The 72,089-nt window shown below is 41.6% G+C and overlaps 1 protein-coding gene across 4 annotated transcripts; it reads left to right on the forward strand.

Moving 5' to 3' along the window:
* The first annotated feature begins 13,444 nt into the window (after positions 1–13,444).
* Positions 13,445–34,824, forward strand: ZNF557 (zinc finger protein 557). Of its 4 annotated transcripts, none has more exons than XM_039878545.1 (9): positions 13,445–13,664; positions 14,165–14,362; positions 16,883–17,080; positions 19,672–19,798; positions 23,142–23,227; positions 23,756–23,882; positions 30,274–30,369; positions 30,864–30,946; positions 31,382–34,824. In XM_039878545.1, the coding sequence occupies exons 4-9, from the start codon at positions 19,777–19,779 to the stop codon at positions 32,162–32,164; spliced, it is 1,197 nt and encodes a 398-aa protein (XP_039734479.1). In that variant the 5' UTR covers positions 13,445–13,664; positions 14,165–14,362; positions 16,883–17,080; positions 19,672–19,776; the 3' UTR covers positions 32,165–34,824. The 4 variants fall into 4 exon arrangements, with proteins under 4 accessions (XP_039734479.1, XP_039734478.1, XP_039734480.1 ...); XM_039878544.1 differs by having other exon boundaries at positions 14,165–14,255; XM_039878546.1 differs by lacking the exon at positions 13,445–13,664 and having other exon boundaries at positions 14,282–14,426.
* Positions 34,825–72,089: the final 37,265 nt, after the last annotated feature.

Genomic DNA, 72,089 nt, shown 5'->3' on the forward strand with positions numbered 1-72,089 from the left:
AGTAGTGGAATCAAATATTCAAACTATTAAATGAAAGGAACTATGAGCCAAGAATAATGTATCCAGCTAAGCTCTCCTTTAGATATGAAGAAGAAATAAGACCTTTCCAGTCCTACAAAAACTGAGGGAGTTCTACAGTACGAGGCCTGCACTATAGGAAATACTGGAAGAGGTCAGCTCACCTAAAACAAATGACAAAAAAAAAAAATACATATTTAGGAGTAAGGTGACTAGCAGGCAAATAGAAGCAGAGGAGTGCAACCCTTACTACGAACAAAGCATTATGAGCTTAAACAATAAGAAGAGATTTGCTATAGGAAGATAGTAATGAATGTTCAGGATATATAGGGACAAATTGAGACAACAGTGACTGAAAAGGGGAGGATTCAAAGATCCAAATTCGCAAAGGGGAATGGAGATAAGGCACTCACAGAAGAAAATGGATGACTGTATATATATAACTATCCTTTACATATTCATAATGATAACCACATGCCAAAGATTCAGAACTGAAGTATATAACATAAAACAAGAAGGACCAGAGGGAAAACCCACAAAAATCAACCTAAATAAAGAAAACAGAAACACAGGGACAAGGAAGCAATGGTAACACTGAGCTACCAGAAAGCACAAGATAAAATGGCTATAAGAAGACCTCGTATTTCAATAATCACCCTAAACGTAAATGAACTGAACTCACCAACAAAAGGCACAGAGTTGCAGATTGGATCAAAAAACAAAACCCAACCATATGCTGCCTCCAGGAGACATGTCTCAGTTCCAAAGACAAATATAGACTCAAAGTGAAAGGGTGGAAAATGATGTTTCAAGCAAACGGCATTCAGAGAGAAGCAAGAGTAGCGGTACTAATATCAGACAAAATAGACTTCAAAATAAAAAAAAAGGTAAAGAAAGATAATGAGAGACACTTCATAATGATAAAGAGGATCATACACCTAGAAGACATAACACCTATTAATATCTTAGCTCTCAATCAGGGAGCCTCAAAATATGTAAAGCAATTACTAACAGAACTAAAGGGAGAAGCAGGCAAAAACACTATCGTAGTAGGGGACTAAATACCCCCACTGTCTGATATGGACAGATCATCCAAACAGAAAATCAATAAGGAAATAACATCTTTAAATGACATGTTAGACCAACTGGACATAAATGACATTTACAGAGCCTTTCATCCCAAAACATTGCTTATACATTCTCTAGTGCATATGGAACGTTCTCAAGGATTGACCACCACTGAGACACAGAGATAGCCTCAACATATGTAAGAGGGTTGAAATCATACCAACCGTATTCTCTGATCATAATGCTTTAAAACTAGAGATCAACTGTAAAAAGAAGGTGGGAAGAATCTCAAATACAAGGAGATTAAACAACTTACTGTTGAAGAATAACAGGGTCAGAGAAGAAATAAAAAGATCAAGAGATACTTAGAAATGAATGATAATGATAGTACAACATATCAAAACTTTTGGGACACGACAAAAACAGTCATAAGAGGAAAATTCATATCATTACAGGCCTACCTCCAAAAATAAGAACGAGCCCAAATAAACAACCTAATGCTTCATCTTAAAAAACAAGAAAAGGAAGAACAAATGGAGCCTAAAGTCCACAGAAGGAAAGAAATCATCAAAATTAGAGCAGATATAAATGAAATTGAAAGCCAGAAAAAAAATAATAATAATAGAAAAAGTAAATGCAACAAAGAGCTGGTTCTTTGAGAAGGTTACTAAAATGGACAAACCCCTGGCTAGACTCATTAAAGAAAAAAGAGAAAGGACACAAATGAACAAAATCAGGACTGAAAGAGGGGAAATTATGACAGATAGTGCAGAAATTCAAAGGATCATATAAGAATACTATGAAAAATATATCACACCAAATTTAATAACCTAGAAGAATACAACCTTTCTAGACTGAATCAAGAAGAACTGGAAAATCTAAATAGGCCCATTAGCAGTATGGAAATTAAAATAATCAAAACCTACCAAAAAGTAAAAGTCCAGGACCAGATGGCTTCACCAGTTGTGGGTGCCAGGCCTGGCTGGCCCAAGATCTGTCTGTGATCCAGGTCCACATCCAGAACAGGACCCCAGACTTAGAAAATATGTAAACAACTTCAGCTTATTGTATCATGCATGTGTGGATGAATACCACTTTTGTACTCTGCTAAATGAGGAGCCATGAGGTCCCCTGGAGAGCAGAAGAAGACAAGAAAGGGAGAGCAGAAGGGAAGCACAGAAAAGGGGAGCAGAAGTGTGTGCAAGACTGCGTGCCCCGTGCAATACTGCACTCACCAATAGAACAGCACTTCCCAACAGACGTGCACTCTGCCCAACAAAGTTTGTGCCTGCCGTTTTATCCTCATGTCTACCTCTTGTGCATCTTTCCAAATGTGCCTCTCACTATCGAACCTTCCCTTCTCCATCAGCAATACTGCTGACACTAGAGAGAGCTGACATGCTCCACTCCGCCCTGACAATTGGCGTAGTCGACATGATTGAGCCGCTCGGCCCTGACAGCAGTGACTTCTACCAAACATTCAAAGAAGAATTAATACCAATTCTCCTCAAACTCTTCCAAAAAAATCGAGGAGGAAGCAATACTTCACAACACATTTTATGAGGCCAATATTACTCTGATACCAAAACCTGATACAGATAACACAAAAAAAGAAAACTATAGACCAATATCTCTCATGAACACAGATGCAAAAATTCTACATAAGATACTAGCGCATCGAATACAGCAACATATTATAAACATTATACACCATGATCATCCCAGAGGCACAGGGATGGTTCAACATACACAAATCGATTAATGTGATTCACCACATAAACAAATTACAAAATAAAAATCATATGATCATATCAATAGATGCAGAAAAAGCCTTTGACAAGATACAGCATCCGTTTATGATCAAAACACTTAACATAATTGATATAGAAAGTACTTTAACATAATAAAGGCCATCTATGACAAACCCTCAGCCAACATTATATTTAATGGCAAAAAACTAAAAACTTTCCCTACATCAAGAACAAGGCAAGACTGTCCACTATTGCCACTGTTATTCAATATAACATTGGAGGAACTAGCAAGTGCAATCAGACAAGAGAAACAAAGAAGTCAAACTGTCACTATTTGTGGATGACATGTTTCTCTACATAAGAATCCCTAAAGACTCTACAAGAACACTACTAGAAACAATAAGCAAATACACTAAAGTTTCTCGATACAAAATCAACATTCAAAAATCCATAGTGGTCTTATACTCTAATAATGAAGTGTCAGAAAAAGAAGTGGAAAAAATCATTCCCTTTGCAATTGCAACAAAAAGAATAAAACACCTAGGAATAAATCTAACGAAACATATGAAGGACGTATATAATGAAAACTATTAAAAGAAATTGCAGTAGATACAAAGAAATGGAAAGATATTCTGTGTTCTTGGAGTGGAAGAATCAACATAGTTAAAATGACCATATTACCTAAAGCATTATACAGATTTAATGCAATCCCCATCAAAATCCCATTGGCATTTTTTAAAGAAATAGAACAAAAAATCATCAGATTTGTATAAAAGTACAAAAGGCCAAGATTTGCCTAAGCCATCCTGAGAACAAGGCTGGAGGCATCACTCTGCCCAACTTCCTATTATACTACAAAGTGACAGTAATCAAAATGGCATGGTATTGGCAGAAAAACAGACACACAAACCAGTGGAACAGAATCAAGAGTCCAGAAGTAAACCCATATTTTTTGGGCACATAATTTTTGACAAAAAAGTTAAAAACATGCAGCGAGGAAAGGAAAGCCTCTTCAATACATGGTGCTGGGAAAACTGGAAAGCCACCTGCAAAAGAATGAAACTAGACTGTTGTCTTTCACCACACATCAAAATTAACTCAAAATGGCTTAAGGAACTGAATATTAGACCTGAAACAATAAAACGCATAGAAGAAAACATAGGAACTAAACTCAAGGACCTTGGACTTAAAGAGGATTTTATGAATTTGATCTCAAAAGCAAGGCAAGTAAAAGACAAGATAAATGAATGAGACTACATCAAATTAAAAAGCTTCTGCTTAGCAAAAGAGACAATCATCCTAATGGGAAAATTTATTTGCAAGCAACGACTCCGATAAGGGCCTAATATCCAAAATATACAAAGAACTCATATGACTCAATGACAACAACAAAACAAATGATCCAATCAAAAAATGGGCAGAGGAACTGAACAGACACTTCTCCTTATAGGACACACGAATGGCCAACAAATATATGAAAAGATGCTCATCGCCAGCTATTAGGGAAATGCAAATCAAAACCACAATGAGATACCATCTCACACCTGTTAGAATAGCTGTAATCAACAGGATTAGTAATAAGGAATGCTGGAGAGGATGCGGAGAAAAAGAAACCCTCATATACTGCTGGTGGGACTGTAAATTGGTACAGCCAGTGTGGAAAACAGTATGGAGTTTCCTCAAAAAACTAAGAATTGATCTACCATATGATCCAGCAATCCCTCTACTGGGTATTTACCCCAAAGACTTGAAAAGTCATATGCAAAAAGAAATTTGCACACCGATGTTTATAGCAGCATTATTCACAATGGCCAGGACATGGAAGCAACTGAAGTGTCCTACCATAGATGACTGGATAAAGAAGCTGTGGTGCATACATACAATGGAATATTACTCAGCCATAGGAAGAGATGAAATACTGCCATTTGTGACAAGGTGGGTAGACCTCGAGATAATCATGCTAAGTGAAATAAGCCAGACAGAAAAAGCTGAAAATCACATAATATTACTTATATGTGGGATATAAACCTAAATGCAACAAATGAACAGGACAAACAAACAGAGACTCATAGACATGGACAACAGACTAGTGGTTACCAGACAGTAGGGGGGTGGGGGAATAGGAGGGGTATTCAGGGAAAAGGGGGTCAACATTTGGTGAAAGAAAGAAATCTAACTATGGGAGGTGAACACACAGTATAAATATATATATGCCTTACTATTAAAATGTACAGGTGAAACTTATTGGATTTCGTTAACCAATGTCACCATAAAAAAATAAATAAATTTAAACAAACAAACAAACAAACAAACAAATAAGTACAAATTCTAGACCAGCAGAACATAAATTGACATGGACCTGCAACCGAAATTCTGCTAGTGGATCACTAGGAATAATAGCCATAATATGGCTATTTCCATCCTTGATTCCTGGAACAGTGAATTCTGGCTCTGGGAAAGTTTGTGCTATATAACGGTCACTGACAGAGCATATACAGCCTCCTGGAAAACATCACTCCAGCCCTGCAAGATATTCCCACCTAGGAGGTACAGACTCTCAGTCTTCAAAAGCTTTCTAGTGTTGTATCAAGCCAGATGCTTCGGGGTGGTGAGAATATGGAAAGAGCAATGAATTCCACGAGCGTTTGCTCATTGCCACACTTCATTTCCTGTGCATTGAGTTTCTTCATCAGAAGCAAAGCTATGCGGAACACCATGACACTACCTGAGACATCTATAAGTTTTTTCGTACAGTTTTCACAGCAGAATTGCATGCAGGGAAGGAAAATCTGTACCCAGAGTGTCTGTTCCAGAAAGAACAAAAACATTGCCCCTTCCATGGCCACATTAGTCCAAATTAGCCCCGCCACCCAGTGCTGATCACCCTGGTAAAAGGTGCTCTCTCAAAGACTCTGTCCTGGTCTCTGTATGCATGGAAAAATGCCTACCGTACCTTCAGTTTTCCACTTTTCCCAATATCATTTGTTGAAAAAACTGCCCTTTCCCCATTGAATAGTCGTGGCACCCTTGTTGAAGATCACATGACCTTGTACATGAGGGTTTATGTCTGGGCTGTAGATTGTCTATATTCAGTCTATAGTCCAGAAACACACTGTTTTAATTACTGTAGCTTTGTAGTAAATTTTGAAATCACTAAGTGCGTTGCCTTCAACTTTGGTCTTCTTTTTCATGATTGTTTTGGGTATGCAGAGTTCTTTGAGATTCCATATGAATTTTAGAATAGATTTTATATTTCTATAAAAAAGTCATTGAGTTTCATCACAGATTGCATTGAATCTGTAGATCACTTTGTGTAGTATCGTCATCATTACAATATTAAGTTTTCCAACCTGTGACGTGGAATATCTTTCCATTTATGACTTCTTTAATTTCTTTCATCATTATTTTGTAGTTTTCAAAGTACAAGTCTTTTGCTTCCTTGGTTAAGGTTATTCTTAAGAATTTTATTCTTTTTGATGTTACTGTAAATGGAATTATTTTCTTAATTTCCTTTTTGGTTTGTTCATGTTAATGTATAAAAATACAAATAATTTTTGCATTTTGACTTTGTATCCTGCAACTTTGCTGAATTCATTTATTAGCTGTGTGTTGTGTGTATCCATGTGTATGTGTATGCACACATGAATTTGTGTGTAATCTTTAGGGGTTTCTACATATAAGATCTTGTCATCTGCAAACAAATAATTTTACTTTTTCCTTTCAAATTTAGATGTCTTTTTATTTTCTTTTTGCCTACTTGTTTTGGCTAAGACCTTCAATACTATGTTGACTAGAAGTGGCAAAAGCAGACATCCTTCTCTTGTTCCTGATCTTGAGAGAAAAGCTTTCAGATTTTTACCATTGAGTATGATGATAGTTGTGGCTTTTCCATATGTGAAGTTTTCAAAAGCTGTGGGATTTTATTACATTGAGGAAATTTCATTCTTTTCCTATTTTTGATTGTTTTTACCATGTTAAATTTTTTCAAATGTTTTTCTGCATCAACTGAGATGTTCATATGCTTCGCCCACCCCCCCCATCGTTTTGTTAATGTGGTGTATTACATTGATTGATTTTCATATGTTGGATCTTCCTTGGATTCCAACAATCAATCTCACTTGTTATGGTATATGATCCTTTTAATAGACTGCTGAATTCAGTTTGCTGGCTTTTTTTTTTTTTAGAATAATGAATATTAATGGATATTCATAAAGATATTTATGTGTAGCTTTCTTTTCTTGTTTTGTCTTTGTCTGACTTGGTATTAGGATGATAATAGCTTCACAGAATAAGTTAGAAAGTATTTCCTCCTCTTCAGTTTTTGGAAGGTTTTGAGAAGGATTGGTGTTAACCATTTTTTATAAATTTGGTAGATTTCAAAAAAAAAATGAAGTCGCGTGGTCCAGAGTTTTTCTTTGTTGATAGTTTTCGATTACTGATGAAATCACCTTACTAGTTATAGGACTATTCAGATTTTCTATTTCTTCATGATTCAGTTTTGCTAGGTTGTGCTTCTAGGAATGTGTCTGTTTATTTCTGTTAAGCTAACCCATCTATGGTACTATGTTAAGGCAGCCCTAATGAACTAATACAGGTTTTAAGGCTTTTAAAATGTTTTCCAAATTAGAAAACATCTCTACATTCTGTGAGTTATATGTTAGAAATGCTTATTGTATTTTCTATTTTTTTTTCACTCTGGCAAAAGACAAAAAACAAAAACAAAAACACGTAGCATAAAATTCACCCTACCAACAATTTCTAAGTATACATTATAATATTGTTAACCACATGCACCATGTTGTGCAACAGATTCTCAAAACCACCCCCATTCTGTAAAACTAAAACTCTACTCACACTGAAGAGCTCCCCATCTCCTCTGACCCCAGCCCTTGGCAACCACCATTCAACTCTGTTTTTATGAGTGTGCCTACTCTTGATAACTCATCTAGATAGAATCATGCAGTATTCTTTTTTTTTTTTTTTGTGGCTGGCTTAGTTTGCGTAGCATAATACTCTCAAGATATATGCATGTTACAGCATATAACAGGATTTCATTTTTTTAAGGCTGAATAATATTTTATTGTATACGTATACTACATTTCATTAGATTTTCATCCATCAATATACATTTAGGTTGTTTCCAGCTCTTGACTATTGTCAATCATGCTGCAATGTGTTAGGTTCACTGAAGGAAGAACGCACAAGGCTGAAGGGGGGGTTAAGCAAGGTTTTTTGTAGCAGAGCAACAGCCGGGCTGAGCCAAAGATGACATCAGCCCCGAATGCGAGAGGACCTGAAACTTATATGAAGTTTGAAGCGACCTTTTACGGTGAGAATGTTTTGGGCAGGTACATTGTTAGTGAAACGGGAGGTGAGCGTGGAGCGTTGCCAGCCTAGATGTTGCAAGGTCTGGTTCCCACACGAAGGTCAGGGAAGAGTCTAGTTCCCACACTATGGGGTTAGGGGTAGGGCCTCCTGGACCTCACATTCCCGCCTTTTTGTTTTATGGAATAGGGATGGTTATTCGGCCTTCTGTAGCTGCTTCCTGCTGAATAGGGGAAGCGAAATCTGTTGGAAAGGGGTTCAATAGTGGATAGTTGTGGGGAGTGTGGTGTTGACTGGTAGGTTCCACCAGCCGGAGGGCTTGGTAGTGTGGCACATAGTGAAGTAGCATGACTTCTGCTATAGACTGTTTGGTAAATGCATGAAAATGGTCCTGGAGGAGGGAGAAAATTTGGCACAGTATGCAGGGCCTAAAGACCAAATGAGAAAAATGAAGATTAGAGGCCCTATGAAGAATAAGAGCCAGGTAACCCAGTTGGTTTTTAGCCAGATATCCCAAGAATTTGTTTGCCATTCTCTTATCTTATTGGCTTTGTCCTTTAGTTTTTTAGCTGTATTTCTTACAAGTCCTGACTTGTTAATATAGAAACAACATTCCTCTTCTAGAAAGAGGCAGAGACCTCTTTTATCAGCTGTCAATAAATCTAGCCCTCGTCTGTTTTGTAAAGTGATGGCTGCTAGGGAGTCAATTTAATCCTGTAATTAAACTTTTTGCAATCTCATCTAGGCTTTCTTGGAGGTCATTGGACAATACCTCAAAATAGGATAGAGAGATCGCAAGTCCCCATATGCCTGTGCCTAGTCCCGTAGTAATCCCCAGTGAAACCAACAGTAGGATGACCTGAATATCCCTTTCATGTTTTATATAGTGTGTAATGAGAATTGGTAAAGACTGGTTATGGGGAACCATATCTATATTTGGAGAGAGATAGACTAGAGTACAAGTGCCAGTCCAGGGGGTGGGAAGGCAGAGATAAGTGCTAGTTCTGCATAGAAAGAAGACCTCTTGGTCAGGTACACAAGTAGAAACGTGTACGGAGAACAAATTAGTAAGAGGATAGATTGTTCCAGTGTGTCCTTTCTGAGGCTTGGAACTCCAGGCCAGAAGTGTTGTAGCTATAGCAGCTCCAATCAAGGGGGATAGAGGAGTAGGGTATTAGTAGGTCTGCAATGAGTGTTGGAGAACTGCAGAGACAGTCATAATTCAAGGAAAGAAGGAGAGGGAGGGTATGTAAGAGGTTGCAAGGACAGCAGGGTAACCTGTGAAGAGAATAGATTGTAGAAAGAGGCCATTAGCCTCTGGAGAGACTTGGTAGTCTAGCCGCTGAGTCCAGTGTCCATTGGGTAGTTGGATTGTGACTGTCTGATTGCATAGATTGGAGGGCAGGTGTCCTACAGATAGAGAAGAGGACATGAATGCAGACTATACCCTTGGCTCCTGCTACTTTCCTTAAAGGAACACAGTAGCGGGCTCCTGGGGTGAGTCCTAGAACGAATGTGGGGTGGCAAGAAGGACGGTTTCTGAGGGACCTGAGCTGGACTCATCAGAGATCAAGGGGTTAAAGGAGGAAGCAGTGGGGGAGGGGGTTGTGTAGCTGAAGGGTTCAGGGAAGGGGGGAGTTGGGGGGAGTTGAGCCGAGGGTTAAGGGGGAGGGAGGGGCAGTTGGCCAAAAGAGGAGCATATGGAGGTGGGAGCCTAGGGGGTGGTGGCCTGTGGTCAGTGAGATCAAAAGAGGAAGTGTCAGTTTCAGAGTTAAGGGAAGTCGACTGTTTGGAGTGAAGAAGTAAAATCTGATAAGTAGAGCAAGATTTACAGAGAGGGTCTGGAGCAGAGAGTAAAGAAGGCCTGGATGTAGGGAACTTCGGACCACTTTCTATCGTGGTGACAGAAGTTGTTGAGGTCTCTTAATGAGTTATAATCGTAGGTGCCGTTCTCAAGCCATTGAGATATATTATCCAACTTATATTATGGCCAGTGTTACAACAAAAAATGAGATGCTTTAGGTCTGACATCATCCTTGAGGCTGACGTTGTGTAGGTTCCTTAAAAGGCAGCCAAGGGGCCTGTTGGAGAATGACAGGGAAAGTGAGGAGGGCGAGCGGAAAACCACGAGGGAGGGAGTGGCTCTTTGGGTGGGCATCCCCACTGACAGAGTCCATTTGATAGAGCAGAAGGATCCTTTCTGAACTGGGTGTCCCCAGTTCATAAGGACCTGGAGCCAAGAGGCTGAGGAGTCTTCTGGCCTAGCAATAGGATTTGTCAGGGAATAGGAGACAGAATCCCCTAGCAGAGTGTATAACCACTCGCCTGAAAATTAAGTGACGAATGTGGACAGGCAGGTCAGCAATGAAAAGGTGAAGCTCTGGGTGGGACATCTTCCTGGCTGGGCTCCAGGAGGATTTGGTAAGTTAGGGCTAAACTCTTAGAGCCCGAGGAACAGGTAGATCTGGAGGTTAGCCTGGTTGAGCTGCTGCAGCCCACTGCTCTCTGGGTTGCAAACCAATAATCTTGGGGTTCAGAGGAGTGGCCACTAAACCTACACCTAACCGTAACGGGTTTGGCACCAGATGTTAGGTTCGCCGAAGGAGGAACGCACAGGCCGAAGGGGTTAAACAAGGTTTATCATAGCAGGATGACAGCCGGGCTAAGCCGAAAATGGCATCAGCCCCCAATGTGAAGGGACCGGAAACTTACATGGGGCATGAGGTGGGCTTTTTCAGTGGGAATATTTCAGGAGAGTAAATTGGCAGGGAAGGGAGGAAAGTCCAGTGAAATGGGAGGTGAGCATGGAGTGTTGCCACCCCGGACGTTGCAAGGTCTGGTTCCCACACAAAGGTCAGGGAGGAATCTAGTTCCCACACTACATGAGTAAAGGATATGGCCCTTCTGGACCTAACACAATGCTTTTTCCCAAATGATTTCCTGGCACTTAGTGAGATTGAAAAAAGCCTTTTTAATGTAATAAATCACCTTTATAAATTTCTAATATTTTAAAGTGTCACTCTACAGCTACATCTTGCTTAATTATGACTTGCATTGATACAAACTCATTGATAATTTAAGAGTATTGTGTCAAATATTTTATTTAAGTGATTTTTTGTGTGTGTTCAGGAAGTTTCCATAATATGGGGATTCCCCGAGTCTTACACATTTAGTAGAGATTTTAATAAACCTTTAAGATAGGAAGTATCTTCCTAGATGTGAAACAGAGAGCAGAAAAATAATAAAGTGATTGATATATTTAACCATATCAGGGAGAAACTCGTTTGATTAAATTGTTTTACATATTCTTTGCTTGTTAGCATGGTGCATACTGTTATTAATGAAACAATTTAAAAATAGTATCTATTGAGAAGTTCTATGTAATATAAATCTTTTAGCAAATGCTGCCATCAATTTCTTCATCTGTAAAATGAGATAAAATGGAACAGATAATAGCTCCTGCCTTATGGGTTGCTGGGAAAATACATAGGACTGATGTATGTAAAATGCTTGTCGCCATGTACATTTGAAAGTAATGCCCCATTTATTTCTCCACCAAAATGAGCATAGCTTTTTAAAAATTCTCAAACTGTGCAGTTTTCCAGATACAGTTCATTGTTGCAAAATGAATGATTTTAAATAAATTCCTCTTAAATTTGATGCTCCCTTTGGAATGAAAATTCAAGTTTCTCTCTCTCTTTCTCTCTCTATATACACCTGTATCTCAAATAATGCCTCAAGCCTTAGATGAAAATCTAGCTTCTCTACTCTTTACTCTGACTCCCAGAAACTTTTTCTGGCTATAAACCCTATATTATTAAGTTAGCTACTTATACAACTATTTCATTTCTCAGCTTTTAACTTTCTAATTACTTTCTTCTCTGAAAAAATTCTCTTACACATCTTAAAACATAATTTACTTTGTGTAATATAATTTCTAAAAGAATTATAAATCAAGTCAATGTTTATTGTCATTACATAAATGTTTACCATTTAATGACATATAAATCTTATCCAGTTGCGCCATGTAGGGATAGTATAAATACATTCTCTTTGCATTTTTTTCTTTTAACCTTTGAAATGGTAAAAATTCCATTTTCTTCCTATCAGTTTATCACTAGTTCACCCGTCTGCACCGGAAATATAAATCTTTCTTCAGTAGATCCAGATGCATGAGACAAATTACCAGTTTAAATTTTTCCTTGTAGATACCCCTCTTGGGCTTGAATATATACATATAAATATGCGTATACACTAAATCTGGAAAGGCAGAGGAGAAAAGGATGTTTCTATCTAGGCAAAAGGACTGAGAGGCAGTAGTGGGAGTGAGAATATTTTACTCTCCATGTACTTGTCTTGGAAGTTCCTGTTTATCCATGATGTAGTTCCCTCCTCCACCCCAATAAAAATTTTAAATTAAAATAGAGTTAGATCCTTTTCTACAGGCTTGGGCAGCAAGTTGTAGAGAAATGTGAACATATAATCCACTTTTCAAAAGAAATTAAGAACAGAAATGTGCTCAAAAAATGAAAAGTCCTAAACATGGGCTTGTCGCTCTATTAGGCTTTGTGAGGCTATGTCGACGTGGAGGACAAATCGAAGACGAGCTGTTTGTTTCGCATCCTGCTATCTGCACAGACTAGGGTCCAGGGAAAGTGCCGCCTGCAGGCCTCCTCTAGGGACGACTTCCTCCCGCTGCCCAGCCCGCCTAGCCCATTCCAGCCTCGTCTCCGCCTTACCCATCCCTGGAATTGGACTCCGCCCAGCTCCGCCCTGCTGCTCCAGCTCCACCCCACGGAGCTGGTCCCCACCCCCGGAGCTGGCTCCACCCCCCCGGAGCTGGCTTCCTCCCACTCCACAAGAGCTGCCCCACCCCCAGCTTGTCCCTTACCCCCGACACTCCACCCCCCGAGCTTGCTCCCTTATTGGTTCCACCCCCGTGCTGGTCCCCCCACCTCCCAGGGCTGGTCCCCACCTCCCAGGGCTGGTCCCACCCCAAGCCCCGCCCTCTGTGCCCGAAAGCCCCGCATCCTGGCCCCGCCCAACGCCGCTACCGGTGAATTGTTCTCCCGCGGCCCCGCCGGTCAGGGCGCCGCTAGGGCCCGGGGTGCGACTCTCCGCGGCGGCCAGCCCACTAGCGGAAGCCGCCTGGCGCAGCCGCCAGCCGAGACCGGAAGTGGGGCGGCCCGGGCGGCCGCGGCGCGGCGCGCGCTGGCGTCTCGGGCGGGGCCTCCGCGTTTGCGTGGTGCGTCTGGCCGCGGGGCGAGGGGACCTTGTCCCGAGCTCTGGCAGGGGTGCGGGCCGCGGTGGAGCTCGGGCCGAGGGCGCCCCGGGCGCGGCCTGCGCGCCTTCCGGGACCCCTGCTCCTCCGCTGCGCTGGTCTCGGTGGGCGGCCGGAAGCTGCTGTTACCCCCCAGCTCTGAACGCAGCGGTCCCCTCCTCAGAGCGCGCATCCATCATCCTCGCCCGGCGCGGTTTCTGCTGCGAGGGGACTTTCAGGGGGTCTGCGGTCGTTGTTTGGGTTGTTACTAATGGGGGTATTGCTACTGGCAACTAGAGAGTGGAGGTCAGGGATGCTGCTCTAGGCCTGCAGTGCACAGGACGGCCCACACGCAGCCACGGGGCCCCAGACGTCAGTGGTGCTGAGGTTTAGGGCACCCGGCTCCCAGGCCTTGAAATCTCAGAGACCCTGAGTGAACTGTTTAAAGTCAGCCGAGTTACTTATTGGGTCCCCAGCGAGGAGCCATATTTAGGGTGTCTGCAAGTCACCACAAACACTGTCCAGCCAAATGGGGCGAGCAAGCACGAAACTGCTTTCTCCCACTCGGGGAGCAGATGGCTGGATGGGAATTGGGAAAATCCGGTAACAGCCAACAATTATAGATTAACCAGTGAATACAGAAAAGAAACGTGCATGGGGTGCCCTTTCCATTTAACAATTGTACTATGCCCGGTAAAAAGCCTCAAAAGCAATCTGTGTGCCTTTTTTTTTCCCTCCTCAGACAAGAAAAGCATTTCTGGAGCTCAGCTTTGATTTGAAACCAGCCTCAAGGCTCCCTTTTCCTTGCTGACTGAAGATTTCTGTGTGACCAGGTGAGGACTGTGTAGCCTGTGACGACAGGCTCCCGCCACCTCCATCGTGCAGAAGAACTGCTGACGAGCTTTCCTGAGCTCGGATTGTGAACACAAGGGATCACTGAGTGAGAGAATCTTAAGAAAAATTATTTATGTCTGATGGATTAGATTCAAGGGAAAGGTAGTAAGGTGTGTGTGATTTTGTGTGTGTAATTCAGTAAATATGCAAATAAGGACACATTAAACAAACATGTAAATAACTACGTATGTATAACAGTATAGAAATACATATTTACTTGCATTCCATAATACTGAAACTTTTAGGGTTTCATATATAAGTATAACAATATAGTTTTCTTACATGTATGCAAGTCTTCCCACCAGCAGGCCTTCTTAGCAGCGTTCCTCAGGCCTTCTCAGTTTGACTTCTGAAGTTCTGTAAATCCTCCACAAAGATTCAGATTATAGGGGCATGGGAGGGCAGAAGTGATTTGAACTTTTTTATGCTAGTAACAGAAATTTAAAATTAAATTGACCAGCAACCAGATGTATTTAGGGCCAGTGGATTTTTATTTTTTTCTTAATGAGATTTAAAATCATGTGGAAGAATATTAAGCAACAGCTTGTAGATCAAAGGATGGGGTGTTAAGTTTCTAAAGATTGTCTTCCACAACTTGCCTTCTAATAGAAATTAACTTTGTCCCTTCAAACTATTTTGAAATAAGTCTGATGATTCATATTGCAGAGAAGCATATTAAGTAATTTTATATTTGTTGGGTTTTATTCATTGTGTGTGTGTGTGTGGGTGTGCGCGCGCGTGCGCACATACATGTGTTCACGCCTCTTTTACTGGCTTTCCTATAACATTCTTGAGAGAAATATTTGCTTGTCATGCAATAGATATTCTTTGAATGCACGATTTAGGGTGACCAGCCATTCTCACTTATTAATGACTGAGGATTTGCCAGGACGCAAGACATTTACTGTTCAAACAAGGATAGTTGTGGGCAAAGCAGATTAATTCATCATCTCCATAAGCCAGGCCCTGGGACAGGTGCATAGGGACCCTGTAGTACCAACCAGGCCTTGTCCTGCCTTCCTAGAGCTTACTTTCTAACAGGGAAGGTGAAATGTAAACAGCTGATTGTGCAAGTGATGTGGGAGCTTGGTGTGGAGGACCCAATCTGAGGGAACAGGGAAGCCCTCTTGAGAAGGACTGATACTTAGCTTGAGAGCTAAGGTTGGCACTGGGTTTAGCTGGTCATAGGACTCTACTGGAGTGAAAGCGTCGGGATACGTTTAAGAGAGCATTTCAGGCAGAGAGAGCTGCATGAGAACAATCCCTAAGGCAGGAGAGCCTGATGTACTGTGAACTTGGGAGGATAGGGACAGCTGAAGCCAGAACAACAAAGTAGGGAAGGGGTGTGAGCTAACTGGACAGGTGGTCAGGCGGGACCAGATCAGGCATCACTTTGGGCTGTATTCTAAGGCCAGTGGGCACTCATTGAAGAGATGCGAGCAGGATGATGTGGTTAGCATTTGATTTTTGCATGTGAGTTAAAATGGACTTCAGGATTAAGAATGAGAGCTTAAGAGGGAAGATAGGCGGTATTAGGAAGAAGTTTAGAAATAAGACGGTTGTTCCCTAGGCTTGGATAGTGGCTGTGGAGGAGGAAAGAAGTAGAAATACGAGGCCTTAGAGTTTAGAACTAAGGTAACATAACAGTGCTTAATTCACGCATGCACTTGTCCGATGGCACAGAACACGCGCTGTGCTCCTAGCTGCTGTCCTTGCTAACGTGTAGGCAGTGCTCTTTCCCAGGTCCATGTTCCGCCACTCTTTGCCACTCACGGGCCCCCTCCTCCACATCTTAGGAACTCAGGCTTGAGTATGTCTCCTCCACGACGGTGGCCATTAGCCACATGTAACCATTTCAGTTAAACCAATGAAAAATACAATTAAAATACAATTAGAATCTCATTTTCTCAGTCCCACTGGCCACATTTCAGGTGCTGAGTAGCCACACGTGGCTCGTGGCTGCTGTCCTGCACAGAGCAGAGTTACGGGACATTCTGCCATCACCGATGGTTCTGTTGGGCAGCATTGGTGTTGACTGGCCCTTTCTCTGTGACCCTCCCAGCACCAGCATATTTTAGAGGGGACAGGAGTCTCTGAATCTTTAACCTGAGCAGAGCCCCCTCCTGTCCTCATGTGAGACTTTAGCTGCCTGAAGACCCTGAATGTGTACTCATGGCCTGACAGAGTCCCCGGCACCTTCTCAGCTTCCTCTCCTCGTGGGGCTCTGTGAGCTGGCTGGGTGCCAGCCCTCCCCTCGCCACTTAGCTTAGCTGTAGATGAGGTCCCTGGCGGGGAGAAAGATGCCATCCTTCACCTGCAGCAGGTAGGAAACTTCTGTGGGTCTGCTGGACTACACCGAGGCTCAGTGAGGGTTTGACGTGAAAGGCCATGTTAATTCCCTATATCTGCTGTGGCAACTTACCATAGCTTTGCAGCTTAAAACACTGCACATTTATTTTCCTGCAGTTTTGAAGTTCGGAAATCTGAAACGGGTTGGCTGTGGAGGAGAATCCATTCCCTCGCAGAGGCCACCCTCATGGCTCACGGCTCCTCTTCTCATCCACAGAGCCAGCAATGTAGCATCTTCTAGTCCCTCTCTCTTGCTATCTGACATTTCCGTCATCACGTCTCCTTCACTGACCCTGACGCACCCGCCTCCCTTTATAAGGACCCTCGGGATGACTTTGGGCCCACCTGATGATCCAGGATCGTCTTCCCATCTTAAGATCCCTACCTTCAGCATATCTGCAGGTCTCTTTGCCACGTAAGTAACACATTCACAGGTTCTGAGGGGTAGGACGTGGACATCTTTGGGGCGGGGCATCCATCTGCGCACCACGCAGCCCCGGAGTCATGCTTTGTACCTTGATTTGTTTTTTCATTTACATTTATTGGAGATAAGAATCACTATCAATACTTAGAATCTTCTCTTTCATTTTTCAGCTACACATTTCTTCATGATGTGGGTAGCCTATAATTTATTGAACTGATACCCTGTTCATGGCCGTTTCTGTTGTTTCCAATCCTTCGATACTATCAATAGGCCATGGCGAATACTCTCATTGTTTCGTGTTGGTCTCAGCCTATTAATAAGCAGTGTGGCTGGAGCGGCCCGTGTGGCTCTGGTAAGATTGCAAGATGCACTTCACCAGGAGCCATCAGGACACTGAAAGATACGGGTTTGTTACTTAGAAGACTTGGAAAGCATACCTTACTCAGGCCACATATGGAGGTCACAGGTAGAGAGAGAGCGTACGGGCCTGGGGTACTCTTTACTCTTTCTAGGTGAATTTAAAACATAAGAGCAGGAATTTAAAGTGCAGGAAGAGAAAACAAACAGGCAGTCCAAATGGTCAGTTACTGAAATTAACCAAGATCTCTAAAATAAAGAGCCTCTGTGGGTGAGGTGGCCTGGCTCTTTATCTAGCCCTGAGGCTGCCAGTGTGTTTATTAGAGATAGATGTCTCTTTGAAATGGATGTTGTCTTGGCAACCAGAATTTAAGCCAGGCACTTACATTCCAAATAAGAAAAAAAAAATGTCAGGGCTTACACTAAACTCACCTTCTTTTAGTATTTGCGTGTCTTTGAGATAGATTCCTGGAAGTACGTTTGACAAGGAAAGAGTAAATGGTTTTGCATTTTGCTTTATGTCGACAGATTCCTTCTGCAGGAGTGGTACTCCAGCAGTGTATCAGAGTGCCTTTCCATACAGCCTTGCCAATAAAAGAGGTGGTCCCTCCCGTCTTTGTTGACCTGACTGATAAATGCTAAGAGTGTAGCTGCAACCTGCTTCTCTATGAATAAGATCGGTGGTTCTATCCAATTGAGTTGGTAGTGCTGGAAACAGATTACGCGGTGAGGAGTGGTTCATGAGGAAGGGAGACAGACTGAAAACAGTGGCTGTGATGAGGGGGTGAGACTGCGAAGTGCCTGGAAGGAAAACTGCTCTTAGGGTAGATTTATTTCACTGTTGGAGACACTGCATGGGTTAAATGGTGTGAGGGCTTGGCTAGCAGAGTGGGAGAGTGTGAAGGAGAGGGTAGACGAGATAACCGATCGTGTGCAGCGCCTGAAGGCAGGTGGGATGGGACAGTACGAAGCCTCGGTGGCTGGCCTTATAGAGAAGAGGAGGCAGCGCTTGGTTCGTAACAGAAGAGGGAGGAAGCTATGTTCTGATTGTCATTTTGGTGGTAAGATAGGAAGGTAAATTTCTCTCATGGTCATTTTGAGAAGTAGGATTCAGGGCCATCTGCTGAAAGTGAGGGTGCATTTGATATCTACCGTTGCATAACAAATTATCTCTAATCTTAGTCACTTAAAACAATGATAGTCATTTCCTGTCTCTTACAGTTTCTGTAGTTCATGAATTCATCTTAGCTTGAAGGATCTGGCTCAGGAACTTTCATGATTTCTTAGCTGGATGTCAGCCGGGATCACAATCATTGAAGGCATGACTGTGCTGAAGGATTCACTTCCATGGTGGTTCACTCACATGCTGGCATGTTGGTGCTGGCTATTGGAGGGAAGCCTCAGTTTCTTTCCAAGCAGCTCTCTTCACAGGGCTGCTTGAGTTTTCTTGCAGTATGGTCTGCGCAGAATGGTCTGAGCAGACAGATTACTGTAATTACTTGGTTGGAGTTCTGCTGGGCCACCGTGAAGGTGGCGGGGGGCATAAGGAATTTGTGGAAATGAGGGACGTTGTAATCCAAGCTGTGTAAGCATGAAATGAGAGAGGGTGGCTGATGGACAGCAAGAAAGTAGAACAGTAGGTGGACTGAGTTCTTTGTGTCGTAGAAGCAACAAATAGTGAAAGAAAAATAATGAGTCGAACAAGGTAGAAGTTTAGGAGGTTGTGTCAGAGACTGAAATTTCTGAACTATTGTCTGGATGGTAAAACACTGTCAGGTGACGACAAAGCCTGGGATGCTGCCCATGGAAATGCGTGTCTTAAAGGGAGTGGGGCAGACTCATAATACAAAGTCTGATGTGTCCACGCGAGGTGGGACTGGAAGTTGAAAGAATAATGAGAGTCCGGTGCCAAAGTCTTGAGTGAATAGGGGTTGTAGATTGTGGTAACCACGTGTGTGGGGAGAATGTGCCCTGAAACTAAGTGAAGCTGAGGATTTTAAATGGGGTGGAGCAGTAATATACTGGTCATACCATGGTGGACAGGAGTTAGGTTTTGCCTTCACATGACCCTGAGTTCATCACCTGCTAGGCAGAAGAAAGGCCCAATAACAAAGGCGTTGCATTTTGAAGGAGGGCATGATGGCCAGGCTGAGGTAGATTCGTCCTCAGTAACCTGGAGAGAGAGAAAGGCCGTGAGTTTTCTCATATTTTCCCATTTATTCCAGGGCCTCGTTCTGAGTGTGCTGTGGGAGTAGGAGGAGGAGCCTCCTGGTTCCCCCACTGCCCCGTCGTTCAGGAAAACTTACTGTCCGAATCACAGGACTGTGGCCATGGTTCTGTTCCCCACTTGTGGTAAGTCGTGGGGTCCCTGCAGCTCTCAGAGTCCAAGTGTTAAAGGCCTGTGGGTAGGGGGTGGAGGATGAGCAGATGAGGCAGGAATGGACCCCAGTCACTGGTACCTAACTAGGTGGTTTTGGGTATTTGGGACTTCGGTGGTTTGAGAGTCTGTGCAGATGTCACCTGTGTTGTGAATGTGCAGGAGCTTTTGAATTTTAGCTCTTATTCTATTTATAAACTTGATCAAATAACAATGATGTCCCTTAGATTTTCAGTTTCCTCTTCTACAAAATGGGAAGAATCTGTTCCTCAAGTATAGAATAACCCTTGAGCGCTGTCTCCTGGCTCTTCCTGAGTCAGGGCTCTTCTCTGGTTTCTGTTTTTTTATACATATTTATATTTTTACTTTTTTCAATTATAATTGACATACAATATCATGTCAGTTTCAGGTGTACAACACAGTGATTAGACATTATTTTTGTAACTTTTGAAGTGATCACCTCAATAAATCCAGTACTCATCTGACACCATATGTAGTTATGACAATACTACTGACTCTATTCCCCAGGCTATACTCTACATCCCCATGACTGTTTTGTAACTACCAATTTGTGCCTCATAATCCCCTCTCCCTTGAGCTATCCCCCGACTCCCCAATCTGACAACCTTCAAAATGCTCTCTGTATCTAGGAGCTTGTTTCTGTTGTTGGTTTATCCTTTTCTCTAGATTCCACATCTGACATTTCTCTGTCTGACTTACTCCCCTCAGTACAACACCCTCTAGGTCCATCCATGTTGTTGCAGCTGGCGAGATTTCATTCTTTTTTTACGCCTGAGTCATATTCCGTCGTATATATGTACTACCTCTTTATCCATTGATCCATTGACGGACAGCCAGGTCGCCTCCATATCTTGGCTACTGTAAATAATACTGCAATTAACATATGGATTCACATGTCCCTTCAAAGTAGCATTTTGGGTTTCTTCACATAAATACCTGGAAGTGGGATTACTGGGTCCTTTTTTGTCTCTTGTTACAGCTTTTGATTTAAAGTCTCTTTTGGCTGATTTAAGTATTGCTACTCCAGCTTTTTTGTTTGTTTGTTTCCATGTTTCTGAAACATCTTTTTTCATCCCTTTACTTGCAGTCCGTGTGTGTCTTTCGATCTGAAGTGAGTCTCTCGTAGGCAGCATATGTAAGGATCTTGTTTTCTTATCCATTCAGAAACCCTATCTTTTGATTAGTGTATTTAATCCATTTACATTTAAAGTAATTGTTGATAGATATGTAGTTATTGCCGTTTAATTCATTGTTTTGATCTTTTTTTTTCTTCTCAAAAGTCCCTCTAATAATTCCTGTAATGCTGGCTTGGCGATGAACTCCTTTAGCTTTTTCTAATCCGTGAAGCTCTTTATCTGTCCCTTGATTCTAAAGGATGGCTTTGCTGGGTAGAGTAATCTTGGTTGTAGGTCCTTGCTTTTCACCATTTTGAATACTGCCTGCCAGTGCCTTCTGGCCTGCAGTTTGTTGAGAAATCAGCTGACAGTCTTATGGGAGCTCCCTTGTAGACCACTAACTGCTCTTTTTCTGCTTTTAAGATTCTCTCTTTGTCTTTAACTTTTGGCATTTTAATTATGATGTACTTGGTGTGGGCCTTTTGGGGTTCATCTTGTTTGAGTCTCTGCGCTTCCTGGGCTTGTATGTCTATTTCCTTCACCAGATTAGGGAAGCTTTCAGTCATTTCTTGAAATATATTTTCAATTCCTTGCCGCCTTCTCCTTCTGGTACCCCTATGATGAGAATGTTGGTATGCTTGATATTGTCCCAGAGGCCTCTTAAATTCTCTTCATTTTTTGGATTCTTTTTTCTCGTTGCTGTTCTGATTGGGTGTTTTCTCCTACCTTATCTTTGAATCACTGATCTGATCATCTAATCTACGCTTGATTGCTCTTAAGGTATTCTTCATTTCAGTTCTTGTATTCTTCATTTCTGACTGGCTCTTTTTATGTTTTCTATCTCTTTGTTAAAGTTCTCACTGAGTTCATCTACTCTTCCCCTAAGTTCATTGAACATCTTCTAATGGGCGTTTTGAACTCTGAGGCTGGTAGATTGTTTATCTCCATTTTGTTTATTCCGTTTCTGGAGCTTCATTCTATTCCTTCATGTGGGACATGTTTCTTCGTCTAACCATTTTGCCTGCTTTCTTGAGTGTGTTTTTGTGTATTAGGTAGGACATTGCAGAATGTCTCCCGGTCTCAGTAGAGTGGCCTTACGTAGTAGGTGTGCTGTGGGTCCCAGTGGCACAGTCTTCCCTGGTCACCTGAGCCAGGTGCTCCAGGTGTGTTTCTTGTGTGGGTTGTGTGTGCCATCCTGTTGTAGTTGGGCCTTGGTTGCTGTTTGTTCATTATAGGAGGGAATGACCCTTGGATTGATTGGTTGTGATGACCGGCCATGACTACATGGGAGGAGCTGTTTTGCAGGGGTTGACCCTCTAGAGCAGGATTCATTTTAGCTGGTCTGTGGTACCTTCCCTGTCTGCCTTTTGGGTGTGTTGTCCTCAGATGTGACCCCAGGTGGTGCTCCGACTCAGGCCGAAGCTGGCCACTGGGCCTGCAGGCCGGGTTCTTCTAGGAGGGGCCCTGCTGAAGGCCAAGATCAGCTGCAGACTGTGCCCTGCCTTGGACCACCTGGCTTGAGCCACCACACAATCTGCAGATGGCCACTACCCACGCTGGGCTTGGAAGTGCCTGAAAGACCAAGCCATAAACCACGGCCAGCTGCGCTAGTTCCAGGCTTGGGGCTGCACAGCATGGGGTTACAGAGCATGTCAAGGCCAGATGCTGTTTGTTTAGGTTTTATGTGGGGCCGGGACCCCTCACTCTTCCAGGGGGGCGGTCTCCACAGCCGAGATATTTCTCCCAATTCTCACCTGCCACATGCAGATCTGGAACCAACCCATTTCGTGTCTCTGCCTCTCTCTTATCAGTCTTGAGGTGCCCTCTCCTATGTGTCCTCAGTTGTAGGAGTTCTGTTCATCTTGGCTTCAGGTGACTCCCAATGACAGCTATCCTGTAGTTCAGTTGTAATTTTTATGTGGTTGTGAGAGGAGGCAGGCACAGTGTTTACCTACTCTGCCATCTTGACTGGAAGCTCTCTGCTCTGGTTTGTTAATGAAAGGGGGTGGGTGGGTGTGTGTGTGTGTGTGTGTGTACATACAAACGTACGTACATGTACACGTACATACTGGGGTAGGGCCATTCACAGGTAGGTGGGAAAGCCTCCGGATTTGTGAGTGCTAGAATATAGAGTACACTTGGATTCTTGTGACTCATTTATGACTCATTTCTTCTTCTCCAGTTCAGTCTCCCCTGTTTCCAACATCTCAAAAAGGATGCACAGAGGAGGAAGGGTTTGTTAATGGTTTCCTGACAAGCTGGTTACTGGTGAGTCATACGTTTTTTCCAAATCATTATTCCTTTGGCCAAAAGTTGGGCATGTTATCTTTCAGTAACCTGGAGCTTCACAGCCAAACCAGGTCTTCAGACACCTCAGGCTCTTTGGGCATCTGATGGAGGGTGAGGGGCCACCCAGACAGAGTCAGTGTATGTCAGTATTTAGTACATTGCAAAGCTTCTTGCAGGGTCACCATCTACATCATTCTGCTGATAGTTTTAAATGGAAGCTGCGTAAAGACATGCTTATTTTCTAAATTCAAGCAATTGACGGTGGCCATCAGGAAATCATTCATACATTCACCAAGTGTTTCTCTGATTTTTACAATGTCCCAGGCCTATGCTCCTTTGAGATTGAGGACTGAGCCCAGTAGCAAATGAGAGCAGAGCTCAGAACTCTGATGCACAGAGTACACCTGCTTTGGATTCTCTGTCCCTGTTCTTGTCATCCTTGGCCCTTTTCTTATGTGGCCTTGGTGGGAGTGGTCCTTGGCTAGGCCATGTTTTTGATGATTTTAGGACTTGGTGACCTTCGAGGATGTGGCCGTTGAGTTTACCCAGGAAGAGTGGGCTTTGCTGGACCCTTCCCAAAGGAAACTGTACAGAGATGTGATGCTGGAGACCTGCAGGAACCTAGCCTCACTCGGTAAAGCTGATATCACTCCTACGTCTGTTTAATGCAGAAACAAGTCTCTCGTTCTTTTTTTTTTAATTGAGGTAACATTCACACAACAGAAAATTCGCTTTCTTAAGTGTTTGAAAGTACGGAGTTCGGTGGCTTCGATGTATTCAGTGTTGTCCCACCATCAACACTGTCTAACTGCGGAACGTTGTCATGGCCCTCAGAGGGAGCCCATCCCCACTAACCGGTCGGCATCTGTCACACCCCACCCCAACTGCTGGCTGTCACTGATTTGCTTTCTGTCTTTTTTCATGTGCCTATTTAGAACATTTCATATCATTGGATCATAAAATATGTGATCTTTTGTACCTGGCTTTCAGGCAGCATAAGAAAGGTCTAGCTATGTTGTCACATGTATCAGTTTTTTATTCCTTTTTGTGACTAACATTCCATTTTATGGATATACCATACATTTTGTTTATCCATTCATTGGTCAATAAACATTTAGGTTGTTTCCACATATTGGCTATTATAAATAATGCTCCTATGAATATCTGTGTACAATTTTTATTTAAACCTATGTTTTTAGTTTTCTTGGGTATATATCTAGGAGTCGAATGCTCGGTCACTTATTACTGTTTAGCTTTTTCAGAAACTGCCAACCTTGTTTTCCATAGCATCTGCACCAAAGTATGAGGGTTCCGATTTCTTCACATCTTCCCCAACATTTGTGTTTTTTTTTTTGATTATAGCCATTCACTTGGGTATGAAGTGGTACCTCATTGTTTTGATTTGCATTTTCCTATGACTAACAACATTGAGCATTTTTCATGTACTTATTGACTACTTGTACATCTTCTTTGGAGAAATGTCTGTTCAAGTCCTTTGCCCATTTTTAAATTCAGTTATTTATCTTTTTGTTCTTGAATTCTAAAAGTTCATTATATATTCTGAATTCTAGACCCTTAGTTGAAATATGATTTGCAACCAACTTCTCCTAGTCCGTGGTGTTTTTCTACTTTCTTTTTTTTTAAATTTATGTTTACGTAGAGTTGGTATACAACATCATATTGGTTATATTAGTTTCAGGTGTACAATACAGTGATTCAGCATTTCCATATCGTATAATGTGATTACTCCACTAAGTCTAGTAATCATCTGTCATCATGCAAATGTATCACAATATTATTCCCCTTCATCTTGTTCACCCATCCCTCCACCTCTTCCCTTAAGGTAACCAGCCCTTTGGTCTCTTTTTCTGTGTGTCTGTTCTAGTTTTGTTTTATTTATTCGTTTGTTTTTTTAGATTTCACACGTAAGTGAAATCATACAGTATTTGTCTTTCTCTACCTGACTTATTTCACTGAACATAACACCCTCTAGATTCACCCATGTTGCAAATGCCAAGATTTGTTTTTCTTGTCGTGTAATATTCCACTGCATATAGGTACCATTCTTGTTCATTCATCTGTCAAGGGTCACCTAGCTTGCTTCCTTATCTTAGCTATTGTAAATAATGCTGCATTGAACATAGGTGTATGTATCTTTTTGAATTAGTGTTTTTGTTTTCTTTGGATAAATACCCAGAAATGAAATTGCTGGGTCTTATGGTATATCTAATTTTAGTTTTTTGAGGAATCTCCATACTGTTTTCCAGAGGGGCTGTACCAATTTGCAATCCCACCAACAGGGCACGAGGGTCCCCTTTTCTCCACTTCCTTACCAACACATGTTATTCGTTGACTTTTTGATAACAGCCATTCTGACTGGTGCGAAATGATATCTCGTTGTGGTTTTGATTTGCATTTTCTTGATGTTGAGCATGTTTTCCTCGAGCAAGAAAACAAAAACAAAAATCAACAAATGGGATTTCATTGTACTAAAAAGCTTCTGCACGGTGAAGGAAACTATCAACAAAACAGACTGAATGGGAGAATATATTCGCAAATCATATATTTGATGAGGGGTTGATATCTAAAATATATAAGAAACATACAACTCGATAACAACAAAAAAAATAATCCAGTCGAAAAATGGGCAGAAGACATGAAAAGACATGTCTCTGAAGACGACATGCAGATGGTCAACAGTCATATGAAATGATGCTCTTTCCATTTTTTTGATTATATCCTTTGATACACAAAACTTTCAATTTTGTGAAGTCCAATTTATTATTTTTTTCTTTTTTAGTTTGTGCTTTTGGTGTCATGCTCAAGAAATTATTGCCAAATCCAAAGTCACGAACATTTACACCTATGTTTTCTTCCAAGAATTTTCTAGTTTTAGCTCGTCATTTAGGTTTTTGATCCTTTTTTCAGTTAATTTCTTATACAGTTTGGAGAAAGTGTCCACTTTACTGTTTTGCATATGTCTGCTGAGTCGTCCTGCACTTTTCATAGAAGAGACTATTCTTTCCCCATTGCATGTTTTTTTTTTTTAACCCTTGTCAGAAGATATTTGACCATAGATGTATGAGTTCATGTATACTCAGTTCTGTTTCACTGATCTCTGTATCTGTCATTGTGCCAGGACCACGCTGTGTTTGTTGCCGTTTCTTTAAAGTAAGTTTTGACGTCATGAGGTGTGAATCTCTATTCTGTTCTTTTTCAAGACTGTTTTATCTACTTGGGATCCCTTGCAATTCCATATAAATTTTAGGATCAGCTCATCCATTTTTGCAGGAGAAAATGCAGTTGGAATTTTGGTGGTGATTGCATCGAATCTATAGATAGCTTTAGTTATTATTGTCGTCTTAATATTAAGTTTTCCAATACTCATTTTTAAATTGATTCTCTTGTGGTCAGATAAGATACTTGTATGATTTCATTGTTATTAAATTTAGTCAGACTCGTTTTGTGTCCTAACATATGATCTGTAGTGGAGAGTGTTCCGTATGCATTTGAGATGCGTATCTATTCTGTTGTTGGATGGAGTATTCTATGTCTTTTAGGTCCAGTTAGAGGATTGGTTAAGTCCTCTCTTTCGTTGTTGATCTTCTAACTAGCTTTTCTACCTATTTAATGTGGGGTGTTGATCTGTACTTTTTACTGCAAAACTCTTTCTCCCTGCGATTCTGTCAATTTTGAATTTATGTATTTTTGAACTCTTTCGTTAGATACATATATGTGTATAATTATATCATCTTGATGAATTTACCTTTTTATTATTAAATGATATCATTATTTGTGTCTTAAAGTCTGTTCTGCCTGAAATTAATACACCTGCACAATCTCTCTTTTGGCTGCTGTTTTCATGTAATATTTTTTTCCAGCAGTTGACTTTCAACCAGTTAATGTCTTTAGGTCTAAAGTGAGTCTCTTACATATAACATATAATTGGATTATTTTTTTATCCACTCTGCCAAAATCTGCCTTTTAATTGGACATAGATTATTCTTACATTTAAGGTAATTACTGATAAAGAAGGACCTATTTATTCCATTTTGTTACTTGTTTTCTATTTAATCCTCAATTTCTCCGTCATCATTTACTTTTGTGTTCAGTATTTGTTAGTAGGCCATTTTAATTCCCTTCTCATATCTTTTTGTTTTTCAGTTTTGTCTTTTTTTCTTTTTTTAGTGGCCATCCAGGGGATTGCAGTTAGCATTTTAATTTGTAATTATCAATTTGGATTTAATACCAGCTTTGTTCAATAGCATACAAAAATTTTGCTCCTATATAGATATGTGTCCCCACACCCACCCTTCTGCTTGATATTGCTTTGTCACAAATTATATCTATATACGTTGTGTGACCATTAACATAGATTTATAATTGTTTTAGCCATTTGTCTTTTAAGTTATATAGAAAAAAAGAGGACTGTAAACCTAAAATAAATAACCAATTATTATTGACATTACCTATGTATTTTCCTTTATCAATGTTCTTTATTTTTTTATGTGGATTTGAGTTAATATACATTTTCCTTTTATTTCAGTCTGAGTTTTCCATTAGCATTTCTTGCTGGGTAGTTATAGTAGTGATTTCTTGCTGGGTAGTTATAGTAGTGATCCCATCAAATTTAGTTAAATTTTTAGCCATTATGTCTTCAAATATTCTTTGTACCTCATTCTCTTTTCTACTTAAGGAACCTCCATTATGTGTATGTTAGCTTGTTTGATGATATCCCACAGGTCTTTTAGGCTCTGCTCAAATTTTTTTTTCATTTTTTTTCTTTCTATTCCTCAGACTACGTGACATAAATTATTCTGTCTCATGGTCATTAATTCCTTATTCTGCCAACTCAGATCTGCTGTTAAACTCTAAATTTGTGTTATGTATTTTGTAACTCCAAAAAATCCATATAGTTTTTCTTCAGTAATTTCTATCTCTGACATGTTTTCTGCTTGATCAGAATTTGTTCTTAACTATTTCCTTTAGGTCTTTGTCATGGTTTCCTTTAGGTCTTTGAGCATATTTAAAATAGTTGTTTTCAATTCTTTATCTAGTAAATTCAGTATTTAGGCTTCCTCAGGTACAATTGTTACCATTTTTTTCCCACCGTAATAGGCCATACATTTGTTTCTTTCCCTCATAATTTTCCGTGTTGAAAACTGTATATTTGGAATATTATAATATGGCAATTCTGGAATCAGATTTTCGCATCCCCAGGGTTTTGGTGTTGCTTGTTGTAGTTGGTGTCGTATAGGTGTTTAGCGATATTTCTAAATTAATTCATAATGTATGTATTTGTCGTGTACGGCCACTGAAGCTCTGCCGTGTTAGCTTAATGGTTACTGGGTGGTTTGTCAGAGATTGTCGTGAACGCGTGGAGCAATAGTGACAAAACTCTCAGTCTCTGCAGACGGGCTCTGTGTGTGTAAAGGGGGACTGCTTTCAGAATCAGCCAGGCAGATTATAACTCTGCCATAGCCTTCACATCCTGCTTGTGTAGAGCCTCGGGGTCAGCCAGTGTTGAGGACGAATGCCTCCTTAGGTCTTTTCTGAGCATGTGCCCAACCTGGGTATTCCTGAGGCTTACTAGATTTAAAGTGTCAATGTAACGAATATCCAAAACCTGTGAAGAATTTTTATAAGAGTTTATTGGAGCAACTCTGACAGTTGCCAGGAAGCAAGATCACAAGTCCTCAGGAGAATGACAGTCTTACGCATTCGAAATTAAGAAGGGAACAAGAGGAAGATTACATGAAGGTGAGAGAAAGCTAGGCAGGAATCAGATTACAGGGTAGTTAACAAAATTATGTGCTCACTTGAGGGTACTCATGCACAAGAACAAGTGGCAGGGCTTGCTTACAAATCTTTCACTGAAGAAGTTAAAGGCCTGGGGCGTGACTGCCCACCATGACCTGCCCAGTTAGGAATTTATGATTTATCACAGCCCTGCTTTTTCATTGACAAAGAGGATATGAAGTAGCTTTGCAAAAATTCCCTAGAACATCTTATTTCACACTTTTCCTCCCAAGTTTTTGGTTAGTTTTTTATTTCCTTTGAGTGCCAGTGGCTGATGTATTTGCCTTTAAATATGTTCAGCACACACCCACTGGGTAGTCAATTCAACCCTCGGAGAGTTTGGGATTTGATAAATAAAGGCAAGCCCTTCGAGTCAAAACAAATAATCACAGTTCCTTGAGATAAAAGTCCGTTCTGCTCCTTCCAGTACTGGCAATATGGGGTGTTGTCGTCAAGGTAATGGCTAAAACTGGAATGTAGTGATGGATGACAGAGATATTCTCCACCTTCACAAGCTTTCTGACCGATACCTTCCCTACGAACTGAATATGTCTGTTTCTTATCTGACAGAAGAATGGTTAAAAGCTTTAAAAGCTTTAAAACTTCTGAAGTATGATTTAAACTTTTGCATGGGCTTTGGGACTACAGTTGACCTTTGAATAACATGGGTTTGAACTGTGTGGGTCCACTTTTATGTGGATTTTCTTCGATGAATGTATACTTGGACCTTCGTGTCCCAGGATTCACATGGCAGATTCAACCAACCACAGACTGAAAACAGTATTTCCAGTCCATAGTTGGGAATCCGTGAATGCAGAGGGCTAATGGTGTGCATGGCTCTATGCCATTTTATATAAGGGACTTAAACACCTGTGGATTTTGGTGTTCACAGGAGGCTTTGGGATCAATCTCCTGTGGATGTTAAGGGACAACACGTTTTGGAGGAGTCAAAAGTTACATGCAGATTTTTGACTGTGCAGGTATTTGGCAGCTCCAACCCTCTGGTTTTTCAACAGTTAAATGTATTTATGTCCTATCACCCACATATTGAGTGAGGATGCTTGTATTGTTGTTCCTTGAGAGTTACAATATTGATTAGAATTTAAGTGTAATTATTCCACTGCTCCAAAAGTCACACTTGGCCATCTTAATTGTTGACTTCAGGTTTATGGAGTTGCTTGTCAACTGCACAGTCTCCCTTCAACATGTCTTTTCTCCATGATTAGGGTATCATGTTAATGAACCCAGCCTCATCTCTCATTTGGAGCAAGAAGACAAGGTGATGACAGAGCAAAGAGGAATTCTCCCAGGCACCTGTCCAGGTGAGCACCAGGTGGAGATTAGTCCTTATGAGGAGTATCTGCGCCAGTGATTTGGGACATGGGAGTGTTACATTAGGAAATACAATCAGGGAACTTTGTATAATGTCCTTTCTGATGGGGATGGCTTAGAACATTTGGTATGAGCTTCCTCATCTACCTTTTTTTCCTTTTTTAATTTCCGTTCAACATCTCCTACTTTACTTTGGACTCAAGGAGGGAGGGAGGATGTCTCTTTAAAAAATATTTAAGTTCCATATGAGCTTTTTGTTCACCTCCTTCCTACTTAACGTCCCCGAAAATTTTTTTCTTTTGTGAATCTCTGATAAATCTTAATCCTTTTAGAATTCCGCTTTTAATACCTACAGTTTGCATACTCACATCCTTTTCATTGCCAAATTCCTCAAAAACCCTAATTCCTTAGTCTGCTTTTACACGTGGTGCATTTTACTGTTTCTTTTCTCCATCAACTTAAATTTCTTTTCATTGTGTTTCAGATTTGGAGACTGTACTTAAAGACAGATGGTTAACTCCTAAGAAGCACGTTTTTAGAAAAAAACGTTCTAATGGTATAAAAGCGGTAAGACTAACATGGGGTGATTCTTGGTTTTTCACAATAGGGAACTTCATAAGTTAGAAAAGCCACAAAATAAACAGGAGAGTCTCATTTGCACATGAGAAAATGCTGTCTCTGGAGAGATGCTGTGAAATAGTTGTGAATTTGGAGAAAATTATAAGTTAGCTCCAAACTTGTTTCTCTACAGAGTTTCCACAAGTAAATGTTTCCTTAAATTTGACCGTTGAATCGTGCAGTGGTCTTAAAATTATTTAAAAAATGCTCTGTGACTATGATAAGGACTTGTGGTAAAGCATGTATCTTATTGAGCTTCTAAGAGCTCAAACTGGGCAGAAGTTGTATACAAGCACTGAAAACAGTGAAAACTTCACTTATTCATAATGTAACAGTTTCAAAAACATTATAAATTATAGTTGCCATTCATCTCTTAATCGACAGGAGAGAAATCATCTTGGAGTGAAACTCAATGAATGTAATCAGTGTTTTAAAGTCTTCAGCACAAAATCTAACCTTACCCAGCACAAGAGAACTCATACTGGAGAGAAACCCTATGACTGCAATCAGTGTGGAAAGTCCTTCAGCAGTAGATCTTATCTTACCATTCATAAGAGAATACATAACGGGGAGAAACCCTATGAATGCAATGACTGTGGGAAAACCTTTAATGACCCCTCATCTCTCAGATTACATGTAAGGATTCACACTGGAGAAAAACCTTATGAATGTAACCAGTGCTTTCATGTTTTTCGCACTAGTTGTAACCTCAAAAGCCACAAGAGAATTCATACGAGGGAGAATCATCATGAATGTAATCAGTGTGGAAAGGCCTTCAGCACAAGGTCCTCCCTTACCGGGCACAATAGTATTCATACTGGGGAGAAACCTTACGAGTGCCATGATTGTGGGAAAACTTTTAGGAAGAGCTCGTATCTGACACAGCACATGAGAACTCACACTGGAGAAAAACCCTATGTATGTAATCAGTGTGGCAAATCCTTCAGCAGTAGCTTTTCTCTTACTGTGCACAAGAGAATTCATACTGGGGAGAAACCCTACGAATGCAGTAACTGTGGGAAAGCTTTTAATAATCTCTCAGCTGTTAAGAAGCATGTGAGAACTCACACTGGAGAAAAACCCTATGAGTGTAATCACTGTGGAAAATCTTTCACTACTAACTCTTACCTTTCTGTGCATAAGAGAATACATAATAGGTGGATATGAATATTCTAGTAACTAGAATATTTACTAGGAAAGCATTCATTGATTCTTATTCCTCAGACAACTTGCGGCGAGTCCTGCTAGCTGTATGAGTTACCTGTTGCTGCATAACAGATTTTCCTCAGAAACATAGTGGCTTCAAACAACAGACATTATCTCACAATTTCTGTGGGTCAAGAGTTCAGAAATGGCTTAATTTTGTATCAGGCTCAGGATCTCTCATGAGGGTGCAGTCAGGATGGTCACCAGGAGCTACAGGTATCTGCGTTTTTAGTGCTGATGGATGTCCTTCCAGAGTGCCTCACTCACAGGCTGGGCAAGTCAGTGCTGGTTGCGAGTGGGGAACTTTGACTTCCTTACCACATAAGACTCTCCATAGGCCTAAGTATATTTATGATGTAACAACAGGTTCCCCAAGAGCATTTGACCTAAGACAGAGCTAATGCTGAAGCCAGGTTGTCTTTTAATACCTAGCCTTAGAAGGACATGCTATCACTTCTTCTATATTGTATCGGACACACAGACCAATTCTGATACAGTGGGCGGAGACTACACAGGTGTGTATAGTAGGAGATCACCGGGAACCACCTGAGAAGCGAGCCATGAAATCAATGAAGAAAGGCCTTCAGCCTTTCGATCTCTTTGATATGAAGTATTCAGTAACTCTCATGTCAATTCACTCTAGAGAAAAACCTCATAAATGTGATCTGCGATAAGCTTTCAGTGCAGACTCAGTCATGTGCACAGAAGATTTTGTGTTGGGGAGAAACCTAGGGCGTATGGTTGCTATGGCACGGCCTTCGGTGAGCTCTGAGGAGTCATGTGACAGTTCACGCTAAGGGGGAAATCTTATACCAGAATACAGAAGCCTTCAGGCACACTCATCCCTTAGAACACGTGCAAGCAGTCACTATGGAGAAACACTCAGGTAAGGGATGTGAAAATCCTACACCGCCGTTACTTATATTACTGAGCAGAACACGATGAGCTACTCTGAATGTAATGGGAAGCCTTAAACGCTCTCTCAATTTTTAAGAGATACGAGGGTTTATTCTGGAGATGAAGTCCCATTAAATATCACCAGTATTGGAAAGTCTTCCATTTTTTTTCCCATTCCTGAGAAAACAACTCACTGCAAAGAAATCCAGGGATGTAAAGAACAAGGGGCATCTTCAGCGGTGCCTCTCATAGCAGAGGAAGCACGAAACTCTTCCCTGGATGTGAAACCTGGGCGTGTGTTAACTTTGGAAGATCTTTCAGTGATTCTTGTCTTTGTTGACTTGTGAGAACTCACATTAGAGGGAGACCCTAGGGATATAATCAACACAGACAAATCTCAGCTTCACCTCTTCACTGAGTGGCCACAAAATAATTTAACCTGGAAGTGAAAATTGTAAATGCGATAAGTGTACTGTTACCTTTGACAGTACCTAATCCTTAGGCTGATCCATTTGCTCATTAATTCTCAGTTTTGTTTTAGTATAAACATTTATGTCTATAGCTACACCCTAAAATAAACCTGAAATTATGTTCCATAGTTTTGTATGTAACATGTTTATTATCTACTTTTTAAAAATATCAGTACATACTCAAAAAGGTATTTCTGAATATCCCCTGAGTGATTTAAACATAATGAAAGTTAGACTGTGTATGCACTATATACTTTTCTCTAATTTAATGACGTTTTTGTCAAGTGGACTTTGTGATGTTGATTCTTTATCTTTCTTTCCTGGTATCGAATTTACTTTTAGCTTCTTTCCCAATGTCCATTCTCCCCCACTTACTTACATAAAGAAAACAAACCATTCTGTTTAAGTTGTCAACGAGCAATATTGAAAGCACTCAGTATTAAAGGCTTTCCCGAAGCCCAGATATGTGTTGTCCTGGTCTGCTGGCCATGAGAAGTGGTAGAAGTCACTGGGGAAACGTCATCTGTCTTGTTTGCCTATGTTTTAGTCATCTGAACTATTTTTTTCTCTTGAAAGTGGGCTTGGCCTGGAATTGGAAGAGTTAGTTATATTTTGATTGTGATGGCAAAAAATGTAGCAAAAAATCACAAAGATATGGGCTCCCCAAAAGCTTTGATTGGCTGTGTTAACTCTGGACTGCTTAATCTTAGATTTTTCCTTAACATGATTAAAAGTAACCTCTAAGAGAGAGCCAAAGTGATTTTTTTTGGGTTTATTTTTCAGGTGGTGTTCTGTTAATATCCAGCTGAATGCAATATCTAACTGGTAAACCTATTGGTCCAACTTTATAAATGTCCTCTTTGTTTGAAAACGTTGTGTATTCTGTAATTTTTGAATGTAGGCTATATGTGCTTATTAAATCAAGTTAATTGTGTTTTCCGATATAGTATGCACAGAGTTTTTCCTCAAACTTAATTTAGTGATAGTCTTCCATTTTGGTTATAAATTAAAAGATTCATTTTTGTAATTTCGTCATTTTTTTCTGTATATGTTTTGATGTAATGTAACTAAGCACATGCAGCATTAGTTTTTTTCTTGTGAATTGTTTCTTTTACGTAGGGGCCATATTTTTATAGCCACATATTTCACTACATTAATAAATAAGCATTTATATAGCCCTTCCCATATACTGGACACTTCTGAATGCCTTATGAATATTAAATTTGAATATTCAATAAAAGCTTATGAAGTGTGTGTTGTTAATATCCTCATTTTACAGTTGAGAAAACTGGCATGGTACACTTAGGTTACATGCCTGAGTTCATTGACTAGTAAATGGTAGAGCCCAGATTTGAGTTGAGACAGTGTGCACTTAACTACTAGCCTCTTTATTTCTAAAAGGCAAACACTGTTTGAGGCACTGGTGTCTGTAGCAATGAATGAAACTCATATTTTGCCATTGAAGCATTTATATTCTACTGGGAGAAGGACAGATTACAGAAAAATCAAGAAAATACAAGTGTTATGTGGAAAATTCAAGTACTGTGAGATAGTTAAGGGGGATTTGGATCTTGCTATTTTATACAGAATAGGAAAGGAAAGCCTCTTAGGGGACACTTGAACAGAGACCCTAATGAGGTGGGACAGCGAGTCATATGAATTTGGCAGGCAAGAGCAGGGTTGACATGCCAAGGCCCACCATGTGGAGGTCAGTATCAATGGAGTAGAACAAGTCGGGGATGTTGAAAGAGTGGTAGACGATAATTTGGTCATAGACTTAGTAGATCGCTATCTTAAGGGTTTTGTGGGTCATTGTTAGGGCTTTCCCTTATACTTCCAGTGAGTTGGCATGTTAAGAATCCCAGCAGGAAACAACTGACTTGGACAATTTGTGGCTACTCATAGAATTATAGAGAGGATGTAGAAAAAGCCCCAAAGGATAGTTGTTACCTAGTAGCTGATAAGGGCAGGTCTCTTTTAAGCACCCCTGAGCCTGAAGGGGCAGGTGCGGGGAACAATTACTGAAATCTGGAGACGAGAGAGTTGTATTTCAGCAGATGAGAGGTGGTCAGAAGTAACATGCAGCCCCAGGTTCTGTAAGAAATCAACTCGGGCAAGACTTCTTTCATCCTTTTGATTTAATTCCTAGGCTCCCCTTGACCGAACCCAACCAGAAGCCCTAAGGTAAGAAAGCCCATTGATATAGTTCATCTTGACTAACTTCCTGAGTGCAGCAAGATAGTCAAAGTGGATCCACTGGGGCAAGTGCAAGTTCAGAAACGTTCATCCCTGTTGCTTCTTGGAATCCACTTTGTCAGTCACCTGAATGGAAACTTTGTATCCCTGCATAGCAGTTCTTTAAGCTACTGTAGTGTCCCGGGTGTTGCCAAAGTATTGGTATTCCCACATGTACTCTAAAAAGTTGCCTCCACAGGTGTTATTTATGTATGATAGGTCCTGGGGCTCTTGGGAAGAACGCACAAAAAATGTAACCTAAGGGTCCTGGTGAATTTTATGACTGCTATGAGACAAGCACAGAGGGAAGGAAGACACCTGTCATTCCAGAAGATGTGGGGTTTCTGTTATGCAATGTTGGCAGAGGAGACATTTGGTACTCAGATGTCTCGATATCTTTCTTAAATGTGGTTGATACACAAGTGTAGCAGCTGTATCCTGAGAAGAGCATGGTGCCAGGGGTTTCTAGACCAGCAGAGGTGCTAGCCGAGCATGGAGGGAATCTAGAATGGGGCAGTAGAGGAGTGTGCTGATATACCTCTAGTTGTTAGAGGCATCAATTGCAACATCACGAAAAGCTGCTGTCAAGAGCTATCAATTATTTATCCTAGTGATCTTCCTCTTGTTTCTCGAGGCAACAAGACCAACCATAATGCTGTGTGCACTTTAAGAAGCAAGTGCATCTGGGCCATATAAGTGGTGGGCCATAATGGAGACATATTTCTAATTCTTTTCAGGACCGTCGTTCACTCCCCCAGCTGTTCAAAGTGTTGGCTGCTAATGGCTTATGCTGCCATCCTCCCTGGGAATTCCCTTGGGCCAAAGGAAAGTGCTGTACCTAGAGTTATGGGCACTCTCCAGGGACAACCCACTTCTAATGACTGGTTCATGTGAGGAGTACAAAGGCCCAGTTCCTTTGCCTCAATCTGAGACACTCCTGAAGAGCCACCCCAGCTCCAGAGCTCACCATGGGATCAACTGCAATCTGTTTTTAACTGATTACAGTTCATTCTCTTATTCTTTCCAATCCTGGTTCTCTCCTTAAGAGATACTCAATAGAACTCACTAAGCAAAAATCTCCGCCTGATCTAAGCTCACACTGTCAAGTAATGAGCCTCATGGGGCTGGCAGAGACAAGGGGAACACGGAAAGAGTTGTAAAAGAATTCAAGGCTGTCTGACCAGGCGCAGATACAGGAACAGAAGGCAGCTATATTTTTAGTTAATTGTTCTTTTTCCACTTACCCCCATGAGCCTTCTTTTCTTTCTTTATCTTATGTGTAAAACACTGGCTGTGCCAAAAGTCTCAGGTTTCTAGTGGGCGTTTGATCAAATTGATACTACCCTAGGACAATACAGTAGCCAATGGGCTTTCTTTGTATCTTGTTTGAGAACATGAACTTATAACTAGGTGAAGGACAAGAGTCTGTCAAGAAGTTGAAGGGAGTAGACAGTGTGGATTATGTTCTATTTATTCTTCCAGACCCACTCTTCTCCACCTTGACTAGAGAGGTGGACTAGAGAGGTTAACCCATATGGACTACTCTAATGGGCTCATTTGCCTTAGTGCTTCTATCTAGGTTGGTCAATGAGGAGCCCAGGTAGGAGATCAGAGGAATTCAGTGGAGTGAGGTCCCATTCTGGCTGTATCCCTGCAGGAGAACTTGGGTCTGGATACTACCGTAGACCTCTTCTCAGCCCCGTAGTGCAGTCTTCTCTCTACTGTGTCCTCATATTTCAATAATTGCTCCTTCCCTTCACCTCTACTTCCTTGCTTTTCTTCCAGCCACCAAATATGCAACATCCTCTTTTGGTTTTCTTATTCTCTAGTCCCTTTAACATGGATTGTTCTGATTTCGTGATATGCCATTGCACTAATAGTATAACGAAACATACTTGCCATTTTCTAGAAGGCCCCAATCGAGATCTACATCACTGACCTCACCTTCCACCACTCTATTTCATTCCTCCACTGGAGCCTCACTGGTATTCCTGTAGCTTTATTACCCAAGCATAGTTCTGCATTAGGGTCTTTGTACTGTCTAGACTGATATTCCCTCATGAAGCCACAGTTCATTGAGTCTCTGCTCAAATGTCCTCTGAACTGAGAGGCTTTCCCATCTCTAAATAAGTAAGTCTCCTGTTCCCACTTTTCTTATGTTTATTGGGAATTATTTTTCTCAGTAGCACTTATTATCATATAAACAACTCTCTTTGTTTGACTAATATTTTCCATCCCAAATCCCACTAGGTTGTAAACACCATGAAGACAAAGACTATATTTGATTCATCACTGTAGCTCTTGTGTTGCACACTGGTACAGAGACAGTGCTCCACGGCATGGCAATTCAGAGTATTCACTTTGGGGAGAGACTGGGTTCAAGTCTAGACTCTACCACTTAATAGCTTGGTTATTTCAGGCAAGTAACAAACTTTTTGTAAAATGGAAAAGTGAGTGCCTAATTCATAGACTAGTATTGAGAGTTTAGGATGTTAATATATGTAAAGCACTTATGAGACTTCCTGGTGTATAGGAAACATTTATTTCCTCTTTTATTATGAATTCAAATTTATTGTAGGATTACACCAAGCAAAATAAGATACACAAAGGAGTAACTATATATGATTCTATTGGTATGAATTTCAAAAACAGGCAAAAAGTAATCTGTGATAGGGAACAAATCAGAACAGTGGTTGAAGATAAGCTCAGGTTGTGGGTGTGGAGTGAGGTAAGAGCAGAAACTTTATGGAGTGAGGAGAATGTTCTATGTTTTGAAAGGAGTACAGGTTACATACTCCAAACGACTCTCACAACCTGGCGGCCCTTAAGGGCCCCAGCGACCATGGGGAATCCAAGTGTCCCAGCAGCACTCTAGTGTCCCTGGAAGACCCCAGTATCCGTGGTGGATCTAAGAGTCCCTGGTATCCATGGTGTACCCGGGTATCTTTGGAGGCCCTCATTGTCCCTGGTGTTTCCAAGTGTTTCTAAAGGACTCAAGTTTTCGCACTTGGCTTATAGGATGCATTTGGAGCACCATACCGAAATGAAAGCCTGCAGAACAGGTGTAGCTCACTTCTAAGCCTTGGCCGCAAGCATTATTGGTCAGAGTGATCTCACTTTCTGACTAAGCACACTTGGGGACCCAGATTTAGGACCCAATCAGTGTGTCAGTGCCTCGTCTAAAATGTCTATGGGATACGGCCTTCACCTTCCACATACATTCCACAACACATTTACTGTCATTACAAGTACAAAGATTAAAGCAACTCCGCAACAGAAAGATTTATTATTGCATTCGACAAAGATACTACATGCAATACACTGTGGCTTTCAGTTTCCCTTGGCAAAGGAACACTGTGCCGGACAAGTTTTAAAGAGCCACCTTGATAAATGACAAGCAAGCTGCCACTGGTTTAGGACTTGCTCATGCAATGGGTACAGAAGGTCAGTTCAAAGACCGTGGATCTCTAAAATATGTTTCCAATCAGCTCATTCGATACTGAAAACAAGTCATATCATCAACAGAGCTACACTCAGAACAAAATGCATTTGAATTTCAATGCAGTCAGGAACACTGAGAAAAAGAGTGTGCTCAAATCAAAAATAACATGAAGTACAGGAAAGAGTGCTAATCACTTCCTATGTATGAGTCAGAGTGAGGCTTTAGACGTCACAGTGAACACCAATACTAGCATACAATATTTTCCTGGACATCCGTATTCCAGGACATAGGCATTCAAAAATGTGTTTCCTTTCCACTTGCTGTGGGTGCTCTCTAGTGCAAATAGTTTCCCCGTCCATGTTCATGACATCAAAAGTTATTATCGCAATGGTTTAAGGTCTCTTCGGTATATATGCTCCCTTCCAAATCCCTTCCAAATCATGGCAGCCTGAACCTGCTTCTTACGAATTTCCAACATGAAAACTTCTAGTTTTCCCTAATTGCTTTCACAGTTTACAGATGTTGGAAGAGTCCCAGATTGCAGATGTCAAGTCGCCTCTTATTACAATACTGCAGGCAATTCAAATGATCTATTAATCACTTGGCTTACAAAAGCGTTTGGAGCACCACATGGAAACAGAAGCTTGCAGAATGGCAGTTGCTCCATTCAATGCCATTTTCTCAAGCATTATTCTTAAGAGTGATGTAACTTCCTGATTAAGCACACTTGGATCCAAGCGTTAAGACTCCACCAGTGTGTCAGTGCCACTTCTGAAACGTCTTTGGAGAAGGCCTTCAAATTAAATATGCATTCCACAAAAGGTTTACTGTTTATGGAAGGGTGTTGCTGAGGACATAGATTATAGCACCTCCTTGCCAGAAAGATTTCTCATTGCATTCGACAATGACATCATATGCAAGGCACCGTGGCTTTCCTTTCTCCTCGGCAAATGAACATTGTACAGGACAGCTGTTACGGAGCCGCTTCTACAAATGACAAGAAAGCAGCCACTGAAGTAGTACTTGCTCATGATCTGGGCAGATGGTAAGTTCAAGTCCATGGATCTCTAAAGAGTGTTTCCAACCAGCTCTTTGGTACTGAAAACACGTTGCATCATAAACAGAGCTGCAATCATGAGACTTTGGGTTTGAATTTCACCCCAGTCAAGAACACTGAGGCAGAGTTGATCAAATCAAAAATGTATTACACGAATTATAGGTGAGAACTGTAATCACTTCCTATATATTGTTCGAGTGCCACATCAGACTTCACAGCCGACACCAATACTAACACGGAATCGTTTACTGGAATTTTGGATTCTAGAATGATGGTATTAAAAACCTGTTCCCTTTGCATGTGCTGCGGTCCATCTCTAAAGTGTATAGATTTCCTATCCCCTTTACATGACAACAAATGAACCACTGTTTTAAAACTCTATACCACATTGATTATTGCAATGGTTGAGGTCTCTTCAGCATATGCCCTCCCTTCCAAAACACGGCAGCCTGATCCCGCTTCGTAAGAAATTCTTACGTGAAAACTGTCAGTTTTCTCTAATTCCTTTCGCAATTTACAGATGTTGGAAGAGTCCCAGACTGCTTCACAAATGGCAGATGTCAAGTATCCTCTTAGAACAATACTGTAGGCAATTCAAATGATCTATGTATCTCTTGCCATATAGGACGTGTTTTGAGCACCATATGGAAACAAAAGCTTGCAGAATGGAAGTGGCTGAATTCAAATGTGTTGCCTCAAGCATTATTCATCAGAGTGATCTAACTTTATGATTAAGCACACTTGGATCCCAGCTTTAATGCTCCACCAGTGTGTAAGTGCCTCATCTGAAACGTCTTCGAGAAACAGCTTTCAACTTCCATATGCATTCCACAGCACATTTACTGTTTATTTATGGAAAGGTGTTGCTCAGGAGACAGATCACGAGCACCTCCTCACTAGAAAGATTTCTCATCGCATTCGACAATGACACAAGACACTGTGGCTTTTCATTCTCCTCGAAAAAGGAACACTGTATAGGACATCTCTTACAGAGCTGCTTCTATAAACGACAAGCAAGCTGCCACTGCAGTAGTACCTACTCATGTAGTCTGTGCAGACGGTAAGTTCAAGATCGTGGATCTCTCAAGAGTGTTTCCAACTGGCTCTTTGGTCCTGAAAACACGTTGCTTCATAAAAAGTGCTACAATTGTGAGAGATTGGGGTTAAATTTCACTTCGGTCAAGAACACGGAGGCAAAGAGATTGCAAAAATGTATTATATGAATTACAGGTAAAAATTTTAATCACTTCCTATTTACTGTTTTAGTGCCGCATCAGACTTCACAGCCTACATCGATATACTAAAACTGAATTGTTTACTGGACTTCTGGATTACAGAACACAGGTATTCAAAAACATGTTTCCGTTGCATGTGTTGTGGACTGGTTCTAAAGGATATAGTTTTCCTATTCCCTCTTCATGAAAACAAATGACACTGTTCATGGCGATGGTTTGAGGTCTCTTCCGAATATACGCTCCCTTCCAAAACATGGCAGCCTAATACTGCTTCTTATGAAATTCCAACATTAAAACTGCCAGTTTTTCCTAATAGCTTTCACACTTTATAGATGTTGGAAGAGTCCTAAATTGCTTCACAAACTGCAGATGTTGAATCATCTTTTAGAACAATACTGCAGGTAATTGAAATTCGCTATTATCACTTTTCATATAGTATGCCTTTTTAGCATCAAGTGGAAATAGAAACTTGCAGAATGGAAGTGGCTCAATTTAAAGCCATTGCCTCAAGCATTATTCATCTGAGTTATCTGAGTTCCTTATTAAGCCCAGTTGGATTCCAGCTTTAAGGCTCCAGCAGTGTTTCCGTGTCACATCTGAAATAGTTTTGGGATAAGGTCTTCAATTTTCATATGTATTTCTAAGCACATTTACTGTTTATTTAGGGAATTTGTTTAAATGCCTGTTCATTACTCAGTGCTTTTGAGGATTAGAGAGCAGGGCAGTGCCACAGCCCTTTTGGATTCTATGTCTGCCTTTTCAAAGGTGCTTACCTTTGAAAGTTTATCTTGCCCTAGGTCTTAAAGTTATGGCTTCCATCGCAGCTGCTCACACACACCTTCATTTTAGGAATTTCCGTGACACTTACATTATTGGTTATACTCCCTACAACTTCAGAGACTTTGCCTTTCCTGCCAGGAAGCTTGATCTTCCAGATCATGCAAGAAAGGGTTAGAGGCAGCCAGTTGGTGCAACCAACAGCCTTAGGTAGATGTCCTACCTCTTGGGTTCCTTGTGCCAAACATTTCAGTCTTTGTTGTGGTGGATGTCAACTGCCATGATGGCCTGATTTTTTCAAATTTGCTGTACAGAAGATACTGGCAAGTAATAGTCAGTTATGAAAAACAGGAACTTACAACCAATTATACTCTATCCAGCAAGGCCATCAATTAAAATAGAAGGTGAAATATAGATCTTCCTAGACTGGAAAAAGCTAAAAAATGCGTCACCAACAAACCAGTATTACTAGAAATGTTAAGGTAACTTATTAAAAAAAAAAAAGAGGGGGAACCCATAAATATGAATAATAAAATGGCAGTAGCTATTAATAATCACTTTAAATGTAAACGGATTAAATGCTCCAATCAAAAGACAGCTAAATGAATATGAAAACAAGACCCATGACTATACTGTCTATAAGAGACCTACTTCAGATCAACTGACACAGTCTGAAAGTAAAGGGACAGAAAAAGATATTTCCCTCAAATGGCAATAAGAAAAAGCTGGGGTACCAATACTTCTATCAGACAAAATAGACTTTAAAACAAAGGTTAAAATAACATTAAAGAAAGGCATAACAACAAGAGGGATCAATATAGGAAGAGAATATAACCTTTGCCAACATATATACACCCAATATAGAAGTATAGAAGTGCATACATACATACATACATACATACATACATACATACATACATACATACATACAGCACTTATTGACCAACGTAAAAGTAGAGATCAACAGTAATACACTCATAGTATAAGACTTTAATATCCCATTGACACCAAAGGACAGATCATTTAGGCAGAAATTCGATAAGAAATCAATAGCCTTAAATGAAACACTGTATAAAATGAACTTAATTGATATTTTCAGTGTTTCACCCCAAAGCAGCAAAATATACATTTTTCTCAAGTGCATGTGGAACATTTTCCAGGATAGATCAAATGTTAGGCCACAAAATGAGTGATATAAAACAAGAAATGAACTACAAAAAAAAACCCTGAAAAATACACAAATCATGGAGATAAACAATAAGCTATTAAACAATGAATGGGTTTATAATGAGATTAAGAAAGAAATCAAAAGATACCTAGAGATAAATAAAAACGACAAAATCTTGGGACACCGAGAAAGCAGTCCTAAGAGGGATATTCATACAATACAGGCATATCTCAAGAAACAAGAAAAATTTCAAATAAAGAATGTAACCTTACTTAAAAGAATGGTGTAAGTATTGCTTCCCCACCTTTTTTTTTGTTTTTGTTTCCATTTTCATGAATCATCTTTTTCATCCTTTTATTTTCAGTCTGTGTGTCTTTCAATCTGAAGTGGGTCTCCTGCAGGCAGCACATGTAAGGGTCTTGTTTTCTTATCCATTCAGCCACTCTGTCTGCTAATTGGAACATTTAATCTAGTTACATTTAAAGTAGTTGTTGCTAGATATGTAGTTATAGCCTTTTTATTATTTATATTTTTATTTATTTTTCTTCTTTTTGTTAAAGAAGTCCCTTTAACATTTCTTGTAATTCTGGCTTGGTGATAATTAACTCCTTTAGTTTTTTCTTGTTTGAGAAGCTCTTCATCTGACCTTTGATTTTAATCGATGGCTTTGCTGCATTGAGTACTCTTGGTTATAGGACTTTGCTTTTCATTACTTTGACTACTTCATGCCATTCCTTTCCTTACTGCAATTTATGTTGAGAAATCAGCTGACAGTCTTATGGGAGTTCCCTTGTAAATAACAACTGCTTTTCTCTTGCTGCTTTTAAGATTCTCTTTTTGTCTTTAGCTTTTAAGATTCTTTGTCTTTAACCATTGACATTTTAATGATGATGTATCTTGGCATGGACCTCTTTGGGTTCATCTTGTTTTGGACTCTCCGAGTGTCCTGAGCTTATCTGTCTATTTTTTTTTCCCACCAGGTTAGGGAAGTTTTCAGTCATTATTTCTTGAAATAGGCTTTCAATTTTTTGCTCTTGCTTTTTTTCCTTCTGGTACTCCTATGATACAAATGTTGGTAAACTTGAGGTCCCAGAGATCTCTTAAATGATCCTCATTTTTTTGGAATTTTTTTCTTGTTGCCGATTGAACATTTTCTGCTACTTTATCTTTGAAATCACTGATTCGATCCTCTGCTTCATTTAACTTACTGTTATTTCCTCTTAAGCTATTTTTCATTTCAATTGTCGTATTCTTCTTTTCTGACTGCTTCTTTTTTGTTTTCTATCTTCATTTTTATGTTTTCTATCTCTGTTGAAGTTCTCACTGAGTTTATTTACTCTTCCCCTAAGTTAATTGAGCATCCCTATAACAAGTGATTTGAACTCTGTATTGTTTAGATTGCATGTCTCCATTTCATTTAGCTTTTTTTCTGGTGCTTTGTTCTGTTCTTTCATTTGGAACATACTTGTTTTTGTCTCCAAATTTTAGCTGCCTACTTGTGTTTGTTTCTAAGTATTAGGTATGGCTGTTATGTTTCCCAGTCTTAGTAGAGTGACCTTGTGTAGTAGATTTGCTGTGGGTTCAATGGCACAGTCTCCCTGGTCACCTGAGCCAGATGCTCCAGGTATGTTCCTTTTATGAGGGGATTGTGCTCACTTGTAGTTGAGCCTTGGTTGCTGTTTGCTCATCAGTGGATAGAATTGATCTTAAGGCTGACTGGTTGTGATGACTGGCCATGACCGGTGGAAGAGCTGTGGTGCAGGGTTCTGCTTTAGCGGGGCTCTGCTTCCTGTCATGTCTGCCATTTGGGTGTGTTGTCCTCAGATATGACCCCAGGTTCAGACCAAAGCTAGTTGCTGGCTGTGCAGGCGGATCCTCCTAAGAGGGACCCTGCCCCAGGCCAAGATCAGCTGCAGCCTGTGCCCTGCCCAGGGCCACCTGGCATGAGCCACTAAGCAATCCACTGATGGCTCCCATTCATGCTGGACTTGTAAGTGCCTCAAGAAACCAAGCCACAAAACGAGACTGGCTACAATTAGTGCCAGGTTTGGGGCTGCTCAGCAAGTGGTCCAGAACATGTCGAGACCAGATACTGCTTATTTAATTTTTATGAACCTTTTAGAGATATTAAGAAATTCTGCAGCATGAGTTAAGACAGGCCATTTGTATGGAAAATCCACTGAAAGCAGCTTGAGTGGTCTGGCAAGTTGAGAGGGGCAGGGTCTTGGGGAATCAGCAGGGCTGGGTGATCAATGTTAGCTACATTGGAGATTCAAATATGGCGGCCATGTGATTCAGCAAGCTGAGCAGGGGAGGACTCAATATAGGAAGCATGGCCTCTGCTAGAACTTCTGTGTGGGAGAAAGCTGCCCCTCCCCCCAGCCCTTGTCCTGAAGCCAGACAACTCAGTTCCTCCTTGTATGTCCCTAGTATTTTTCACGTCACCACCCAGCACTGGAGCTCAGAGCCAGTGAGTCCATCAGCGAGTAAGGCCATAATCAAATAATTATCATCAACTAATTTTACTGCAAACAAATGAATGACACACATATTCTTCAGAAAAAATTAATTTTAGTGTAGAAATAGATATTTTTAAAAGTTTACAGTGAAAGAGTATAGATGTATGAAAAACAATTTCTGCATCTATAAAGGTAATTTAGAATGACAATATCTATTATTTTTGCTCTTTGAATAATTTCACACCAGCTACAGCACAGATGTACAATTCAGATTGAATATGTCCATCCAAATAATTTTATCGTTTGCAACCTTTTCACCTCAATCAAGAAGACATAATATCAAGTATTAAAATGCTTCAAAAGTTGGTCAGTCTATAGACTGCTAGTCAGTCAAATAGAGAGAAGAGGTCCACTGGTCTGTTCCAGGCACAAGAAGTCAGCCCTGATCCTCTCTTAACCATTCCTGTTCATCTGGATGGTATTTCTTTCTTGCTAGTGCCCATTCAGCTTGGCGATATTGAAGTTTTGAGGGAAAGGTGGATGGTCCAATTAGGAGGGCTATGACTCTAGGTTCCTGAGTCCTGGCTGCTTTCTTGGTGGCCTCCTCAGCTAGGGTGTTCCCCTGGCTGACAAGGGACTTATCCCTCTGGTGGCCTTTACAATGGATGACTGCTATTTTTTATGGGAGCTGTACTGCCTCAACGAACAACAGAATAATCTCCTTGTTTTTTTGGGGATCTTTTTGCAACGAGCAATCTTGCTCTCTCTCTCTCTCTCTCTCTCTCTCTTTTGCATAAGCATGGAGCACCAGAAACATATATTTAGAGTCTGTAAATATGAAGTCATTTGTATTTCCTTAACTGGAGGCCCTGAGTAGGGTCCTTAGTTCTGCTTCCAATGCCGAAATGCCCAGGGGCGTGCCTGAGCTTCTATTACCCATGTGAGCTCATGACAGCATGTTCAGCTCTATGATTCCCCCTTTCCTTAAAACTGGCACCATCAGTAAACCACTGTCTCTTGTTCTAGAGTTTCCAGGAACCTGTGCTCTAGGTCTCCTTAGATGTTGGCAGGAAGCAGAGTTGTGGGATTTAGAGTCTGGCAGATCTTCAAAGTAAGGTCTGGGGTGTCAGGTACCAAAGCCTATTATTATGTCAACCTGCTCCCTGTCAATCATGAGTGTCCTTTGGTACCCCAGACAGCCCAGACCTGATGGGGGCTGCCCACCCAAAGAGGTCATCCTGCAGTTAACTTAGAAGCTTCCCTTACTGGTTGGGCAGTGGCTGCTATTACCCTTAGGCAACAAGACCACCACTGGGTAGCCAAGTCCAGTTGTTTGGGAAAGTGGGTTATAACCTCAGGGAAGGCCCCAGCTTCTGAGCCTGGGCCTGCACTGACCTCCCGTGAACACGTGAGGGGAAGGGGTTCCTTTGGTCAAGGAGGTCCAGGGCTGGCACCCTGTCCAAGGTATCCTTTAAGTTCTTGGTGCCTGTTGACATTCAGAGAGTTACAACAGAAGGGGTCCCTCTCTTCTTCCTACAAGGTTTCATAAAGGGGTTTTGCAGTTATTCTGAAATTTGGCCCTAAAGGCGACTGAACCTGCCATTCTTGGAAAGCCCCTCAGCTCCTTCCCACTGCTTGGAACCTATGGTGATAAGATGGCCTCTTTCCTGTGAGGATCCTGCATTCAGCCCTGGGAGTCAGGATGGACCTGAGATACTAAACCTGCTGTTGGAGATTCGGGCTTTTGAGGGACAAACAATTTAGTGCTCTCACAGTATTATCCTGAGAACTCTGAAGGTCTTCGATGGCAATAAGGAAGTCATTCACATATTGAAATAAGGTGCCATTTTTTAGCTTATGGTCCCTGAGGTCTCTTTCTGGTGTCCATCCAGACGAGAGCTATCTGAGACCCCTAAGGGAGCACCGTCCATGTGAACAAACTGCGACATTTCCATAGCTTGGGTTTGCAGCAGGAAGAGCCAATGATATTGGGTGAGGGATGAGCTGGAGGGTCTTTGCATCTTTCTCTTTGAAGGCTAAGACAAGCGAGTCTGGGTGCAATGGTTACAGAAGTAAGCATCTTTCAAACCAAGGACAGTGTGGTGCTAAGCATTCTGCGGGACCTGGGAGAGGAGGGTGCAGGGATTGGGAACGACTGCATTTTTAACTGCCCTCAGATTGTGAATCAACCAATATTTACTGTTTGACTTCCTTCCTGGTAAAATTAGGGTGTTACAAGGGGACTGACAGGGCTTACATTATTTAAAGGGGTTGGGCTCCCTGTAGGCCTCAAGGGGTACTGGGGTTTGCAGGGCTGTGAGACCATGGGTCTTAGTTGTATCCAAGACCAGTTGAGGACTTGTTTCTGGGAAAGATTACTGGGGCTCATATCCTGTGGACCTGGCAGAACTGAGAAGTGGATTCCACTCTCTGGGGTACATTGCCCTTAGTTCATGCTTCTGGAGGTCAATAGTAGCGCCTCATTTGGTTAGTGAATCTTGGACAATCAAAGAGATAGGACCCTCAGGTACATACAGAAAGGACTGGGTCAAAGTTTGGGACCCCATGTCACAATGAGGGAAGATAAATTGCATTACCTGAGGCATCCCAGGAATGGTGCAGTCAGTATTAGAGAGACGCCCAATAGGTTTGGTCAGGACAGAGTAGGTGGCTCCAGGGACACAGGACAAAGCACCTAGAAGAATGTTCCAGGAAAAAAAATCTTCAGGAGCTCTACCTGAAACTATGGGGAGCCCTGAGGTGTCAGGAGCCTCGGCCACAGGCTCTGCTGGGTCAGCAGAGTGCCCACCCAACCTCTCCCTGTGTAGTTGAAGGCTTCTTCTGGGGACAAGCCCAAACTGCAAAATTCAACTGACAACTGTGGGCCCACTGACCAAGAGCCCTGGGCAGGGGAGGTGCAGGGGGTAGGGCCCCAGACAGGTACTGCCTGAAGTGACCTGGAGATGCTAGGTGGGCAGAAAAGAAGCAGAATGAGCAGAGCATGTTCTGGAACAACAAGATCATTGGCTGAGAGAAAGGTTCCCAGGTGGGTTGCCAAGAGTACAGACTGAACAAACTGCGACATTTCCATAGCTTGGGTTTGCAGCAGGAAGAGCCAATGATATTGGGTGAGGGATGAGCTAGAAGAATGAGCCCCAGGAGGCCTGTGAAGGAAGAAAACTCCAACAGTTGGAGCCTACCGCCCGGCCCTATGCCTCTTTGGTCCCTGATCACTTGGGCAACTGCCCCTCACTGTCAGGCAGAGACAAGAGGGAGCTGAGGTATCTGTGGACCAGGTTCACAAAGCAGGCCAGTTAATGGTGATCCTTGCCTTTACCCGGTGAGTGGACGAGACTGGTGGTCATAGCACACCAGTGGCAGACCTTGAACTTCCCAGGTCATTTCCATTTCCAGGAGGGGAAGTGGGTGCAGAGCTGTGGGCCAGTCTGGAAATCCCACAGTGACCATCCCTGCTTTCCAAACTCCAACTGCTCCACTTACTGCCTTAAAATTTAAAGGGCTGACTTGGGAAAGGTTGCTGCAGTCTATGGGGCACTGGGATGGGTAGTGGGTGTTGGGAAGTTTTCCCTAGGCTGTGAGATTGGCCCTCCTCTGGGAAATTCTGGAACAACAAAGCCTTGAATTTACAAGAATTTCAGAGTGAAGCTTCCAGGATCACCTTCCATGCATTCCCAGGAACTATGAAAATGATGGGTGGGGGGAGAAAGGCCGAGGGTTTTCCTGTATGTGGCTGGGTGGCCTGGCAGGAAGCTGACAGCACAACATTGCCCCCTACCACAAATCCCAGGGCAGCAGTGATATTTGGTAATTATGCATAAAGACAGAAAGAAATATGTATTTAGGAGTACCTGTGTGGGTGGGGCGTGGCAGGCGGCGGGGAGAGAGGACAGAAGAGAGAGAGAGCGAGAGAAATAAAGATATATATATATATATATATATATATATATTCTTGTATTTCTCCTCTCTTATATATTACAGAGAGAGAGAGAGAGAGAGAGAGAGAGAGAGAAAGAGAGAGAGAGATGGAATGGAGGAGGCTCCATGGATTCATGGCCAGAGAGACACAGGCAGAGGTTTCTGCCTGTAGTGTCTAATCAAAGGCCTCTTTGACCCTGAGGACATGGCTGGGTGTAGACAAACACCTGAGAGCCAGGGTAGTCAGGCCAGCTGAAGTTCCCAGGCCCAGGGGTCAGGCCCAGGGGTCAGGGCAGACTCTCTGGGCCTTTGGGACAACCCCTATTAGAATGGGAGGAGCCCAGGTCGGGACAGCTCTGTGCTTCTCCTCCAGGCTGTTGAAGGGGTAGGCTCCACCTGCTGACCACTGACGATGGGAAAGCCTGGTCTTCCTATGGGCTCTGTTGATTAGGGTGGCCTGGGTGTTGAGTGTGGAGGCTCTGGGGCTGAGAGGCCAGCAAGACACAATGGGGCTCAGAGGGGAGGGCATTTGCAAGAGGAGGCTTCTGCCTCAGCAACTTGGGTGCTATCACAGACACCATAGGGCAGGGGGCTTACACAAGGGACACTTATTTCTTGCAGTTCAGGGTGACAGCATGGTGGGGTTCCGGAGAGGGCCCTCTTCCTGTTTGGAAGATGGCCGCCTTCTCCCTGGGTTCTGGTACAGTGGGGAGGGAGGTCTGGTCCCTTCCTCTCCTAAGCACCAATCCCATCCTGAGGGCTCCACCATTCTGCCTTCATCTACACCTTATTACTTGCCAAGGCTCCAGCTCCTAACATCATCCCACTGCCACTTCAAAGTAGTTGGGGGACACAACAGGCACTCCATGGAAGCCTTGGCCTGCAGGGTGCAGGTGAGTGAGAGGGGTGAAATGGGAAGGGGAGGCTGGTGGAAGTATGTGTTGGTGGGTGGGCAGAGTGTGGGCCCTGGCTGTCAAGACCACATTGGCAGGTGTCTGAGGTGGCTGCTGCAGGGGTGAGTGTGGGAGACTATGGCACAGGGGATATCATACTATGAGAAGCTGGGAGTGGGGCTTGCTGTCTGGTCGATGCAGAGCCCCCTACCTCCGCCAAGCTTGAAACCAGGAGAGGTTCTGTTCAGGGATGGAAGTGACAGGAAAGTGGGAGGTGCAGGAACCCACTTCCAGCACCAATGGTGGTGTCATAGGGAACACACGGGAGAGATGAGGAGAGCAGGAGCGCTTCTGGGGAAGCTCAGTCAAGGTGGGCACATCCAACAATACAGCAGGAGGAGCAGTAGCCCAGAGGGGCCAGAGGGAATTGGTCAGGCAGAGAGAGCTAGCCAAGTGATCCTGCCTGTGAACCATCTCCCAAGCCTCACTGGGGACACCCACCTGAATGGGAACAAAGAAAGATAGAATGACCTTCCCCATTGGTTGCCATTTTTCCCTTAGCAGCCCCCTTGTTGATCTGTCACAAAAGCTCAGAGGACATTTTTGTGCCTGTGGGTTCTGTTGTAGGGAGCAGGGGGCAGCCCCTATTGACCCAAACTGGAAAGTGATTGATTCTGCTTTCCAACTACAGGCAGACAGAACACATTTGGCCTCCAAAGTATAAAGATATCTGCAGACCTGTGTGAGGCTTTTGAGCTCTCAAATGGTGTGGGCTTTCTCTCAAAAGATGGCAAAATATGGTGGGAAGTTTTTTCAGCAACACTGCTCTTGTCTTATATGCCTGTCCCATCAGACAGCTAAGCCACTGAGGAAAGAGAAATTGAAGGGTGACAATGTCACCTCTGTAAAATCTGAAACAAGTTATGCAGGCACACCCATGTACTCCCTTGTGCCCAGCTTCTGGTCTTCAATCAGCGTCGGGGCTTGTCACCCTGGCAGCTCTCACAAAGGGAGAGGGAGGTGGCACCAAGAGCATCCATGATCTGTCTAATTGGGTCTCTGTGCTGTGGCTGGAAGATCAGGGGCTGCATGTCTTTGCCCTCAGTGGCTCTCGAGACTAGCCTATAGAACAACAGGGAGAGCCAGCAAATGGGATCACAGGCAGATGTGGTGATGTGGCTCTTTTACAGCAGTGCAATCCTCTCATTGCCTCTTTCCTCTCCCATAACTCCCTGCTTTTTCCTTTTGGGCTTGACATGTGGTCCTCAAGACCTCCATTATGATAATCAAGAGATAGGGGTAGGAGGACACATGCTGATTGGGAAGGGAGATGCCAAACCAGGCCCTTTCTACCTGTGTCCTCCAGAAGACATGGCAGAGAGGTGTGGCTGTCTCTTAGCTGCTGTGAAATAGACCTGAGGCCAATTTAATGTTATCCTTGTGGGGTCCCTTCTCAGCGGTGAGTCGAGGCCACCATCCTCTGCATTCCTTGACATGTTACATGTTTTCAGGATGCCATTCACTTATTCTCCAAACATGAATAAGCACCTGTCATTTTCCAGGCTCAATGCTAGCTATTGGAGTGGGGAATGATCAATACAGATACAATTGGGTGTCAGGGACATGAGTCAGAAGGTAGGTAAGACCGCAGATGTTTGTGAAAAATACACTTGTCTAAATGTTTGCCTGCGTGTGTTCACTTTAACCCTTTTTTTTTTCCACCCTATTCCTTTGGTTTTTGTAATTTTTCGTTTCAAGGATTTTAGTGTGATGTAAATCAGAATTACCCTGAGGTTATTAGGTTAGCATGACTCTATAAGAGAAAAAGCTAGGTGGGAATGGGGTGTAGGGAGAGTGCTTTTGAGAAGCTCTTATCTAAAATTATATCCAGAACCACCACTTCATACCACCTTCACCAGGGTAATTAGTATAGGTCTTGGGGTGAGGCTTTGAAGTTGTGCCAATATCCTGGTTCTCCTGTTTTTGCCCAGTGACCATAAACAATTACTACAGTGCTGTGTGCCTAGTAGCGATGTTCCTTTCCCCTCATTTCTATCACTTATTAACAATATTTTTTTCTATAGGAAAACATTCATTGCTCACATTTATCTATTTATTCAATTTTTTTATATATCCATTGAAACTCAGAGACATGTCACTCTATGGATGATCATCCAGTATTGTCATTGTTTATATATATTTTGAAATCATTCCAACTTTGATCAATGTGAGTCCTTTCCAGCTCCTTGATATATACTTTTTGAAATTCTCAAAGTCACCTGGACACCTGAGGGCTTCCTTACAACAAAGACTGCTGGTCCATGGAGACGTAATATACTGCATAAACCCCAAAATCAAAAGATAAACACTGATGATCATGGTGCCGGTAATAAATACCATTTATTGAGTGTTTCAGGTAGTGTGCCAAGTACTGCGGACACATTTTTTTAAAGTGAAATCATCAGTATAAACCCAAAGTCTTATTTTCACTATCTAGATTTTTCACATGAGGAAACTGAGTCAGAGCCGAAGGACTTCAGCTGAGTTCACTCAGCTGACGCGGTAGTCCAGGGAAGGCCTATTCCTTCCTTATTTGCCAGTGCATGCTCGGACCTGCATTAATACCCATGAGACCGATGCTTTGCTTACATGCTACCTTTAAATGGCTCTCTATCCCGAGAGGCTTGAGCAGCTGATAAAAAAGGACCTTTCTGTGTATGCACTGGCACATGCTACCACCGCATTCCCAGTGGAGCTTTGGGAGCTAAATATAACCCTGTTTTATGTTGTATACAGAAAAGAGGAAACATGCTTTTTATTCTGTCACATTTGCTATTTTAAAAACCTAAATTATGCCCCACATGTATCCTTAAAATGTCTTTGGTGGTGTCCTTGAGGGAAAATACAATGCAGATTTCACCAAGGGTAACTCCATTTTTTAATACTGATCTTTAGGAAACAGCTCCTGGAGATATGGCAGACAGAGGGTTACATATAGCCAACACACATATAGCCAAGGGGTGGACTTGCAAGAAGATGCCCAGTTACAGATCACTGGGGGTTATATGAAGACAGACAGCTCTTCATCAGCCTGGGAATTCACACCTCAGGCCAGAGGAAAAAGAAATTTAACAGGCCTCTGTATGGTCTGTCCCCTGAGCAAGGAGAGGCGAGTTATCCTACAGCCCCAGACCATTAGTGAGCCTGGGCTCTGTGGTCCCGAGATGTGGGCAAGAGACCACGGTCCAGCTCAGCTTCTACATTTCCCTGGCTGCAACGGAGGAGTCCTCTGAGAAAGGAAGGAGATGTCTGTGCTAAGCTTTTCTCTAAGTAAGCTCCTTGAGTGAATGCCCCGAGACAATGTGAGGAGGGTCTCCTTTGTTTTCAAGGCTCCCCTGTAAGAGACAATCAGGGCTTGTGGATTCAGGGTTGCTCCCCACCCTTCTTTGTCACTGAAATAGTGGAAAATTTAAAAATATGTAAAAAACAAACAATAAAGTAAAAAGAAAAAGACACAAAATTTCCCACAGCACACTGGAAGCTGGGAACAGGATTGAGGGACCATGGAGACTACAGGGTGTTTCCAGAGAGCAATGAGCAGAATAGTGGCAGGAGGATACATATGGTGGAAGAGGGTTTCTGCCTAGCCAAGTGATTTCAGAGGGCAAGGCTGCAGAGATCCCCCTTAGGCACTCTCTCCTGAAGCCGTCATGATGTGCTCTTCTTGTCGGGATCTCTCCCATCACATCCACCTGGCCTGTCACCGAGCAGCACTTGCAGAAGTGAGTGGAGTCCTCTGGGAGACAGAACAGGGGCAGGAATAACATGAGATGTAGTTGGTAGACATATATGGTAAGAATGGTGAAAACATGAATGTATCAGATGACCCAATCCCAGCAGTAATAAACCAGGAATAAACTAATCTGAAAAAGCAAAGGCTTTACATGGAGGAAGCACAATCTCTCTGAGGATATAAATACAGCCTGAGTGAAGGAGACACACACTGAATGTCACATAGATTAATAGTCCTGGGCTTCACATAAGTATAAGTCAATGCAAAATTATATCTCAATCATTAAAAATGGCTACTTTGATTCAAAAGCTTCTTTGGAAAAATAAGTGGACATGAAAACCACAAGGATTTTAAGTGAATAATCAAGGGCAGAGATACTTAATCAGATAGTAAACCATAAAATAAAGCTATAATCACTTAAAAATATAAACAGCTGCAGGAACCATCATCTACATTCATAAAAATGCAGAGGTCATGCCAGAAAGAATCAACATTTGTGTCATAATGTTATGCGTACATGCAATGATTTGCTGAATTCCAACAGCATCATCATTAATCAACCAAGAAAGGTTTATTTAATCAAAATTATGGAATCAAGAAGCAAACCCCAGATAATAAGATTAGATCTTCCCATATCCCCTTAGAACATGATAAATTCTAGGTAGAGTTGATTTTTAAAAAATAAATAAATAACAAATAAGATAGAACAAAACATGACAATGTTTATTGTCTCTAAGGTAAAAATGACATTTTTAGAAACTATGTAGGAAAACACATAAAATATTTTGAATTGACATAGAGATTATGATTAAGACGCCAGCAGAGATAAAGATGCAAAACAAAGTAGTTATAAAACATTTGTATAGATATACTCTCCATATATATAATGTCTTAGAAATATTAATTATATCAATTGAATAATGAACACAAAGAAGGCATAAGCAGACATGTTGTCCTTTTATTTTTCCTGGTCACCATTAACCAACCACCCTATGTTATTCACTAGTCTCTGAAGCCCAGAAAATGGCATGTGGCTTAATGCTCCCCAGCCTCGAGCTAGCTGCCTCAAAGACAGCCACCTCTCTTTGATTTTTTACGAGAATTCTGATTACTGTCTGGGTCAGCTGTTTTTAGACCAGAAAATTACTCATTATATTTTCCGTAAGATGGATCTGCTAACAATATTTTTCTTGGTGTGTGTGTGTGTGTGTGTGTGTGTGTGTGTGTGTGTGTGTGTGTGTGTGTATGCAGCTATGCTTCTGATGCACCTGGACTGTCTTTATCTCCTGTATTTGTATATAGCTCTTCTGGGTATAGGATTCTTGGTTGATGGGTCTATTCTTTCTTTGAGCAGTGAACAAAATTCTAAAAGAACTCCTGCAATGGGTAATTGGATAAAAAAATGTGGAACACATATGCAATGGAATACTACGTAGCTGTAATAAAAGACAAAATGCTGCCATATGACAGCATGGATAGATCTTGAGAATATCATGCTAAGCAAAATAAGGCAGACAGAAAGGGTGCGAAATATGATTTCACTTATATATGAGATATAAAAACAAAAGCAATTAACAAACAAGACAAACTAAAACTCATAGACACTGAAAACAGTATGGTGTTTACCAGAGGGGAAGTGTTGGAGAGGAGGCAGAAGAGAATAAATGGATTATGCATATGGTGATAGAAAGAGAAAAGACTTTGAGGGGTGGACACATATTGCAATATACAGATGATGTATTATAGAATTGTACACTTGGAACATATAATCTTATTAACCAATATCATCTCAAATTTAAAATTAAAAAGAAATTCAAGCTGATGACAGAATGGACTGGATTGAAGAGAGTGGGAGCAAAGGCACTTATGAGCAGAAGTGTGTGTGGTGGGTAGTCCCAAAGAGGATAAAATGAGGACCAAAGATGACACATGAGAGAGACACACAAGGCTGCTCCTAAATAAGCTGAACTAGTGCTCTACAATAGGATTCATGGGAATAAAAGTCACCATTTTGACTTGAGATAATATTTAATTAAGAAAGGATCACGAAGAGTTTGGAGAAACATGGCGGAGTGGGAGATGTCCCCAGATCTCTCCCCTGGAAACAACAATAAGCTGAACATCTAAAACTTAACAAAAACACCCAAACTGCACACCAGCATGTCTGAGCTTGGGATCTGCACATAAGAGCTATCACAGGCCAGAACACCAGGTGGTGGGTGGTGGACTGGAAGAAATAAGCTGCCCCTCGCAGCCACTGGAGCTTCCTGCAAAAGGAGGGGGAGGGGAGAAGGAGTGGCTAGTTCCCCAAACAGCCCTGTGCTGTGAGCTCCATGCAGCCAGCAGCAGGGCCAGAAAGCAGAGAAGCAAGACAGCAGAGAAACAACGGTTGATTTTTACCAGCCACGGTTGCAAAATTAAGACTGAGCCACAGCCCTCAAACTCCAACCAAGAGGGCCTCTCCATCCATATTCTTTGAGACTGAACACCGTGGAGACCAGAGGAATCTGAGCCAATGCTAATGAAACTGCCACTAACACTGACAGGGACTGAGACTGAGAGTAGTGAGCGTGAATAAGCATCTATAAGAAAAAAGGCATTATTAAGGCTTTATATAAGGCAGGGATCCAAAAGGCTTAGGCACCACCTACTGGAAACCAAAAGAAAAGCACCTTCTTTGCAATAGGCTAAAGAGATTTATATAATAAATCTTTCTGGAACAAAAGCAGAAAAAACTTCCATTAATATCCTGGCAGAGAAATAGCCCATTAAGCAACAGGAACAACCAAAGTGACAAGGCATCTCAGAAAGAAAGAGAAAAACCTCCAGAAAATAAGCTTATAGACATAGAATTATGCAACTTAAATGACAGAGAATTCAGGATGGTACTTCTGAAAACACTCAGTGAGATCTAAAACGAGTCATATTGACAATTTCAGGAATTGAAAAAAACAACTATATGAGCAGAATGAGTTCTTTAGTAAGGAGATTGAAACCCTCGAAAAAGAACAGAATAGATCTTCTGGATATAAAAACACACTGTGAGAGTTGAAAAATGAAATAGCAAACTTGGGAAATAGAGTCAAACAAATGGAGGAAAGAATCAGTGATATCGAAGACAGAACTCTAGAAAGAATACAGAAGTAAAAAGAGAGAAACCAAGGAATAAAAAATAATGAAAGAGAAATTCAAGAACTAGCAGATACCATTAGGAGAAGAAATAAAAGAATAATGGACATTATTGACGATGAGGAAAAGGAGCAGGGGCTAGAAAGTATTTTCAGACAAATAGTGGACAAGAATTTCCCAAAACTAAGGAACGAGCTGGAGCCTGGAATTCAAGAAGTCAACAGAACACCCAATTATCTCGACCCCAAAAGGCCTTCACCAAGACACATTGTATTAAAATTAGCAAAAATCAATGACAAAAACAGAATTCTCAGGGCAGCCAAAGAAAGGAGATGGTAACCTATAAAGGAAAACCCATTAGATTATCATTGGACTTCTCAGCACAGACCTTACAAGCCAGAAAGTAGTGGAATCAATTATTCAAACTATTAAGTGAAAGAAACTACCATCCTAAAATAATTTATCCAGCTAAGCTCTCCTTTAGATATGAAGGAAAAATAAAGACCTTTCCAGACATGCAAAAATTGAGGGAATTCTCCACTACGAGGCCTGCACTACAGGAAATACTGAAAGGGGTCAGCTCACTTAAAACAAAATGACAAAAAAATAATAACGATTAGGAGTAAGGTGACTGTCAAGCAAATAGAAGCAGAGGAGTGCAACTATTACTAAGAACAGGGCATTATAAGCTTAAATAATAAGAAGAGAATTGCTATAGCAAGATAGTAGTGAATGTTCAACATACATAGGGACAAATTGAAAAAATAATGACTGAAAAAGAAAGGATTCAAGGATCCAAATTCACAAAGAGGAATGGAGATAAGGCATATGCATAAGAAAATGGACAACTGCATATATATAATTATCTTTTACATATTCGTAATGGTAACCACATGTCAAAGATTGAGAACTAAAGTATATAACATAAAACAAGGAGGACCAGAGGGAAAACCCACAAAAGCCAACCAAAATAAAGAAAACAGAAACACAAGGACAAGGAAGCAATGGAAACACTGAGCTACCAGAAAGTAAAAGATAAAATGGCTATAAGAAGACATTGTATTTCCATAATCACCCTAAATGTAAATAGACTGAACTCGCCAATAAAAAAGACACAGCGTTGCGGAATGGATCAGAAAAAAACAAAACAAAACAAAACCCAAGCCATATGCTGCCTCGAGGAGATACATCTCAGCTCCAAAGACAAATATAGCCTCAAAGTGAAAGGGTGGAAAATGATATTTCAAGCAAATAGTATTCAGAGAAAAGTGGAAGTAGCAGTACTAATATCAGAAGAAACAGACTTCAAAATAAAAAGGTAAAGAAAGATACTGAGAGAGACATCATAATGATAAAGGGAATCATGCACCAAGAAGATATAACACTTCCAATCAGGGAGCCCTGAAGGGAGCCTTGAAGTATGTAAAGCAATTACTAACAAAACTAACAGAAGAAAGAGACGAAAACACTATTATAATAGTGGATAGATCATCCAAACAGAAAATAAATAAGGAAATAACATCCTTAAATGACAGATTAGACTAACTGGACGTAATTAACATTTATAGAACCTTCTATCCCCAAACACCTGCTTATACATTCTTCTCTAGTGCACATAGAACATTCTCAAGAATCGACAACATACAGGGACACAGAGATAGCCTCAACAAATATAAGAAGGTTGAAATCATATCAACCGTATTCTCTGATCATAATGTTTTGAAGCTAGAGATCGACTGAAAAAAGAAAGCATGAAGAACCACAAATACATAGGGATTACACAACATGCTAATGAAGAATAACTGAGTCAGAGAAGAAATAAAAAGGGAGATCAAGAGATACACAGAAACGAATGACAATGACAGTACAACATATCAAAACTTTTTAAACATGGCAAAAGCGGTCATGAGAGGAAAGTTCATATCATTACAGGCCTATCTCATAAAACAAGAATGAGTCCAAATAAACAACCTAACACTTCATCTAAAAAACTAGAAAAGGAAGAACAAATGAAGCCTCATTTGTCAGCAGAGGAAAGAAATAATCAAAATTAGAGCAGAAATAAATGAAATTGAAAACAAACAAACAAAAACAACAGAAAAAATAAATGCAACAAAGAGCTGGTTCTTGGAGAAGGTTAATAAAATTGACAAATCCCTGGCTGGACTCACTAAAGAAAAAAGAGAAAAGACACAAATAAACAAAATCAGGACTAAACGAGGGGAAATTATGACAGGCACCGTACAAATTCAAAGGATTATACAAGAATACTATGAAAAAGTGTATAACATCAAATTTAATAACCTAGAAGAAATGGACCAGTACTTAGAAAAACACAACATTCCTAGACTGAATCAAGAACTAGAAAATCTATACCAATTTTCAGTATGGAAATTAAAACCATCTTCAAAAACCTACCAAAAAGTAAACGTCCAGGACCAGATGGCTTCACCAGTGAATTCTACCAAACATTCAAAGAAGATTGAATACTTATTCTCCTCAAACTCTTTCAAAAAGTGAAGAGGAGGCAATACTTCCCAACTCATTTTATGAGGCCAATATTACCCTGATACCAAAACTTGGTAAAGAAAACACAAAAAAAGAAAACTACAGACTGATATCTCTCATGAACACAGATGCAAAAATAAGATACTAGCAAACTGAATACAGCAACATATTAAAAAAGATTATACACCATGATCAAGTGGGCTTCATCCCAGAAGCACAAGGATGGTTCAACATATGCAAATTGATTAATGTGATTCACCACATAAACAAATTATAAAATAAAAATCATATGATCATATCAATAGATGCAGAAAAAGCCTTTGATAAGATACAGCATCCATTTATGATCAAAACACTTAACAAAATCTGTATAGAAGGAAAGTACCTTAACATAATAAAGGCCATCTACGACAAGCCCTCAGCCAACATACTTAATGGTGAAAAACTAAAAACCTTTTCTCTAAGATCAGGAATAAGGCAAGGCTGTCCACTATCACCACTGCTATTCAGTATAACTTGGGTCCTAGTGAATGCAGTCAGACAAGAGAAAGATAGAAAAAGTATCCAAATAGAAAATGAAGAAGTCAAACTGTCACTATTTGCAGATGACACGATTTTTTATGTGAAAAACCCTAAAGACTCCAGAAGAACACTACTAGAAACAATAAGCAAATACAGTGAAGCCTCTGGATACAAAATCAATGTTCAAAAATCCATAGAGTTCCTCTACTCTAATAACGAAATGTCAGAAAAAGAAGTGGAAAAAATGATTCCTTTTGCAATTGGAACAAAGAGAATAAAATACCTAAGAATAAAACTAACAAAACATGTGAAGGACCTGTATAATGAAAACTACAAGATCCTATTAGAAGAAATCAAAGAAAATACTAAGACATGGAAAGATATTCCCTGTTCTTGGATTTGAAGAATCAACATAGTTAAAATGACCATATTACTAAAAGCATTATACAGATTTATGCAATCCCCATCAAAATCCCATCGGCATTTTTTAAAGAGATTGAACAAAGATTTGTACGGAAGTGCAAAAGACCCTGAATTGCCAAAGCCATCCTGAAAAAAAGAACAAGGCTGGAGGCCTCATTCTGTTGACTTCAAATTATACTATAAAGCAACAGTAATCAAAACGGCATGGTATGAGCAGAAAAACAGACACACTGACCAGTGGAACAGAATCAAGAGTTCAGAAGTAAACCCATATTTATATGGGCAAATAAGTTTTGACAAAAAAGCCATAAACATACAGTGGAGAAAGGAAAACCTCTTCAATAAATGGTGCTGGGAAAACTGGAAAGCCACCTGCAAAAGATGAAACTGGACAGTTGTCTATCACCACACATCAAAATTAACTCAAAATGGATGAAGGACCTAAATATAAGACCTGAAGCAATAAAATGCATAGAAGAAAACATAGGAACTAAACTCAAGGACCTTGGACTTAAAGAGGATTTTATGAATTTGACCTCAATAGCAAGGCAAGTAAAAGACAAGATAAACGAATGGGACTACATCAAACTAAAAAATTCTGCTCAGCAAAAGAAATCGTTGACAAAATAAAGAGACAACCATCCAAATGGGAAAATATATTTGCAAGCAATGCCTCCGATAAGGACCTAATATCCAAAATATACAAAGAACTCAGACGACTCAATAACAATAAAAAAACCCACAAATGATCCCATCAAAAAATGGCAAGTGGACCTGAATAGATACTTTTCCCTAGAGGACATACAAATGGCCAACAAATATATGAAAAGATGCTCAACATCGCTAGCTATTAGGGAAATGCAAAACCACAATGAGATACCAACTCACACCTGTTAGAATAGCTTTAATCAACAGGACAAGTAATAACAAATGTTGGAGAATAACCAATGCAGAGAAAAAGGAACCCTCATACACTGCTGGTGGAACTGCGAATTGGTGCAGCCACTATAGAAAACAGTATGGAGCTTCCTCAAAAAGCTAAGAACTGATCTACCATATGATCCAGCAATCCCTCTACTGAATATTTACCCCCAAAGACTTGAAAACTCATATCTGAAAAGATATTTGCACACCAATGTTTATAGCAGCATCAGTTATAGTGACCAGGACATGGAAGCAACCGAAGTGTCCTACAATAGATGACTGGCTAAAGAAGCTGTGGTACATATATACAGTGGAATATTGCTCAGCCACAAGAAGAGATGAAATACTGCCATTTGCGACAACATGGATGGACCTTGAGATAATCATGCTAAGTGAAATAACCCAGATAGAAAAAGTTGAAAATCACATGATATAACTTATATGTGGGATATAAACCTAAAAGCAACAAATGAGCAGGATAAACAAACAGAGACTCATGGACATGAACTAGTGGTTACCAGAGGATAGGAGGTTGGAGGAGGAGGAAAGTAGATGGGGTAAAGGGAATCAAATATGTGGTGATGGAAAGAAATCTAACTACAGGAGGCGAACACACAGTACCTTACTGTTAAAGTGTGCAGTTGAAACGTATTGGATTTCATTAACCAATGTCACCATAAATAAATAAATAAATAAATAAATAAATAAATAAATAAATAAATAAATAAATAAATAGATAGATAGATAGATAGATAGATAGATAGATAGATAAATAAGTTTAAAAAATAAAAAAAGAGGATCACAAATGTGGCAGTTATAATTATAGTTAAAGTCAGTATAATGCAGATGAGATAGGTCAGTGACATAAGAACAAATTTTGTGGCAGAAGCTAAGAAGTGGGTGGTCAAATGTTGAGTGGGTGAAATGAAACACCCCTCTGAGTAGAAGGAAAAGAGTAGCTCAGTGCTGGCTGTGGCACAGCACACAACCACAGGAATCTGATGCTTCATATCTAATTCAGATATTTTAAGACAGTCCATCTATCAACCTTCAGTGCTGTTTGAAATGAGGATGTCTTCTCTGCCCTCTATAAATGCACCTGGCAAAATAGGGAGTAAAAACAGCCTGAATTCTATTTGCCATGCCAGGTGTCCTGCTCTAAACAATCCTATGGAAAACAGAGAGCTCTACCTAAATATATTGCACAGGGGACAATATTTTATTTATCACAAAAGTGCTTATACTTGAGTTGCAACCCTGAAAATCAGAGACCCCAGAAGATTACATGCAAAGGCCACTCATAATCAATTGAACTAGCAGGAATATTTGAGGAAATTTGATAATGCATTCCACTCATGTGAAGGTAGGGTTATTAGAAGCCTTCTGTTTGTTTTGACAAGAATTGGGACCATCCAATACACCAGAGCAATGTGGTCTAGAAAAAAGAGGTCACGCATACAAAAGTTCAGAACCCACCTATTCCTTGTCTACTGTTTTTCAGAAATAAGCTACCCTTTCGAGGCTGTGTTTCAAATAATACCACAGATGGGGGTGTCCTGTTTCTATAAGTAACATGACAATTATGGGTCTGGAGGGAGATAAGCCTGTTGCTTCTCTTATAAATACATTGTGGGGGCTTCATCTCACACACAGACACTCACTTCAAAGACTCATCTGAGTGAGGTAGGTCCCAGGTAGGGGCAGGTGGGAGCCGCATGCCAGTGGTGGCCTCCTCCTGCCCACCGCAGTTCCATCTCACAGACCTCACAATGTGCGCGCAGAGAACAGCATGCGGGGGCTCCTCACACTTCAGCGCCAGGCTTGTACCCCACAAAAATGAGATGACAATGTCAGGAGAGTGCAGCATCTTCTCTGCTGTCCAATCTGGCTGGGCCAGGCGCTAGGCGGATTGAGGGTGCTATGCTGGGCTCTCGCACCTGTCACGCCTCTACTGTCACATGGCTGTGTGATCCTCGACTTTGAGGACCTGAGCTCCTCCAAAGTGGCACCGTGGCAAGTGCAGTTGTGGAACCTATGGAAAGCCGAGGTCGGTGTCAGGATTGTCTCCTTGGACTTCAGCAACCCCGGGCAGTGGTGGCCCCTTTCACAGTGTGGCCCCTCCACTGCCTTTGATCAGCTCCCATTCGCAGTCCGCAAGGGATGGCAAGGCAGCAGGCACACGGTAGGCACGATGGCGCCACCTCCTTCCGCACAGAAAATCAGGAGGGTTTAAGGAGATGCTGAGTTTAAGGGCATGCTCCACTAGCTATCACTTCCATCCCCATTCGGCGTGGCCTTACATTCTGCCCTTGTGATGGACTCCCTCCCCCAGATTGGGCTTGAGCAAACCCGAGTTATCCTGACTCCGATACCAGACGGAAGTAGTCAACTGTCACCCTTGGGGAACAGAGCAGGTGTCTGTGTGTCTTTCCGTGTTGCTCCATGTCCACTCAGCCTCACCCTTGCCAAGGGGCCCTGGACCTTCTGTGGGCAGCAGTGGCCACTGCATCACTGAACACCTTCCCTCTGGCTTCTGTAGCTCCTTCTTCAGGGACCCGAGGCGCCAATCGTCCTGCGGCGCCAAACAGGGTGCTGAGTTGGGAGGCCAGACCTGGGCCTCTGTGGCTGCCAGCATGCCACTCCCATCTTCTCCAGCTCCCCTCAGGGTGAGCCCTGCCCCTCAGCTGGGGCTGGTGGGCCCGACTTTTCCGGATGGGGTCTCTGGTCCTGCCAGGCTGGGTCCTTTCTGTGGTGCCGAGTTAGGGAGGGTGGCTTGTGGAGCCATCTCAGCTGTTGGGTTAGAGTTCTGGGTGGAGAGACAGTGCCCCTCCAGGATCCCTGCCTCCTCCGCTCCAGACACGGGGTGCTGCACCTCCAGGACAGCCGCAGCATCGATGACATGCGCCCTCCCTGGTGGGAGCTCATGTGCTGCCTGCTGCTGGTCATCGTCATGCTCTACTTCAGCTTGTGGAAGGGAGTGAAGACGTCTTGGAAGGTTGCATGGATCATGACCACCTTGCCATCCATGGTCCTCTGTTCTGCTCCTGTGAGGATTTGCTTCTTCTGGAGCCATCAACAGCATCTAAGGGTACCTGAGTGTTGACTTCCATTGGCTCTTTGAAGCTGCTCTTCAATGGTGGGGCATTCCTGCTGCGTATGTCACAGAGGGATCCAAACCTCATCAGATCAAAAACGAAGTCCAAAAAACAAATAATACAAATGGCAACGAAGTCCAGACTCTGGCTGCAGATTGCTTCAACAAAGAAAGAGATTGTTCATGTTAAAAACCCATCCCCGGCCCCCTGTCCACTCACCAAACTAACCAGTGTAAAATAATAATAATCTCAATTTAGATTTTTATTTAATCTATCATTTACTTGAAATGATGGTCTTAAATGAAGTTCGCTTGTGCCTGGATGGTAGATAGATTCTAACTAGTTTCATTTCACAGGGCCTAGACAGTACAGCCTGTTGGATTTCTGCTTCATGAAGTTAAGTACAATTTATTTAAAAACCAGTTATTTAAAAAACTCATATATTTGAAAATAATGTGTATCCTGTCTTTACTGCTGTACAATTCTATTCTTTTTTTTTCTTTCCCCAGTTAGGCAAACTTTCTTATAAAGTCATTTAACATTCCTATGTTGACTTACTTTTTGTATACCCAAAACAATTGTTATCTGTAATGGTTTGAATGATATCTAATAGGGTTGTAAATGTGACAATTTGGCATTTTCTATGACTCATCAGCTATATAGTTCTAACTCTTATTAATTATTAAATCTGTTACGTGTACATGGCTTCCAATACTACCTAACCCTGTGCCCATTAACAGAATCATCCAGGAGGCCTCCCCAACACCCCAGGCCTGACTCTGGGGACTGACCGCCAGTAGGTAGGTACACAGACACCCACTAACCTGCAAAAAATTGGGGAGCTAGTGGGAGCCAGATCCTGGGTTTAAGAGGCTCCCTCATTACCTTCTCGTCCTACTTTCCATTGCCAGAATCTCAAAAGAAGTCAGATTCTAACCTCTACTCAGTAATCTTTCCTAACCACTGAAATTCTCACAATTCACTGTTCCAGTGTCAGTGATGACTTCTTTAGCAAACTGTCCTGTGGACAGGACAGAATCAAGAAACCTCCAGGGCACAGTCACTATTGCTTCTTAGCGCTCCAGTCTTCAGTCAGCTCTGCCCCACAGCACCATCCATGGAGAAGAAAGTATTCTCGGTCTGCTATACAATACATGGCCACACACCACGTGTGGGCCGTGGAGTCATGCATTAATATTTTTCATGCTTCTCACTAATGTGCTAAAACTATTCTAGACAACAGGGGCTGAAAAGAACTATACGAGATTATTGGGTGATTCAAAAAGTCACCGATTTACAGACCAGGAAGTATGCTGCTGCTGTGTCCAGAACAAGGCAAGGTCACCTGCAAGCATACTTCCGCACACCTCCTGAAGTCCCTCTTGGTGCCTGGGTGTCGGGAGCCTTAAGCCTGCGCCCAAAGATAAGAATCACATCCTGAATAAACTCTGCTATCTGTGACCATTTGGACAGCCAGGGCACTGGGAAGTGCCGGCCTTATCTCGTGTCTTTGATCCCCATTCCCCTGCCTGCAGAGCGGGAGCCTGCAACTTCTCACACAGCCCATCTGTTTCTGACCAGCCAGGCAGAAATCACCTCCTCTGGTGGTCGCCAATAAGCTTGTAACGAAATACTCTCTGATCAGTCCCGCCCCTGCCCTCTCCACCTGAGTGTATAAATATAACCACTTGAAAATAAAATTTTGAGGCTTGATCAGAACACTGTCTTGCCTCCACTCTTTTCTCCCGCCCATGTTTTCTTCAAGGTGCGGTCCTCCTCGGGTTCTACGCAATAACTAGGTCCTGCGGGTCGGGACACCTGGGCTCCTTGGACCTGTGGACTCGCTGTCACCTGGGCAAGTTGTGAGTCAGCTGGCCTTTTGAGATTGACAGCAGAGAATGGTCCCACATTCATTTAAGCACTTTTAAAATTCAAACAGATAACCTAAGCTCAAACTCTCACATTTCCTTAAGTTGTACCATGGAGAAATAGGATGCTCTCTGGGGAACACGGGTGAGTTGAGATCCCACCCCACTGTGTCATCTGGCATCCCTGCCCTGTACAGAGTAAACAGACTAGAGTCGAGTCTGCCAACCCATGGACTTTTTACAACTCTTCTAGCAGGGTCTCACCCACCTCCCCTCCCATGGGCCCCACAGCCAACCACCATGGGACTGTGGGTAGCAGGCAGGGTACACACCCGACCTACCTGCATGCAGGGTGCCCTCCACACCTCCCAGCTCTACAGCTCACCTGTCTAGCATATATCCGGTCTGTGACCTGGAGCCCTTCTAAGGGCCCTGGGTCTCTCACCCCAGCCCCTCAAGCGGCCGTCTGCCCTGTGGGCATCTGGGCAGCCTCACGTGTCCTGGACAGGTGGGTGTGAGCTCCCACACCCTGCCTGTCCCCTTTTCTGTTCACTACGTCCTTCTTCCTCTTCTCAGTCCTCCTTTCCTTCCTTCCACTCTAAGTGGGCTCGGGAAGGCACCAGTCCTAGCCTAAGAGGTACTGTGTTCCCTCCAGCGAAAGAAAGCCTGACTCCAGGAGTTAGTCTACCCTGTCATAATTACAGCTGGGTGCCCGCGTGGCCTGGGCACAGCCCCCAGGGCCTCAGAGTTCTTCCTGGCCACCGATTCCCCTTCTTCATTTTTATTTCATATTTTACTCTTCTACTTAATCATTTTTCTGCAGCGGTCTTCAGATCCAGCCCCATGAAGGATGTTAAGAAAATTCTGGGACAGGAGAGGCAAGAAATAGGTTTTTTTAAAGAATTAAATAACTAAATAGGACATCTTGGCAGGAAAGAGCACACTGTGGTGGCTTGGAATCCAGAAGGTTGGATTCTGTTATTAGTTAAATGGGACAATGACAGAACCTACTTCATTATTAAATTAGACTTTGCAATAAGGAGCACAGGGCAGACGTTAGCAAGTGCCATGGCTGTTATACAACCATGCAGCTTCTCTACTGGCAAGGTGTTATGATCTGTTTTGTCTTTTGATATAGAAGGGAATTTTGCAAAGTAGAAGCTCAAGTTTCACTAGCATTGGACATGTTGCTTGCAAAATGCTGCACGGCAGCTTCATCAAACCAACAATACCATTTGGTTCGACTCTGAGAGTATTTTTAAATTTAAACAAGTCGTTGTAGATATTACTGAATCAAAAGATTGGACAGGACGTGGTTCCATCGTGTAGTGGTCAGCACATCTGCTTTACACACAGAAGGTCCTGGCTTTGCGCTCTAGTGGATCCATGGTCCATGGTCTACACTCATGCCACCTTGAACAAGTCTGATGTCTGATTTCAGAAGCTAAGCAGGATTGGACCTGGTTAGTACTTGGATGAGAGATCACTCAGGAAGAACAGGTGCTGTAGGCATAAAAAACAAAGATTGGACATGGAAATTTGGATGTTGGTCTTTTATTGAAAGATTTGTCATCTTAGAGTGTACATCCTGATAGCGACGAACTGGTGGAGTTGGTGGTGGTCGCCCCTTTAGAAGCCCAAGTTCTATAGGCATCTCGGTCCAGTCCGGCTTCTGCTTTTTATGATCTGTCTGGTCTGTGGAGGCCAGTTGTATACAGTGTGGCAGGGAGTGAATGGGGAATTGATGTGGAATTGTGTTTGAGCTGTCACAGTGACCGAGGAGTGGGGGTGACAGGAATGACGAGCAATTGTCCAGGATCCTTCAGGACTTTCCAGTGCCACTGGACAGTCATGTGAGTAAAAAGCTTGTTTATAAAGATCAGAGCCTGGAGTCTAATTCCAATTTCATAACAAAATAAATGCCTTTTTTGGGGGAAGTAATTTTATTATTGTATCAGGCTAGGTTATGCCTCAGTTACAAATAAACCCAAACCTCAGTGGCTGAACATAACAGACATTTGTTTTTCATCATGCTTCAGAGGGAGATCTGGGCTTTTGGAGATCCCATCGCACGGAGCAATTTTGTACCAACATTAAATGCCCCAGCCCTGAAGTGACAGATTTTGCTTCTACAGATTTCATTGGCTGGGGCAAGTCACATGCCACCTCTAACTTCAAAGGAATTAGGAAGTTCAAATTTACTAGTGTCTGAGAAAAGGAGAACCTGGAATATTGGTGAGTAGTATAATGATTACCATAAATGTACTCTGAATTTTCCCAGAATGCAGTGAAATTGACTTGTTTAGAACCTAAGAGTTATTAACCAGTTCAGAGCAACTGGTCACCCAGAATTGTGCTGATTTTGGTATCTGAGATGTTAAGACATTTCCTGTGCTGTCACCATCATGGATATTTTATATAAAGGTGGAAATGTCTGGTTACATTTCTTTTAATGTTAGTTATGCCTCATTTACATTTAGAAGAACATATTATGGACTTATTTCTCTTATATTATAGTTAGGACATTATATTATTTTTTTAAATGTTGTGTGTTGGTAGGTTTTTGATCCATGAATTTCATTTCATTCAGAATTGTAAATAGGGTATTATAAAATATGTATTCCTGATAGGGTAGGCAATTGAATGTGCAGGTAATGATCTCTTAGCAGCAAAACGCAATTCTAAGTTCTTTTAATTTTTACTTTTTGTGAAATCAAATTTGGAGAAAACTTGGTAAGAGGTGATTTGGTGAAGAAGATGTGTGTTTAATTTAGGTCTGAATAATAAAGTTTAGAAGACATCTTACATGTCTGTCACATTATTTCCTCTAATTATCCCTGTGCCTTAAGTGTTCTATAAAGAAGTCCCTCCCCCAAACGTGTATCCCAATCCTTCTTGCAGCCCCCACCCCACCCAAATGTTTTTTACCAAAGCCTGCTGTGTAGTTTGTCCCCTAGCTCCTCCTTCTCACTTCTCAGGCCCTGTTTCTTATGCCTTGGGGTTTTCTGTCTGCTGCCTTCGCCTGAGTGTGGTTCCACACTGTGCCCATTGCCCGTCACTCTCACTTTTCTTTCTCATTTTTTAGAGGATTCTCATGACATTGCTTAGATCCCATCTCTCAAATCTGTCCTGCCCTTCCAAGCCCTGTGCCATTGGGTTTGCAGTCACCCTCCAGGATGTCTCTCTGTATATTGGTGCTGCACTATCTCTGTCTGTCCCTGACACCTCAGCCCATGGACTTCCTAAGGCTCAGGGCTGATCTTATCACTTTCCTGCTTCCAAATATTCTTTTGTTTCGCCATCACAGGACACTTGGTCTGGTCTATGTGCTACAGATGCAGATTGCTCACTTCTCTTTGCTATGGCCTAGAAATTGAACTATGCAGCACCTTGGGGTGGTTTGGTGGTTTGCCTGAGCCCAGAGCAGTTCCCAAAGAGACAGATCCTCAATGGCATCTCGAGTTAGCCCATCGGCTGAGAGTGTCTGGGGCTTTACTAGTTTTATCTCATGTGCACAAAGTTCACATTGTGGTTGGCATGTTACAATCTAGGAGATCCTTACTATCTGGACAAAGTTGGTATCCCGTTGCCAGGAACAGCCAATTAAAGTCAAAGCACTTTTCTGAACGGCGCACCGTGAAGCACACACCATTAGCTATGAGCGCTGTCTCATAGACCCTGTAAGGTGATGGGAATGTTTTAGGACTGTGCTGTCCTCTTTGCGGACACCAGCCAGAGGTGGCCACCTAGCACCTGCAGTGTGGCTCATGAGACTGAGAAATAGAATCTTTACTGTAATTAAAAGAATTGAAATTAAATTGCTCTATTTGGCCAATGGCTATTGTGTTGAACAACACAGCTTTAGACCTATCTTTGAAGTTACAGGAAGTAGAGACAAGAAGAAGTGAAACAGCACCCATAGTAAACAGCAAGACTCTTCCAGAAGGGGCAGCTTCCCCTGGACCTGGCTGAGGAGGCAACCTGATGAGATCAGAAGTACCTGCTGGAAAGGACTGGGTTTTGTCATTTGGGGACTTTTGAATATAAATTGGCTATGAGATATTATAGAATTATTGTTAATTTTGTTAAGTATGATAATGGCTTGTGAATGTGTAGGAAAATACCTTATTTTTTAGGGTTGCATAGAGTATCAGTGGTGACCTGTCACAAGGTATGATTTACTTTTAAATACTTCAGCAAAAGTAAATAAATGATGCAAATGTGGCAAAAGTTAGACAGCTTTTAAGTCTAACTACTCAGAATAAGAGAATTATGTCATATTCCTTGTACTTCTCTGAATACCTATATTTTCATAAGAAAAAGTAAAAAGAAACAAAAAAGAGTGAGTCCATATTCAGTAGGAGCCAATGTTATAAAAGAGTGAAAAATGCCCACAAAATGCCTGATTGAGATTTTGTTTGGAAATGAAAATAAAAATCAATAAAAGAATATGTTTTATCTCATATTTAACAAATTTTTAATGTGTTTGCAACCGACCATTTGCAGGTATTTAGAATGGGTAAAGAATGAACAAATGTTGACTTTTTTTGCACAATTTCTTTGAAAACTACACGATATCAAGATATAGCATCATTCATTTCACATCTAATTGACAGTGGGTCTGTAAGAGGGTCCAAACTATTTTGGCCTCATCTTATTTCTCAAGAACTCTTCAATCTATTGAGAGACAATCATACCCTTCTGTGTGTGTGTGTGGCAACATTTCCATTTTATTTCTGTCTCAATGGATGTAGCTAGTACTCAAGCTAATTGGACCAATTGGAAAAAAAATTATCCCATCATTCACCATGCTGTTCATCCTTCTGGATGCTTCCATCAGATGGCTCATAGGAAAACACAAGCCATTTGCGGTACTGGTACTATTTCAGGTGTTGAATGATGTGGGTATTTGGTGTCTTTGTTAAAAGGTGAGGGCAAATCAGCATGTGAGCATAAAGCGTCCTTTGTGTGTATCAAAGTCCAGATGAGTGTGGGAGTGTTTCATCTATTTTTCCCCAGAGAGGCCTGTAAACATTGGGCCTGGTCTGAAGAAAG

The sequence above is a fragment of the Pteropus medius genome, unplaced genomic scaffold (genome assembly GCF_902729225.1).
Source record: "Pteropus medius unplaced genomic scaffold, Ma_sr-lr_union100, whole genome shotgun sequence".
NCBI lineage: Eukaryota > Metazoa > Chordata > Mammalia > Chiroptera > Pteropodidae > Pteropus > Pteropus medius.

Bases quoted from the DNA above. Each gene is read 5' to 3' on its own strand.
- ZNF557 (XM_039878545.1), top strand. From the start codon at position 19,777: ATGGTTCTGTTCCCCACTTGTG. The intron at 30,370-30,863 runs GTGAGCACCAGG...ATTGTGTTTCAG, and splicing joins TCTCCCAGGCACCTGTCCAG to ATTTGGAGACTGTACTTAAA. The intron at 30,947-31,381 runs GTAAGACTAACA...CTTAATCGACAG, and splicing joins GTTCTAATGGTATAAAAGCG to GAGAGAAATCATCTTGGAGT.